General features: G+C 40.4%; 2 protein-coding genes across 2 annotated transcripts; one reads left to right on the top strand and one right to left on the bottom strand.

Moving 5' to 3' along the window:
* Positions 1-26,550: 26,550 nt before the first annotated feature.
* Positions 26,551-28,628, top strand: LOC112220665 (ribonuclease-like 3). The gene is made up of 3 exons (XM_024382496.2): positions 26,551-27,034; positions 27,458-27,524; positions 27,956-28,628. Exons 1-3 carry the CDS (start codon positions 26,933-26,935, stop codon positions 28,399-28,401), a joined length of 615 nt encoding a protein of 204 aa, XP_024238264.1. The 5' UTR covers positions 26,551-26,932; the 3' UTR covers positions 28,402-28,628.
* Positions 28,629-42,753: 14,125 nt separating this feature from the next.
* On the bottom strand, positions 42,754-46,986 carry LOC112220664. Its single transcript, XM_042302857.1, has 6 exons — positions 46,915-46,986; positions 44,555-44,914; positions 44,017-44,379; positions 43,717-43,741; positions 43,495-43,556; positions 42,754-42,828 (listed from the first exon to the last, which is right to left on the bottom strand). The coding sequence occupies exons 1-4, from the start codon at positions 46,955-46,957 to the stop codon at positions 43,728-43,730; spliced, it is 780 nt and encodes a 259-aa protein (XP_042158791.1). The 5' UTR covers positions 46,958-46,986; the 3' UTR covers positions 42,754-42,828; positions 43,495-43,556; positions 43,717-43,727.
* Between the last annotated feature and the right edge of the window lie 25,103 nt (positions 46,987-72,089).

Genomic DNA, 72,089 nt, shown 5'->3' with positions numbered 1-72,089 from the left:
ATGCTGACTGCTCACAGTTTCTAGGAGGATGATGGCAGGATCAACACTACACTACCACAAATTAAAGGTTCGAGTTGATGTTGATACTGTATGTGTCACCCTTGAACTAGTAAATGGTGTCTAGTATGTTAAACTGATTATCCTTAATAGCATGTGATGTCAGTACCTTCAATGACACAACTACAGCACCACCAGCTTCAGTTTACCATATAAGGACAACATTCATTTGTAGAGCTAAGGGGCTGTTGTTTGTTTGTGACTTTCTTCCTGGCAGCAGTTTGGTGTGTGACGATAATCACCCTGTCATTTTCCACCCGGTTTCGATCGAGCAAGAGAGCAAGACCCACACAGGATGACTAACCTTCAGTTGAGGTCTCACACATAGATGAATTGGCAAACACGTGCATTGACAAGAAAAACCCTCCACTCTGAGCCAGCAGAGGGACTCACCACTTCAAAGCAAAGGTGTGAACTCCTAGACAAAGCCTGTCAAAGTGTGAAAATGTAACATGTTCTGCTGCAAGTTGTTCTCATAAATGGTTCTACATTAACCCACTCCACTTAGTAATTCAATTATCCTTAATTAACAAAGCCTTAACTAACTTAAGCTTAGTTTAACCAAAAGCTTGATTAATGGAAGTTATTAATTATTGTAACCAGTAATATTGTTTTGTAATCCTTGGTCACCTGATGACATCAGAAATATGAAAAAGTGTGGCTAGTTATTCAAATATTTACAGCACTCATTGCTTACATTTCTTTAAACTCTTTAGGTAATGTGCCACCATAACCCTGATATAAATAAGTCAACTTTGCATAAAAAACACTGGTATTTGATATAAAGCAGCAGATCTATTAACCTGGCCTGTTTGACCTCCTCACTAGAGAGAAGCAGATATATTACCCAGGGCTGTTTGACCTCCTCACTAGAGAGCAGCACATCTATTACCCAGGGCTGTTTGACCTCCCTCTAGAGAGCAGTAGATCTATTACCCAGGGCTGTTTGACCACTCCACTAGAGAGCAGCAGATCTATTACCCAGGCCTGTTTGACCTCCCTCTAGAGAGAAGCAGATATATTACCCAGGGCTGTTTGACCTCCCTCTAGAGAGCAGTAGATCTATTACCCAGGGCTGTTTGACCTCTCCACTAGAGAGCAGCAGATCTATTACCCAGGGCTGTTTGACCTCCCTCTAGAGAGCAGTAGATCTATTACCCAGGGCTGTTTGACCTCCCTCTAGAGAGCAGTAGATCTATTACCCAGGGCTGTTTGACCTCTCCACTAGAGAGCAGTAGATCTATTACCCAGGGCTGTTTGACCTCTCCACTAGAGAGCAGTAGATCTATTACCCAGGGCTGTTTGACCTCCCTCTAGAGAGCAGTAGATCTATTACCCAGGGCTGTTTGACCTCCCTCTAGAGAGCAGCAGATCTATTACCCAGGGCTGTTTGACCTCCCTCTAGAGAGCAGTAGATCTATTACCCAGGGCTGTTTGACCTCCCTCTAGAGAGCAGCAGATCTATTACCCAGGGCTGTTTGACCTCCCTCTAGAGAGCAGTAGATCTATTACCCAGGGCTGTTTGACCTCCCTCTAGAGAGCAGCAGATCTATTACCCAGGGCTGTTTGACCTCCCTCTAGAGAGCAGTAGATCTATTACCCAGGGCTGTTTGACCTCTCCACTAGAGAGCAGCAGATCTATTACCCAGGGCTGTTTGACCTCCCTGTAGAGAGCAGCAGATCTATTACCCAGGGCTGTTTGACCTCTCCACTAGAGAGCAGCAGATCTATTACCCAGGGCTGTTTGACCTCCCTCTAGAGAGCAGTAGATCTATTACCCAGGGCTGTTTGACCTCTCCACTAGAGAGCAGCAGATCTATTACCCAGGGCTGTTTGACCTCCCTCTAGAGAGCAGTAGATCTATTACCCAGGGCTGTTTGACCTCCCTCTAGAGAGCAGTAGATCTATTACCCAGGGCTGTTTGACCTCTCCACTAGAGAGCAGTAGATCTATTACCCAGGGCTGTTTGACCTCCCTCTAGAGAGCAGCAGATCTATTACCCAGGGCTGTTTGACCTCCCTCTAGAGAGCAGTAGATCTATTACCCAGGGCTGTTTGACCTCTCCACTAGAGAGCAGCAGATCTATTACCCAGGGCTGTTTGACCTCCCTGTAGAGAGCAGCAGATCTATTACCCAGGGCTGTTTGACCTCTCCACTGAGAGCAGCAGATCTATTACCCAGGGCTGTTTGACCTCTCCACTAGAGAGCAGCAGATCTATTACCCAGGGCTGTTTGACCTCCCTCTAGAGAGCAGTAGATCTATTACCCAGGCCTGTTTGACCTCTCCACTAGAGAGCAGCAGATCTATTACCCAGGGCTGTTTGACCTCCCTCTAGAGAGCAGTAGATCTATTACCCAGGCCTGTTTGACCTCTCCACTTCACAATCATGTCACTATTGTGTGTCATGGTGTTTGTGAGTCTGTGTGTGGGAGTAAGTGATGGAGTGTGCAGGATGGAAATAAGTGTCTCTCTGTGTGTGTAACCATATGCTGGTATATTTGTGTAAGGAGGTACAAATTGATGTGAGTGAGAATAATCATGCATGTATGTGTTTGTCTATGTTTGCTGTTGGTTTGTAAGGCATGTGTGTTGGTGTGTAGGCCTGTGTATTGTTGTGTAGGCCTGTGTATTGGTGTGTAGGCCTGTGTGTTGGTGTAAATGTCAGTTGGCTTTTCATAGCCGATCATTCAGAGTATCTCTACCGGTCCTGCTGTCTATAGAGAGTTGAAAACAGCAGGTCTGGAACAGGTAGCACATCCAGTGAACAGGTCAGGAGGATGAGACAGGAGGGGTCAGGAGATACTGTGGCCCCATCCGATGATACCCCCGGACAGGGACAAACAGGAAGGATATAACCCCACCCACTTTGCCAAAGCACAGCCCCCACACCACTAGAAGGATATCTTCAACCACCAACTTACCATCCTGAGACAAGGCCGGGTATATCCCACAAAGATCTCCGCCACGGCACAACCCAAGGGGGGGCCGCCAACCCGGACAGGAAGGTCACGTCAGTGACTCAACCAACTCAAGTGACGCACCCCTCCGAGGGACGGCATGGAAGAGCACCAGTAAGCCAATGACTCAGCCCCTGTAATAGGGATAGAGGCAGAGAATCCCAGTGGAGAAGGGGGAACCGGCCAGGCAGAGACAGCAAGGGTGGTTCGTTGCTCCAGTGCCTTTCCGTTCACCTTCACACTCCTGGGCCAGACTACACTCAATCATAGGACCTACTGAAGAGATGAGAACAGGTTGTTTCAGCTTAGTTTGGTGCTGTCTCAGCTGTAACAGGTTGTATCAGCTTAGTTTACTGCTGTCTCAGCTGTAACAGGTTGTGTCAGCTGAGTTTACTGCTGTCTCAGCTGTAACAGGTTGTATCAGCTGAGTTTACTGCTGTCTCAGCTGTAACAGGTTGTATCAGCTTAGTTTACTGCTGTCTCAGCTGTAACATGTTGTGTCAGCTGAGTTTACTGCTGTCTCAGCTGTAACAGGTTGTGTCAGCTGAGTTTACTGCTGTCTCAGCTGTACCAGGTTGTGTCAGCTGAGTTTACTGCTGTCTCAGCTGTAACAGGTTGTGTCAGCTGAGTTTACTGCTGTCTCAGCTGTAACAGGTTGTGTCAGCTGAGTTTACTGCTGTCTCAGCTGTAACAGGTTGTGTCAGCTGAGTTTACTGCTGTCTCAGCTGTAACAGGTTGTGTCAGCTGAGTTTACTGCTGTCTCAGCTGTAACAGGTTGTGTCAGCTGAGTTTACTGCTGTCTCAGCTGTAACAGGTTGTGTCAGCTGAGTTTACTGCTGTCTTTTTTATTTATTTATTTATTTCTTTATTTTACCTTTATTTAACCAGGTAGGCAAGTTGAGAACAAGTTCTAATTTACAATTGCGACCTGGCCAAGATAAAGTAAAGCAGTTCGACACATACAACGACACAGAGTTACACATGGAGTAAAACAAACATACAGTCAATAATACAGTATAAACAAGTCTATATACGATGTGAGCAAATGAGGTGAGATAAGGGAGGTAAAGGCAAAAAAAAGGCCATGGTGGCAAAGTAAATACAATATAGCAAGTAAAATGCTGGAATGGTAGATTTGCAGTGGAAGAATGTGCAAAGTATAAAAATAAAAATAATGGGGTGCAAAGGAGCAAAATAAATAAATAAAATAAATACAGTAGGGAAAGAGGTACTTGTTTGAGCTAAATTATAGGTGGGCTATGTACAGGTGCAGTAATCTGTGAGCTGCTCTGACAGTTGGTGCTTAAAGCTAGTGAGGGAGTTAAGTGTTTCCAGTTTCAGAGATTTTTGTAGTTCATTCCAGTCATTGGCAGCAGAGAACTGGAAGGAGAGGCGGCCAAAGAAAGAATTGGTTTTGGGGGTGATATATACCTGAGAGATATACCTGCTGGAGCGCGTGCTACAGGTGGGTGATGCTATGGTGACCAGCGAGCTGAGATAAGGGAGGACTTTACCTAGCAGGGTCTTGTAGATGACATGGAGCCAGTGGGTTTGGCGACGAGTATGAAGCGAGGGCCAGACAACGAGAGCGTTCAGGTCGCAATGGTGGGTAGTATATGGGGCTTTGGTGACAAAACGGATTGCACTGTGATAGACTGCATCCAATTTGTTGAGTAGGGTATTGGAGGCTATTTTGTAAATGACATCGCCGAAGACGAGGATTGGTAGGATGGTCAGTTTTACAAGGGTATGTTTGGCAGCATGAGTGAAGGATGCTTTGTTGCGAAATAGGAAGCCAATTCTAGATTTAACTTTGGATTGGAGATGTTTGATGTGAGTCTGGAAGGAGAGTTTACAGTCTAACCAGACACCTAGGTATTTGTAGTTGTCCACATATTCTAAGTCAGAGCCGTCCAGAGTGGTGATGTTGGACAGGCGGGCAGGTGCAGGCAGCGATCGGTTGAAGAGCATGCATTTAGTTTTACTTATATTTAAGAGCAATTGGAGGCCACGGAAGGAGAGTAGTACGGCATTGAAGCTTGCCTGGAGGGTTGTTAACACAGTGTCCAAGGAAGGGCCAGAAGTATACAGAATGGTGTCGTCTGCGTAGAGGTGGCTCAGAGACTCACCAGCAGCAAGAGTGACATCATTGATGTATACATAGAAGAGAGTCGGTCCAAGAATTGAACCCTGTGGCACCCCAATAGAGACTGCCAGAGGTCCGGACAGCAGACCCTCGATTTGACACACTGAACTCTATCAGAGAAGTAGTTGGTGAACCAGGCGAGGCAATCATTTGAGAAACCAAGGTCTCAGCTGTAACAGGTAGCATTTGTATGCCCAAGCATCTGTAATGATCTCATCTGTTTGCATCATTCCCTTTTTTAAATACCTAAATAAAAATGCAAATATATGCATTTGTGTACATGTGTGGATGGTACTTGCATGTCTCTGCATGCATCTGTGTGCATCAACATTCATAAGGAACAGCCAATATGAGCCAATATGAGTCAAACCTCATTTGATTTGATTTTTTAAAATTTGATTTGAACCTTGCTGGCCATTACAATGTCAGGCTCCTGAATGGCGCAGCGGTCTAAGGCACTGCATCTCAGTGTTAGAGGTGTCACTACAGACACTGGTTCAATTCTTAAATGACCTGCCTTGTGAAATAAAACCTACTTTTGCTCTTTTGTTTTGCAGCAGTGTTGCAGGCACTCTTTGCACGCCAACGCTTGTCAAGTGGTTAGCCAGTCCACAGTGCTTTAGCTCGTAGGCGTAGGCTGTGGCGGGCCATCTCTGCACTTTGGACAGACCTCTGAGCTGTTTGCTCACTACAGGCCTGCCTTCCCTGCCTGTGTGGGTAGCCGCAAGATACACAGCTATGTTATGACTGTGAGAAACTTTGACAAACAAGCTAATCTTAGCAAACCTGTTAACTTGAGAGTTGTAGGGCCAGCTGCAAAGTCCTCTAGGATTACATCTAAAACATGTTGTCAATGCAGTGTTCAATGCAACATATGAAAAACTGGTCATGAGGTACCTGTTCGTTGATGTACAGTGGGGCAAAAAAGTATTTAGTCAGCCACCAATTGTGCAAGTTCTCCCACTTAAAAAGATGAGAGAGGCCTGTAATTTTCATCATAGGTACACTTCAACTATGACAGACAAAATGAGAAGAAAAAAATCCAGAAAATCATTGTAGGATTTTTAATTCATTTATTTGCAAATTATGGTGGAAAATAAGTATTTGATCACCTACAAACAAGCAAGATTTCTGGCTCTCACAGACCTGTATCTTCTTCTTTAAGAGGCTCCTCTGTCCTCCACTCGTTACCTGTATTAATGGCACCTGTTTGAACTTGTTATCAGTATAAAAGACACCTGTCCACAACCTCAAACAGTCACACTCCAAACTCCACTATGGCCAAGACCAAAGAGCTGTCAAAGGACACCAGGAACAAAATTGTAGACCTGCACCAGGCTGGGAAGACTGAATCTGCAATAGGTAAGCAGCTTGGTTTGAAGGAATCAACTGTGGGAGCAATTATTAGGAAATGGAAGACATACAAGACCACTGATCATCTCCCTCGATCTGGGGCTCCATGCAAGATCTCACCCTGTGGGGTCAAAATGATCACAAGAACGGTGAGCAAAAATCCCAGAACCACACAGGGGGACCTAGTGAATGACCTGCAGAGAGCTGGGACCAAAGTAACAAAGCCTACCATCAGTAACACACTACGCCGCCAGGGACTCAAAACCTGCAGTGCCAGACGTGTCCCCCTGCTTAAGCCAGTACATGTCCAGGCCTGTCTGAAGTTTGCTAGAGAGCATTTGGATGACCCAGAAGAAGATTGGGAGAATGTCATATGGTCAGATTAAACCAAAATATAACTTTTTGGTGAAAACTCAACTCGTTGTGTTTGGAGGACAAAGAATGCTGAGTTGCATCCAAAGAACACCATACCTACTGTGAAGCATGGGGGTGGACACATCATGCTTTGGGGCTGTTTTTCTGCAAAGGGACCAGGACGACTGATCCGTGTAAAGGAAAGAATGAATGCGGCCATGTATTGTGAGATTTTGAGTGAAAACCTTCTTCCATCAGCAAGGGTATTGAAGATGCGTGGCTGGGTCTTTCAGCATGACAATGATCCCAAACACATCGCCCGGGCAACGAAGGAGTGGCTTCATAAGAAGCCTTTCAAGGTCCTGGAGTGGCTTAGCCAGTCTCCAGATGTCAACCCCATAGAAAATTGAGTTGAAAGTCTGTGTTGCCCAGCAACAGCCCCAAAACATCACTGCTCTAGAGGAGATCTGCATGGAGGAATGGGCCAAAACACCAGCAACAGTGTGTGAAAGCCTTGTGAAGACTTACAGAAAATGTTTGACCTCTGTCATTGCCAACAAAGGGTATATAACAAAGTATTGAGATAAACTTTTGTTATTGACCACATACTTATTTTCCACCACAATTTGCAAATAAATTCATAAAAAATCCTACAATGGGATTTTCTGGATGTTTTTCTCATTTTGTCTGTCATAGTTGAAGTGTACCTATGATGAAAATTACAGGCCTCTCTCATATTTTTAAGTGGGAGAACTTGCACAATTGGTGGCTGACTAAATACTTTTTTGCCCCACTGTATATGACATTGTCATGACATGTCCTACATTCAAGATGTGCTTTTCAACTGATATCTACAATGTGCTATGATACAGATACGGAACAGTCTCTTCATTAATCCACCTGTACCGTAGTGTCGACCACCAGCCGGCTGGCTTGGAGATCAGATTACTAGCACTGTAACTTTACGTCAGGTCAAACAAGAGTACTAAAGTGGGACTGGCATGTCTGTTTTTCCATCCAATTTTTCTGTACTACAATCTACTGAGGGCAGGCCATAACATGTTAATTTACCTAAATTAAGGCAACATGCATCCTGTTCTCCTGAGAAGCATTGAGTATTATCCCAAAGCTGCCATCAATGTAGTGATTTAGAGGGAACTGTCAGAGCAGGGTTCCAACCAGCAACCCTGCAGTTATGGTTCAGATCTCTTGGCAAAGATAATAGTATGCTCATATTTATACAGGGAGGCTGTTACAGAAGCACTGAACACTGAAAAGCCCCACTCAGCTTCAGCTGCTTGGCCAGGATGACATGTCTGCTGAGGGAGTGTGATTGGGTTAATCAGTAACTCTCTGAGACTCAACACCTTATTGTGGCCTATTTTCAGAAAGAGCTGTTTCTATGACTTACCAGAAGTAGAGACAGGCTCCCTGTACAACAAAACTCTGTTCCAAAGTACAAAATTGCACCCTATTCCCTACTGTATGCGGTGTACTACTTTTGACAAGGGCCATAGGGCTCAGGTCAAAAGTAGAGCACTATATATGGAATAGGGTGCCATTTGAGATGTCTGTTTTTAAATGGGCTAAAAGCACACTGGTAGATGAAGAAACTGGTTAGACACATTCAAATTACCCCATAGTCTATTTACAAAATGAGAGTCTTGAGCATAGGCTACATTATTAAAACCTTTTCTTTAATTATTATTGGGCAGTCTTATAACATATGTGTCCGACCACATCGATTCACTATTTTGCTGCAACATTTTAAATGTTGTTTTTTACATTGGATAAAAGTATAGAGTCAGAGCTACGAAATTGTATATCATACACTGCAGTTGAGGAACAATGGGAAAGTCATTCTGTATTGAAAGTTGCTACACTTGTAACCCCACTTTTGAGAAATTGGCCCTTGAATAATATGCCACACCTACTGGGGAGCTCTTCTTTGTCTACACCTATTTAGCATCTTTCAGACCCTCTTACGCCTTAGCCCCACCCATCTCTTTAAGGATTCACATGTGAGGCCATGTGCTAAACAGAGTGAGTAAGGTAGTGTAGTAAACAACCAAAGATTTCAAGACTTCAATTATTTTAAGTAGCAGCCTACAATAAAGAAACACGACTGTAAAACATACACTTTATCTTGTCCTTGGCCTATATCCTAATCTGACTTTGAAAGTGTCCAGATAAAAAATTGCATAAATATTTTAGAATTATTAGATGATGCTTACCAAAATTGATAGGTCATCTGAAAGAAAGGCTATAACCACCCCCCAGCCACATCTAGCTAAGTGGATGGGTCACTGTTGTGGGTCACAAGTTCACATGTTCATGAAATACAATAGATGGCCCTAATCACCCCCAGACACACCTGGCTAACTTGATGGGTCATGTAATCATTCTATGGCGAAATGGAGTCTTTTATATCGACATGTAGCTAGTTAGCTAAACAATGAACCATAATCCTAACCCATAGCTACAGTACAAACAGATTGTCATAGCTATCCACCATGCATGAAATGCTGGAGTAGGAATCTGCAGGTTGCTAAAGCTAACCAATAAGGTTCAATGTTAGGTAGAAGCTAATATTAGGCTCTAACTAACCATGAAAATTAGTTTCTGAGATACAAATAATACTACTACCAGAAAGCTAATGTTCGTTAGCTAGCTAACAGTATGTTTTAACTTGCAATGAAAACGACTTAATGACACAATTAGAAATGTATAATATCTGAAAATATGTCTAGACTCTAACCCGTATACATGGATGAGCACTTCCCAACACAGTGTCTTTTCCGTTAGGATTGTAGCTTGCTATAGCTTGTTTGGCCCATTGTTTTGTCAAGTCATTCCGGTTCACACGGACTGTGTGCAGAAAGTAGTCCATCACAACTTTTTCCCACTGATCTTTGTTGAAAGCGCCTGCTAAATTATGGGCAGAAAGAAACCTGTGCATGTCTCCATTTCTAACATTATATCTTTCAAAAAATCTGCGGTAGCAGGTCGGCATGTCAAGCCCATCCATTATCTTAACCAATTATTGCTAGCAGGTAGGTTCCTGTCTTTTTTCATGGTTAAACCAACTAGACTCGTAATTTAACAATTTTATTCGAATTTACAGATGGCATACAAGTGTTTTGTTAAGGCACATGAAAGTTCACATGTTCCTGAAAGTATTTCTGCCCAAAAAAGCATTTAGCTAAAAAAAATACCTAAAAAACTTTAAAATGTCTCTCCTGTGAAGTAGTGATGTGCGACATATACCTATCTTCTTGAAAGGGGTCAGATATGGTATATCTGATAGTAGATATCTTAAATTACTTGTGGATTATGGTTCATCTTCATGTTGAAAAGATTGAAGAACAGAAAGCAGAGGCATTTTAAATCAAAAATCAAATCAAATTTTATTTGTCACATGCACCGAATACAACAGTGAAATGCTTACTTACAAGCTCTTAACCAACAATGCAGTTAAGAAAAAATGTCTTAAGAAAGTATTTACTAAATAAACTGAACTAAACAATGAATAAATAGAAATAATTGAAGAGCAAAAATAAAATAACATTACCAATAAAGAGGTAATGTGCAGGGGCAGAGTTTAGTCGAGGTAATTTAGGTCATTTAGATGATGTTGATGATGATGATGACATTGATGATGATGAGGGGCACAGGTTAGTAGAGGTAATTTAAATGATGATGATGATGATATTGATGATGTTGAGGATAAGTTTTGTGACTATATTGATGATACTGACGATGATGATACTGATGATGATGATAATAATGATAATACTGATGGTGATTAAATTGATGATGATGATATAATAACAATGATGATGATATATGCTGTGAAAGAGAGCTTAATTGTCTGACATCAAGTCATTAATGCAAACACCTTTAAAGACACTCATAGTTTATGGGGTAATACCACTGTACATGTCAGATATTCTATAGAGTAGCAGCAAGACTTTTGGAACCTATTGGTGGAATCAACAAGTAGTTTTGTTCGTGAATGACCTGTGTTTTCAAGCGTTCTGATGAATTGATTTAATCTGGGTCTGTGAAACTGCCCACTATGCAAAAACTTGTTGTAGCAACATTGTTTCCACATAATTTCAACCAAAACAATCAATGTGATGATGTTAAATCAACATGGAAAACTGATTGGATTTGCAAAAAGTCATTAATGTAAGTTCATTTAGTCTTTTTTTCAACCAACTTTAACCTAAATCCAATGACATACTGCCATTTGCTGTTGATTTCACTTTGAATTCACTGTTAGCTGACAACTCAACCAAACGTAAATCAAAACTACTTGTTGATTCCACCAATAGGTTCCAAAGGTCTTGCTGCTACTCTATAGAATATGTGAATGACATGCACTTGTGTTATGCCTCATACAAACACACAAGTACAGTCAACATCACATGGTGCTCTCAACAAATTAGAAATCCAGCAAATGATATACAATCGCACATAATTGTTTGTTACCTGGACTCAAACTCATGAGAATGTGATAATCTCTTTGATATTTTCTCTTCGTGTGGGAGCGAGTCTGTTACAGGAAGAGTAGCCTCTGTAGAATTCACACCTCTAACACCGAAAACCAAACTGATGTTCAAGTTTCCAGGCATCATTGTTTGTCTCTGGGCATGTTTTTTTTTTTCATTTTGTGGCTGGCTTAAAGACCGCATTGGAAAATGTCACACCTCTCTCGTTCTGGAAGCCCTCCCTCCTTATTCAAGCCAAACACAGATGGAACCTCTGGGTTGTATTCCCCTGAATATGACCCCCTTACCATGTTCACCATATCCACTGATGTAGCTACTTCTACCCATTATGAAGAATCACTTCACTATCACTCTATATTTCCCTGCTGTTGTTCTCAAACAGTATGATATATTATATTTGACTACAAGGTCAATAGATATAATAGATGCACAAAGATCATGCCTGCAAAACATGCTAAGCTCTCACCCTTACCAATAGCAGCGGAAAATAGCATATATGATCTTTGCTCCTCTGTAACTTTCTCACTGATTATTATTCATGATTCATTCACGATTATCCATTATCTGTCAAGGTATACGTGAAAGGCTGTAGGAAGTCAAGCGCAGGAGAGCAGATATTTGATGGCAAAGCGGAGCCTTTTATTTGGCGAACCAAAAGCACACGGCACAAACGAACACGAAAATACAAATATGGGTTTAACATAACCCAGCGCAACCAGCCTAACGTGCGCATACATGCAAACAGATAAACAATACCACACAAAGACATGGGGGAAACAGAGGGTTAAATACATAACACATAATGAGGGAAATGAGAACCAGGTGTGTGGGAAAACAAGATAAAACAAATGGAAAATGAAAAATGAATCAGCGATGGCAAAAAGACCGGCGATGTCGACAGCCGAACACCACCCGAACAAGGAGAAGCATCGACTTCGGCAGAAGTCGTGATAGTACACCCCCCTGACTCGTAGCTCCAGCAGTGCGCCGACACAGGCCTCGGGGACGACCCAGAGGGTGAGGCGCAGGGCGATCCGGACGGAGACGGTGGAACTCTCACAGCAGAGAAGGATCCAACACGTCCTCCACCAGAACTCAGCATTTCTCCTCCGGACCATACCCCTCCCAGTCCACGAGGTACTGAAGGCCCCTCGCCCGACGTCTCGAATCCAGTATGGAATGAACGGAGTACGCTGGGGCCCCCTCGATGTCCAGGGGGGGTGGAGGAACCTCCCGCACCTCAGACTCCTGGAGCAGGCCAGCCACCACCGGCCTGAGGAGAGACACATGGAACGAGGGGCTAATGCAGTAATCGGGTGGAAGCTGTAACCTGTAACAAACCTCATTCACTCTCCTCAGGACTTTAAATGGCCCCACAAACTGCGGACCCAGCTTCCGGCAGGGCAGGCGGAGGGGCAGGTTTCGGGTCGAGAGCCAGACCCGGTCCCCCAGTGCGAACACCAGGGTCTCACTACGGTGACGGTTTGCGCCAACTTTCTGGCACGGGTAAGGGGTGTAACTTACCTCTGGGCAGATTACTTGGAGCCTTACACTGGGCGCACACCGAGCAGGAGGAAACATAAACCCTTACGTCCTTAGCCAAAGTGGGCCACCAGTACTTCCCACTCAGACAGCGCACCGTCCGACCGATTCCTGGATGACCAGAGGAGGGTGACGTGTGGGCCTAATAGATCAGCTGGTCACGCACAACAGACGGAGCGTACAGACGCCCAGCTGGACACTGGAGGGGAGCGGGCTCTGCACGCGACGCCCACTCAATGTCCACGTCCAGCTCGCACACTACCGGCGCCACCAGGCAGGAGGCCGGGAGTATGGGAGTGGGATCCATGGGCCGCTCCTCTGTGTCACACAGCCGGGACAGTGCGTCTGCCTTCACATTCTGGGAACTTGGTCTGTAAGAAAGGGTGAAAACAAAACGGTTGAAAAACATGGCCCACCTCCTCACCGCCGGGATGTACTCCAGATTGCGGTGGTCAGTCCAGATGAGAAAAGGGTGTTTAGCCCCCTCAAGCCAATGTCTCCACGCCTACAAAGCCTTGACGACAGCCAACAACTCCCGGACCCCACGTCATAGTTTCGGTGGCGTACCCGAACGCTGAGAGAGCACAGCTCCTACCCCAGCCTCGGACGCGTCCACTTCCACTATGAACGCCAAAGAGGGATCCGGATGAGCCAGAACATGAGCCGAGGTAAACAGAGCCCTCAGGTGACTAAAAGCTCTGTCCGCCTCAGCTGTCCGCTGCAAGCGCACCGGTCCCCCCTTCCCCCCTTCAGCAGTGAGGTAATGGGAGCCGCTACCTGGTCAAAACCTCGGATAAACCTCCGGTAGTAGTTGGCAAACCCTAAGAACTGCTGCACCTCCTTTACCGTGGTGGGAGTTGGCCAATTTCACACGGCTGCAATGCAGTCACTCTCCATCTCCACCCCTGAGGTGGAAATGCGATACCCTAGGAAGGACTGACATAATGAGGAAAATGAGGACCAGGTGTGTGGGAAAACGAGACAAAACAAATGGAAAATGAGAAATGAATCGGCAATGGCTAGAAGACCGGCGACGTCGACCGCCGAACACCGCCCGAACAAGGAGAGGCATCGACTTCGGAAGAAGTCGTGATATTATCATTGTAAACTTATTTACAATAAAGTGACTCCAAACTGACACTATGCATTATTCATCATTCAGTTCCTATTGGGCACAATTAATCTGAAACACAACCAAAACAAACAGCAAATGCATCCTCCAAGTTTTGTTGAGTCACAAGCTTTATGTAGTCATTGCATGCTAGGAATAAGGAACCAAATACTAAACATTACTTTAATATACTACATGTGAATAATGTGTTCAAAATACTAACACAAAAAACAAGAAATGGGGGAATGAGATACATAAAGTGCTTTCCTTTATAAATGGTAAAACAGATATTTTTGAAAATACCCTCAAATAAAAGGTCACATTCTGTACTAGAGACTCATATGAAACATTCGCTTTCAAATCCAAAATGCTGGAGTATCAAATCAAATCAAATCAAATTTTATTTGTCACATACACATGGTGAGCAGATGTTAATGCGAGTGTAGCGAAATGCTTGTGCTTCTAGTTCCGACAATGCAGTAATAACCAACAAGTAATCTAGCTAACAATTCCAAAACTACTACCTTATAGACACAAGTGTAAGGGGATAAAGAATATGTACATAAAGATATATGAGTGAGTGATGGTACAGAGCGGCATAGGCAAGATACAGTAGATGGTATTGAGTGCAGTATATACATATGAGATGAGTATGTAAACAAAGTGGCATAGTTAAAGTGGCTAGTGATACATGTATTACATAAAGATGCAGTAGATGATATAGAGTACAGTATATACATATACATATGAGATGAATAATGTAGGGTATGTAAACATTATATTAGGTAGCATTGTTTAAAGTGGCTAGTGATATATTTTACATCATTTCCCATCAATTCCCATTATTAAAGTGGCTGGAGTTGAGTCAGTGTGTTGGCAGCAGCCACTCAATATTAGTGGTGGAGTATAGAGCCACATTTACAACATTTTTGCTTCACTGTTCAAATAAATACAGAGGGGAGGGTATGTTTGATGATTTCATTTTTCTAAAAACAACAGTGAATGCTTACAAAATCATTAAAATGTGTTGCATAAACCACGACCAACAGAGTACGGCGCTTTAGCAGTATAGATATATTACAACTGAGAAGGTACATCAACATGTTTCATAATTGTAATCATCACCACATTGACATGAGGTCAGACTTTGAGACTGAAGAGAGAATTCTGTCCTAGTGCAACATTGCCATCTGGTGAAAGACTACATCATCATGTAAAATGTTCCTTCCTGGTGCTGTATCAATTGTAATGTCATTGACAGAAATGTGACCATGTTCATGTTACACCACTCTGTTATGTCTTACAATAGTAAAGTGTGGTTGGTATCGTTTCTTAATCCTTTCTCACATCTACTGTCAAGTTTCACTACTTTAGACAAATAACAGCTGTTATCACGACAGTGATCAAGAAGGTGAGCAGCTACATACTGTACATGTTCTCCTTTTAGCCATTTCTCATGGACTTTCACACCTTTCCCTTTAGTATTATCAAGTGATCAACACTGTACAGTACAGTATCACTGGTTTGCCACTGTGAACACAACCACCAGACTTTTGATCCAAGGGTGTGAAGTTCCTCATGTTCTTGGAATGGAATATTAACAAAAGCAATCAAACCATAAACATGTGCTCAAGTCCATTGAGATAAATCCCCCTTGAACCATTCCCTGTCTGTCATCTTCTGCAGCAAACACTGTATACTGCAGCCAGTGCTGAGTCACATTCCATTTCTGTAGTGTTGCCCTCACATTCGGCTTCATAAAACAAGGACACCACAGAAAAAAGCTATTGGGTTAGCTAGGACAGAGAGTTTTACCAACAACACCAACACGTCAATTCAATGGTTGGGCCTCCTAGTGGACCTGTGGTTTCTTTTGTCCTGCCTACCATTTCACATCTCAGCTTTCAATCTGGACACGGACACAAAGCATGTTCTGAGGAAAAATGGTGATCCAGGAAGCCTGTTTGGATTCTCCCTGGCACTGCATCAACAACTGAATCCTGTCAATAAGAAACTGTCATTTTACCTCTTATAAGAAATGATTAACAGTGTCCATACATACTATTATCTGGCCTTAACGGCTACTCTGAATCTGCCTGGTACAGCCAGAAGAGAACAGGCAACCTCCTTTCTAGGTTTCTTCCTCCGTCCCATTCTTCTAGGGAGTTTTTCCTGGCCTCTCTGTTTTCACGTCTGCTTTGCTTGCTCTTTGGGGTCTAGGCCAGGTAACTGTAAAGCACTGTGACAACTACTGTTGTAAACAGGGTTTTATAAAGTAATATTGATTGTTTGGTTGATTGATTGATACAACTCAGACCAGCCGTGACAAAGTTGTTCCTAGTTTGAATATTTTATTGTATTATTATTATTGTATTTTTCCTAGATTGCTGGTTGGAGCACCACGCTCCAAGTCATTGACCAAAGCTGAAGTTACAGGAGGAATCTACCAGTGTGAGCTCACCACTGATTCTAAGAGCTGTGAGCGTGTCAAGTCATTGACCAAAGCTGAAGTTACAGGAGGAATCTACCAGTGTGAGCTCACCACTGATTCTAAGAGCTGTGAGCGTGTCAAGTCATTGACCAAAGCTGAAATTACAGGAGGAATCTACCAGTGTGAGCTCACCACTGATTCTAAGAGCTGTGAGCGTGTCAAGTCATTGACCAAAGCTGAAGTTACAGGAGGAATCTACCAGTGTGAGCTCACCACTGATTCTAAGAGCTGTGAGCGTGTCAAGTCATTGACCAAAGCTGAAGTTACAGGAGGAATCTACCAGTGTGAGCTCACCACTGATTCTAAGAGCTGTGAGCGTGTCAAGTCATTGACCAAAGCTGAAGTTACAGGTGGAATCTACCAGTGTGAGCTCACCACTGATTCTAAGAGCTGTGAGCGTGTCAAGTCATTGACCAAAGCTGAAGTTACAGGAGGAATCTACCAGTGTGAGCTCACCACTGATTCTAAGAGCTGTGAGCGTGTCAAGTCATTGACCAAAGCTGAAGTTACAGGAGGAATCTACCAGTGTGAGCTCACCACTGATTCTAAGAGCTGTGAGCGTGTCAAGTCATTGACCAAAGCTGAAGTTACAGGTGGAATCTACCAGTGTGAGCTCACCACTGATTCTAAGAGCTGTGAGCGTGTCAAGTCATTGACCAAAGCTGAAGTTACAGGAGGAATCTACCAGTGTGAGCTCACCACTGATTCTAAGAGCTGTGAGCGTGTCAAGCTCCACAATGATGGTTTGTTTGCTTACACTCATGTGTAATACAGAAGTGCAATTGTTTATCGATCTCTACAGTTTCCATCCAAAAACAAATTCTGTGAAATGACGTCAACACATATTGGAGGAGTTACTGGCTTGCTAAAGTGGCTAGCTTAGCTAACGAACTAGCTACGTTGGTCGAGGTACGCATGACCAGAATGACACTTCAACAAACCACCAAAGGCACACCCCATTTCTGTTTGAAAATTTAGAAAGGGGCAGAGTTCGATTGTTTTTCTTGCCCTTAGTTGACCTCCAAAACATTTTGAAACGGAACAAAAATGCATTTCTTATTGGATAACTCCAGGTAATTGTATTGAATATGAACCAGCTGAGGTTGGTCGTTATGGTTGGGTTGAGGAACGATTTAGTTGTCCTATTTGATCATCAGCAGAATGACAGTGGATGTGTCTGGTTATTCTAGAGGAGAAAGAGAGAAATGTATTCATAAATGTGTTTGAAATCAGCACAAAACACCCTAAATAATCTTGTTGTTAAAAATGTATTCAAGCATAAGGGAAGTCACATTTTCTATGATTGGCTATCCCATAAGTCCTTACATATTGTCCAATCATAATCAACCCAGCAAGACCACCAACACCTCAGATCCCAAAAGTCATTAAACTATGTAAACTCTAACATTGATTTATCCTGCAACAGATGCCGTTCAATTGGTAATATTGATCTTTGTCTTCTTCTAATGCCTCTTAAGCAGGTTGACATTTATTGTGGATGAGTGATTTCCACTAGATGGTATAGATGTAAAGTCAAAAGTGTCTATATTGTAAATATTTATGAAAATTGTCAAATTTAGGGTTAGGCATTAGAGTTAGCAGTGTGGTTAAGGTTAAGATTTTATGACTTTGTGGCTGTGCCAGCTATAATGACCACTCTGTAGAGCTGCCTACAGAAAAGATACATGACAAAAAAAGCTGACCTGCACCTCTTAAGAGGAAAATAATCTAAAAGTAACTGAAAGTAATCAGAGTGTGTCACTGAGTTTGGGTAATCCAAAAGATACGTTACTGATTACAATTTCGGACAGATAACTAGCAACTGTTACGGATTACATTTAGAAAGTAACCCACTCAAACCTGTATGAGAGCTACATTTAAGGTGGCTTTACTGTAGCGTTAAGACAATACTCACCACACCTCTATTTTCACTCTTTCACATTTCTTTAACACTCATCCTCCTCTATTCTATCTCATTCAACCAATCTACCATTGGGATTTTGTTGCTTTTAAGAAAAGTAAATACAAAAGTTTAAAGAATGTTTTGGATCCTCCCCTATCAACATCCCGTTACATTTTTTTTACTAAGCCTTTCTCAAACGATATAAAACCACACACGCTTCTACGATCCTATCATGAGTCCCAGGAACAATCTTTCCACGGGAGATCTCAAGGGAAACTTTGTACGAAGGCTGATCCAGTGGTTCACAAATATCCCTGGTTCATATCTCTGCCTTCAAACGAAGAAGCATGAAATGCATGTCCAATGCAGAGGTGTGGTGAGGATAAATTATTCAGTAAAAATGCTATTCTACTAGTTCAATTGTTTCAAGGACATGTCATCGTAAGCTTTCTGACAGACAGCTCAACACAATCCTCCCCCTAATGCACTGTTCCCATAAACAAAAAAAACATTAACTTTCCTTCAATGTTTTTTACGCATCAGTTTGTCTGGTTTGAAGGAGCCATAAACTGATGATAAGCAAACGATTCCACAATGAACTGGCGACTGATGAACAATGAAATGGACATTAACTTTACAAAATGCCAATGGTACAAGGAGGTTGTCATCTGAGATGCACATTCCATAGAAACCAGCAGACATAGGGGACCTCCAGGACCAGGATTTGGGGAAATACTGCCCCTAACACTTCCAATCAATTCCTGCATCGACATAAAACAACACTTATATCAATAAATACAATTAAATAATACAAAAAAATACAAATACATTGAAGGCATCCTTTTATGAGGAATCACATGTCAACGCAGGTCAAGACAGTGTCGTGACTCTCTTTCCTGGGTGAGGAGCAAAGGCGCCAGATCAGCTTGGCATATGGCAAATCTTTTCAGTCTCCTGAGGGGGAATAGGTTTTGTCGTGCCCTCTTCACGAATGTATTGGTGTGTTTGGACCATGTTAGTTTGTTGGTGATGTGGACACAGCCCCGTCGATGAGAATGGGGGCGGGCTCTGTCCTCTTTTTCCAGTAGTCAACGATCATCTCCTTTGTCTTGATCACAATGAGGGAGAGGTTGTTGTCCTGACACCACATGGCCAGGTCTCTGACCTCCTGCCTATAGGCTGTTTCGATGTGGTCGGTGATCAGGCCGGCAGGGTAGCCTAGTGGTTAGAGCGTTGGACTAGTAACCGGAAGGTTGCGAGTTCAACCCCCGAGCTGACAAGGTACAAATCTGTCGTTCTGCCCTTGAACAGGCAGTTAACCCACTGTTCACAGGCCGTCATTGAAAATAAGAATTTGTTCTTAACTGACTTGGCTGGTTAAATAAAGGAAAAATAAAATACCACTGTTGTGTCATTGGCGAACTTAATGAAAGTGTTGGAGGCCTGGCCGTGCACTCACGAGTGAACAGGGACTGAGGGGACTGAGCACGCACCCCTCAGTGGCCCCTGTGATGACGATAAGCGTGGTGGATGTGTTGTTACCTACACTTACCACCTGGGGGCGGCCTGTCAGGAAGTCCAGGATCCAGTTGCAGAGGGAGGAGCACGCACCCCTCAGCTTATTGATGAGGGCACTATGGTGTTGAACGCTGAGCTGTAGTAAAGGAATAGCATTCTCACATAGGTGTTCCTTTTGTCCAGGTGGGAAGGGCAGTGTGGAGTGCAATAGAGATTGCATCCTCTGTGGATCTCTTAGGGCGGTATGCAAATTGGAGTGGGTTGGGGGTTTCTGGAATAATGGTGTTGATGTGAACCATGACCAGCCTTAGTGCTCTTTGGCACAGGGACTATGGTGGTCTGCTTAAAACATGTTGGTAATACAGACTCAGACAGGGAGAGGTTGAAAATGTCAGTGAAGAAACTTTCCAGTTAGTCAGCGCATGCTCACAATACACATCCTGGTAAGTCTAGTGAATATTGACCTGTTTAAAGGTCATACTCACATCGGCTGCGGAGAGCGTGATCACAGTCTTCCACAACATGCATGTTTCAGTGTTATTTGCCTCGAAGCGAGCAAAGAAGTAGTTTAGCTCATCTGGTAGGCTCGTGTCACTGGGCAGCTCTCCGTTGTGCTTCCCTTTGTCATCTGTAACTGTTTGCAAGCCCTGCCACATCCGACGAGCGTCGGTGTAGTACAATTCGATCTTAGTCCTGTATTGACCCTTTGCCTGTTTGATAGTTTGTTGGAGGGCATAGCGGGATTTCTTATAAGCTTCCGGGTTAGAATCCCGCTCCTTGAAAGCGGAAGCTCTAGCCTTTAGCTCAGTGCGGATGTTACCTGTAATCCATGGCTTCCGTTTTGGGTATGTACATACGGTCACTCTTCGGACAACGTCATCGATGCACTTATTGATGAAGTCAATGATTGATGTGGTGTACTCCTCAATGCCTTAGGAGGAGTCCCGGAACATTTTCCAGTCTGTGCACGCAAAACAGTCCTGTTTCATCTGACCACTTTTTATTTATTCACTGGTGCTTCCTGCTTTAACTTTTGCTTGTAAGCAGGAATCAGGAGGATAGAATTATGATCAGATTTGCCAAATGGAGGGTGAGGGTGAGGGAGAGCTTTGTATGCGTCTCTGTGTGTGGAGTAAAGGTGGTCCAGAGTTTTTTCCCTCTAGTTGCACATTTAATATGCTGATAGAAATTTGGAAGGACGGATTTAAGTTTCCCTGCATTAAAGTCCCCTCCACTAGGAGAGCCACGTCTGGGTGAGCATTTTCCTGTTTGCTGATGGCGGATACAGCTCCTTCAAAGTGCGGTCTTAGTACCAGCATCAGTCTGTGGTGGTATGTAGACCGCTATGAAAAATACAGATGTAAACACTCTAGGTAGATAATGTGGTCTACAGCTTATCATGAGATACTCTTCCTCAGGCGAGCAAAACCTTTACACTTCATTAGATATCGTGCACCAGCTGTTATTTACAAAAATATGTTGTCCGTCACCCCTTGTTTTGCCAGACACCTCTGTTCTATCCTGCCATTACAGCGTAGAACCAGTAAGCTCTATATTGATAATGTCGTCGTTCAGCCACGACTCTGTGAAGCAAAATATATTACAGTTTTTAATGTACCGTTGGTAGTTTAATCTTCTGCGAAGGTCATCTATTTAATTTTCCAAAGATTGTACATTTGCTAGCAGAATGGAAGGCAGTGGGGGCTTGTTCAATTGCCTAACAAATTCTCAAAAGGCAGCCCGTCCTCCAGAACCTTTTACTCCGCCTTCTCTACACGCAAATGACGGGGATCTGTGCCTGTTCCCGGAAAGAAGTATGTTATTCACGTCGGGCTCGTCGGGCTCGTCGGACTCGATAAAGAAAAAAAAGGATTCTGCCAGTTCCTGGTGAGTAATCGCAGTTCTGATGTCCAGAAGTTATTTTCGGTCATGAGAGACGGTAGCAGCTACAAATTGTACAAAATAAGTAAAAAAATAAGTTAATAACAGCACAAAGAAACAAACAAAAAACACCATTGATTATGGACATGTAAAACATAAGCCTTCTTCTCCGGCCAAGATAAAGCAAAGCAGTGTGACACATACAACAACACAGAGTTACACATTGAATAAACAAATGTGCAGTCAATAACACAACAGAAAAAAATCTATATACAGTGTGTGCAAAAGAGGTAAGACTAGGGAGGCAATGGAATAAATAGGTCGTAGTGGTTTAATTTAGCAATTAGACACTGGAGTGATAGATGTGCAGAAGATGAATGTGCAAGTAGAGACACTGGGGTGCAAAGGAGAAATAAAGCAGTGAAATATGAGCAGTGAAATATACCTATTGGAGCGTGTGCTTCAGGTGGGTGCTGCTATGTTGACCAGTGAGCTGAAATAAAGCGGGGCTTTACCTAGCAAAGACTTATAGATGACCTGGAGCCAGTGGGTCTGGCGACGAATATGAGGCGAGGGCCAGCCAATGAGAGCATACAGGTCGCAGTGGTGGTAGTATATGTGGCTTTGGTGACAAAATGGATGACACTGTGATAGACTGCTGAGTAGAGTGTTGGGGGCTATTTTGTAAATGACATCGCCAAGGATCCTACCGATTTTGACTGATAGTCAGTTTTACGAGGGTATGTTTGGCAGCATGAGTGAAGGATGCTTTGAGCGGCAACGGTGAGAGTCTTGTTTCTGGAAAGGTGGATTTTTAGAAATAGAAGTTCGATTTGTTTGGGCACAGACCTGGATAGACCTGGATAGTAGATTGCAACTCCGCCCCCTTTGGCAGGTCTACCTTGTCAGAAAATGTTAAAGTTAGGGATGGAAATTTCAGGATTATTGGTGGCCATCCTAAACCAGGATTTAGACAAGGCTAGGACATCCGGGATGGCAGAATGTGCTAAAGCAGTGAATAAAACAAACTTAGGGAGGAGGCATCTAATGTTAACATGAATGATACCAAGGCTTTTACAGTTATAGAAGTCAACAAATGAGAGCGCCTGGGGAATGGGAAGTGGAGCTAGGCACTGCGGGGCCTGGATGAACCTCTACATCACCAGAGGAATAGAGGAGGAGTAGGGTAAGGGTATGGCTTAAAGCTATAAGAACTGGTCGTCTAGTGCGTTTTATTTATGCTTATTTATTTTCCCTTTTGTACATTAACCATTTGTACATCGTTACAACACTGTATAAATACATACTATGACATTTGTAATGTCTTTCTTCTTTTGGAACTTCTGTGAGTGTAATGTTTACTGTTTTTTTTATTGTTTATTTCACTTTTGTATATTATCTACCTTACTTGCTTTGGCAATGCTAACACATGTTTCTCCCATGCCAATAAAGCCCCTTGAATTGAATAGAATTGAGATGGGGTATACATAAAATGAGAGAAGTAGAAAAGGAAATGGGAAAGAAAGTGTGTAACCATTTAAATAAATAATGACAGCTATGTTGGAAACAGGAAGTTTCAAGGCCAATTTAAAAATGGCAACAGATAATTTGTTCGTTCGACATGGTGGGATCTTTTTGAGTGAGTAAAATTAATTATGTGAGAAATGGTGGTGGAAATGCCTTCATGCGTAAATATTGATATCATATCCATCAAATTGAAGTAAAATTGGAGACACGTAATGATAAATTGTGTGGTCCTCCTTCCACTACGACCCAACTTCGACTCGAGAAACCATGCTGTTTATTAGGCTATAGATTAAATAAATTAAGGTGATGAGCTTGATGCTACTTTCCAATAAAAATTGACGGCCTAATTCTGGTGACATGATGATTAATGCTTGACTGCCATTTGACAAATAAAAAAATGCTCTCTTATCCATAATAATCTCATCATGTAAACTAGCATACACTCACAACCCATGGGTGTCAAACTCATTCCACGGTGGGCCGAGTGTCAGCGGGTTTTGAGATTTTACTTTAAATTAAGACAACCAGGTGAGGGGAGTTCCTTACTAATTATACTGACCAAAAATATTAACACAACACGTGTTGGTCCCATGTTTCATGAGCTGAAATAAAAGATACCAGAAATGTTCCATATGCACAAAAAGCTTATTTCTCTGATATTCTGTGCACAAATTTCTCTGTCAGAAATCATCTCATTGATGCTCATCTGTGTGCTCATTTTCCTCACCAGGGTCTTGACCTGACTGCAGTTCTGCGTCACCTTCGATGGCCACTGGCATGATGGAGAAGTGTGATCTTCACGATGAATCCCGGTTTCAACTGTACCGGGCAGTTGTGCGGGTGAGCAGAGTGCCCCATGGTGGAGGTGGGGGTGGGGGGTTATGGTATGGCCAGGCATAAGATACGGACAACAGACACGATAGCATTTTATCAAAGGAAATGCCCATTGTCGTGCCATTCATCCGCCGCCATCACCTCATGTTTCAGAATATTAATGCATGGCCCCATATCGCAAGGAGCTGTACACAATTCCTGTGCTCTCGATCGACGTGTATGACAGCGTGTTCCAGTTCCCACCAATATCCACTTCGCACAGCCATTGAAAAGTAGTGGGACAACATTCCCCAGGCCACAATCAACAGCCTGATCAACTCAATGCAAAGGAGATGTGTTGCACAGCTTGAGGCAAATGGTGGTTACACTGGTTTTCTGATCCACGCCCCTTCCTTTTTTAAGGTATCTGTGACCAACAGATTCTTATCTGTATTCCTGTCACCTTAGTATTCTTTGTTTTCTTTATTACTTTGGTTAGGTCAGGGTGTGACATGGGTGATGTATGTGTTTTTGTACCGTCTAGGGGTTTTGTATGTTTATGGGGTTGTTTACTATCTAGGTGTTTTGTATGTCTATGATTGCCTAGATTGGTTCTCAATCAGAGGCAGCTGTTTATCGTTATTTAGGCAGCCATATTCTTTGGGTAATTCGTGGGTTATTGTCTGTGTTAGTTGCCTGTTTCAACACTATATTTAGCTTCACGGTCGTTGTGTATAGTTTGTTTAGTGTTTCTTCGTTAATAAATAGAAGAATGTATTCACATCACGCTGCGCCTTGGTCTCCTCCATTCAACAAACGTGACAATTCCCAGTCATTTGAAATCCATAGATTAGGGCCTAATGAATGTATTTCAATTGACTGATTTCCTTACATGAATTGTAACTCAGTAGAATCTTTTAAATGGATTTATATATATTTTTCAGTGTAATCCATCAATCACGTACAAGGGTGGAGTTTAAAATGCAATGGAAACACATTGAACTTAAGGGAAAAAGTACATTATGTGTGCATTACGTCATCAACCACTTTTTTATCGGCAAAAGTAAATTTGGTGGAAACACCACTGGTGGGAAAATATGCATACTTTATGCCTACTTTATGCCTTTATGCTTTATGTCTAATGGTAAACTGAAACCATTTTGGGATAATGTATGACACATCATTTCATTGTGACTAGGAATTTATAGTGATCCATCTCAATTATTGTGTATTGGGAAATGTAAGTATTGGTGATTAATATCAGAGAACATTTAGTAATCTAGGTCTAATTTCTGCAAAAAAAGGTATAGTCATCAGTTGGAAAGTCTCATTTTCACCCTAAATAACAAACTAGGGGACTGAACTATCTACAGCTACATACCATCGGATTTTGTATATTCTATAATTGAACAAAAAACAGAAGTGTTTGACTAAATTTGGAAACCATATGTTGATCACCTTGGGGAATGTGTTGTATTGTAGGCGTTTAGTTGTTGTGTTGCTCGGTTTGTGGCATGCTGTGTGAATATATATAAAAAATGTGTCAATTTGTACAAATTTTAAATAAAAAAATGTACGATTCATATTTCACATCCTAAATTTATCTACGATTTGGTGAATTGGATGATGTCATTTTGAAGTCAATGAAAACCCGTTGATTCTGGATATTCAAATTCTGTCACGCTGTCCCAGCGTATTCTCGTTTTATCTAGGTTTCCTCTTGGCACATCAATAGCCATATTATAATGCCAATTCTTTGGAAGTGTGTCCGCTATACAGTATGTTTGTGATGATGCAAATTCTCTGAAACTGGTTCTGCTATATTTGATCTACTGTTAGGTTCTAAATGAACCTTATAACATTTCATGGACAATTAGTAAAACTCGCACCAGGTTTATTCACTCATTGGGTCATATTGCTGCACAACCAAGGAACAAATTCACACCAGCACTGGTATTTAACCCTTTATCCTATGCTGAGCCCCTTCTTACACATCTGAACAGCCAATACACCTCTGTTGCTATCCAGTAGATTAGTGATATATGTTGTTCCTCACTTCATCTAACCTGACCTCTGCCCAAATTGCTCACTCCTCCCCAGTTCGCGGCTGTCATGTTGATTCATACTAATTTGTGTCTCTTCTCCTCCCATAGGAACACTGAGGTCTGAAAAGAACGTATCCTGGTAGAATGTAAACATTCTACATTCTTCTCTCTCATTCAGTGACATGAAAAAGGATATTTCATATTTTCAAGTTTAAAAGTCAGAACAGAACAGTACAATGATTCTAATTCTCTAGAACTCTGTCCTCTATATGTTGTTTGCGATGATGTCACTTCTCTGAAACTGGTTCTATTTTTTGGGACATGTTGCCAATTCCCTGGAACTGAATGGAAATCCATTTCACTTCTTAGGGAAAGCCCCCGTTTAAAAATGTTTCACCTAAAATGACATACCCAAATCTAACTGCCTGTAGCGCAGGCCCTGAAGGAAGGATATGCATATTCTTGGTACCATTTGTAAGGAAAGTATTTTCTGTGTGGCTCAACTTTTTCTGCCATTGTTTATTATGCTGCATTCAATGTGTAGTGTAGTATAGTGGTTTTGATGCATATCAAAAGCTTTTATCATATCATAGCTTTTTTGTTTGCCTCACCTACATTATCATGTTCAAATTGCCACTGAGAACAGTGTCTGTTGTATTTACAATATTTTTTAAAATATTGATTTTACTATTTGAAATGAGAACGTCCCTCTTCAGCATATGTATATAAATCAAGCAGGTTTAGTACCTTCTACCATATTCTGGGAGAAAGAGACTATAATCATCAAGACAAGACCACACAAGAAGGCTCACTGCAGACAGGTAAGATTGACTTGATTGTTTCTAGGGTTGTGTTGCGCTGTCCGTAAGAAAAGCTGTAAAGACATATCGGTCAACCACCTGAAAATGTAGAACAGCATTTCAACCGAATCATTTCTCCCCACCGCTGTCAGACATGTATTTTATGAGTTTTGATTTGAAGGCACCCTAATATGAAGTCTCTCTTGATTCACTGTGGCAGATATTTGGGGAAGACTTGACTGTTAATAGTTAAAAAGCTAATAGTTCATTTAAAACCCTTTTAATCCATGCAATGTTTTACCATAGGTGTCAGGGTGACCAACATCTAAGTTCATCACAAACAGGTCAAATGTAATTGCCTGAGCATTACAGTGCTAGAGCATTAAAGAATAGCTCTGTATCTGAAGATTGTTGCCTTTGATTAATGCTGTATTGTATCTGTAGAGATACTTGAGAGGACAGAAAACAACTAACCAGTCACATCAAAGGCCATTGAAACCAGTTGTCAGAGGTAAATGGCTTCTCTCTCAAGTAAAATATTGCCACATCTTTGTAACCAAAATATGATTTCAATGATATAATGTAGATCATGTTTGTGTAATTTACAGTATATATAATTTGGATTATGATGGCTCTACTTTATCTTAGTATGTAACTGTTTTTAACACAGTGCATTGCTGTAAATCACATGTCTTGTTTTCGGTATAAATGAATTGTTTGGGACACAAAGCACTTTTAACTCTCCCCTTACAGAAAGGTGTTTCACAGTTTTTAAGAAAATATACAGAACCTCAATTTGAGGGGAAGGGGTGGGTGCTACATTTACTATGGAACGTTGCTGGTATGCATACCGCATTTACTGGAAGATGGCTAACATAGTATTATACTGTATGCATTCATCTACCACCCTGTCTGACTCATCTCTCCTGTTTCTCCATTAAGATCTAGTCATGACGTTCCAGAGGGCTTTCCTGTTCCTGGTGTTGCTGTGTGCTACAGTGATGGCCAACGTCGACCAACAACATAAACACTTCCTAAAACAACATGTCATTGGGAAAATGACAACCCAGGCGTGTGAGAATCAGATGAGATTATTGAAGTTGAACGGGCCTGATGGAAAATGCAAAGTGAAGAACACCTTCATTTTGGCCAATCCAGAGCAGGTCATACAAATCTGCACTGGTGGTGGCACACCGCAGGGAAACAATCTGGTTCAAAGCAACAATGCCTTCTTTATAGTCATATGTACACGTACAGGTGGGGATTCCCATCCCAATTGTACATACAAGGGATCTTCGGCCACTAAGAATGTTATCATTGCATGTGAAAGAAAATTGCCAGTGCACTATGATGGTGATGTTGATATTGGCACTACGGATGGAAAGTGAATACATGTGAAAGGTGTGTCACCGCTAAATGTAAGCACAACTGGAGACATGTTATTGACAAGGCAGCGCTACTGTGGCTAGCAAATGAGTGTAGGAGTGTTTGCTCACAACTAGATCTCTGCTAACAATTGCAACACTGTCTCCAAAACTGCATGTCTCCTGTAATGTCTACTTTCCAAGCGTAACTCAACTAAACTGGTTTGTGAAATAAAATAACAAAGTTGTCACTCAAATTGTTGTGTCCTGTTTTGTTTTTCGGTATGGGGATTTTGGACCAATCGTACTGTTTCAATAACTTTACATGAGCTGCAACCATGGACATCTCTGGGAAAGACCTTCCTATTTCCTGGTTCAAGTCCCATACGGTTTTAGAATGGGCTTCAAGATTATTTCATCAAATTCATAAAACGTGTTCATTTAAGATATTATATTGATATTTGTGGATTAAATTATAAGCATCTTATTGCCAAATGTCTCTGACTGACACTTTGCCATCTAATAGAAGCCTAACCTCAAAGCGCTTAAAGGTCCAATGTAGCAGTTTTTATCTCAATATGAAATAATTTCTGGTTGACAAGTATCTTACTCTGATTGTTATCAATTAAAATGGTCAGAAAAAAAATAGCTTCTTAGCAAAGGGCTATTTCTCAAGCAAGAATTTTGCTCCATCCCACTGAAACAGGCAGACATTTCAGGCAGGCTTTTCATTAAAAGGGAATTGTCATAATTCTTAACAATTTCACAGTATTGTTCCAACCTCATACTGTGGAAATATATACTACTGTATATATAAAACACATGAAAATCACATTTTTGACTGCACTGGGCCTCTAAAGTAAATGTAAGATTTTGAATAGACGGGATGGCACTTTATCCAAAAACTGTGTTAGGACAGTGTGGGTTTAGCAGATGCTTCTATCCAAAGTGACTTACAGTCATGCTTGCACACATTATACGCACGGTTTGTCCTGGGAATTGAACCCACTATCCTGGTGTGCAAGCACCGTACTCTACTAACTGAGCTGCCATGATATTGTATGATATCTGTCAGGCCGCTATTAGAACTCTCTCATCCCATACTTCACTAAACGGATCAATGCATTCACCATATAGTCCAGGTGCCTAAGAAATGCTTACCTAAGAACCCCAATGATGACTTTTTTAAAGCTGCCACCCCACACGTTGTTGGAAAATTGTTGTTTTGTATTTATAACATATTTGAACATTGTATTATATTTAAAGTATTGTGATAGTTTAGGATTTTACTTTTGATGATATTATGTGATTGTAAATTGGTGTGAAATTCAGTCTATGACTGCAAATGAGCAGTCAAATATATTACTACTACGACTAACACTTTGCTACTATTCATAGGCTGAAAACTCTTCACTGTAATGTTAAACTAGCAGTAAACAAATGTGCATTAATTCAAAACAAAAGTACATGTGTGTTAGTCCTACCTTACTGCAAACAGAACTTCCACGTTACAATTAGCGTTATGCTTGATTGACAAAGGTTTTCCACCAAATCCCCTGAATTGAAAACACTCTTGCAAATAAGATAAAGTTTTTTAAAAATTACTATTAAATTCAGTAAAAACAGAAGACAACATTTTTATCATCCTAACAATCAAATCAAACTGTTCCACCAGTTCATCCAGAGGAAATCCCATTGTTTATACCTGGATGTGTGTTGTTGTTTGTAGAGGCATTGTGTGGTGCCCCCACCCATGACCTCATCCTCAAACTCTAGTTCCTTTGATAGATTATCTTTTATACCACATTTGTATTCATTTACAGTGGTTGCTTTGATTGCAGGACAATGTCATTTCTGTTACTCTTGAACCCGTTTTCTGAGTCATCACTAGTTACGACAGACACAAAGTTATAAACCCCGCCCATTTCTACAAGTTATCTCCTTAAAATCTGATTTTAAACCTAACCTTAACCTTAACCCTAATCTTAACCAGACTCCTAACCTTATGCTTAACCTTAAATTAAGACCAAAAAGCCATTTTGCCAACTATGTGAATGTGACATACTGTAGTTGACAATGAAATGAAATGAAATAAGACAGACCTATACCTAGCATCATTTGTACCTCTGCATGGCTCCTTCTTTGTCATGTTTTACGTTTTCCATGGATTGTTCACTTCATTAACCATAAACTGGGCCTATAAAAGGTTTCATATCAACCGACTTGCATAATATTTCTGAGCCCCATGTAGCAATCTGTCTTCCAGATGACGTTGGCCTTCCACAGACCATCTAACCTGAGACAGGTTTGTGTATTGGTTTCTTTGGTAGTCTGAAGCTGCAAAGATGATCCAACCATGTGTATTTCTCCTCTTGGTCAATACAGTCTGTAAGTATGACCCAATGCTTGATTATACTATTTATCATTTTCATTATAGGTGGGTTAATAAATAATTGACCCATTTTCAGTTTAGTTCAACATGTGTAGTATTTTATGTTTCTTCAACAGATTCTGTCAGTGACCATCTCAATACAGTGACTGTTAAGCTTGGGGAACGTTTGACCCTTGAAGGTGTCCAATCACCTGGTTTAAACATGTTATTGGAAAGTACCCTGAAGTCATTCAATGTACAATTCAAGTTCAAGTAATGTGACATACAAGGAGGGGTTTACAGATCCTCTGCATAACTATGTAATACATGAGAGAAAATGTTTTAACCTCTTGAGCTTATGGCTCAATACTGCCCCGTTGGAGGAAGTGCGTGCCCATAGTAAACTGAAAATATTTTTTCCAAAATTGCTAATATATGCATATAATAATAATTATTGAATAGAAAACACTCTAAAGTTTCTAAAACCGTTTAAATTATGTCTGTATGTAAAGCAGAACTCTCAGGGCAGCCTTTCTCCCAAACTCTCTCTTGTCAAGAGAAAAGTTGGGTCAACTTTGACGTCATCGCCCCCACCCTTCCCAGGCAGCTACCGATCTGGGAACAGTATGTATTTGTTCAGCGCTATGTCTGCTTTCAATTGGCACGTTCATTGTTTGAATTTCGAGCTCCCTCATCCTTTGGCGGGCGAAAATGCCCGGTTCACTCTCACATACATGCACTCTATTGCGCGCGGCCGATTTGGGAACGTTCTTTTCCAATAGACACCAGTTGAAGCCGGTTCGTTTGTTCGCGATGATCATTGTTTTACATGATAAAAACATCATTTTGCTCGATTCTGCACTTAGTTTGACCAGTTTAGTCGACATATAATATGTAATTTTGAAGATTTGATGTGCAAGAGTGCGGGACCAGAAGGAGCAGAAGTTATTTTGGGTGCATTTCAGCTGAAGCTGTTAGCATATGCTAATACAAAGACGCACAACTTGAAACCAAACGATGTATTGGGTAAGTATGACTCCTTCTACGTCTTCTGATCGAAGAACATCAAAGGTAAGGGAATATTTATGTGGTTATTTTGGGTTTCTGTGGACTCCAAACGTAGAGGAGACACTGCTAATATCTGAGCGCCGACTCATAGCATAGACTAGTGAACGAATTCTGTAACGTTAAAAATAAATGTAACACAGCGGTTGTATTAAGAAGAAGTGTATCTTTGTAACTATATGTAGAACATGTATATTTAGTCATGTTTATTGCTTGTTATCTGATGTTATCTGTCGGAGCTATCATAATTTCTCCGGACATTTTGAGTAGCATTTTTGAAATGTCGTCATTGTAAACAGAGATTTATGGATATTAATGGCATATTATTGAAAAAAAAAAAAATGTACTGTGTAACATGTAATATTACTGTCATCTGATGAAGATTTTCAAAAGGTTAGTGAATTATTTATTTTTTAATCCTACTTTTAAATTTTATATTTTCTGGGACAAAATGGCCACCGCTTGCCTTTTGTTTCGGTGGTGGTCTAATATAAATGTGTGCTATGTTTTCAAAACATTTTAGAAATCTGACTTGCTGGGTAGATGAACAAGGTGTTTATCTTTCATTTGAGCTATTGGACTTGTGTAGGTGTGGAGGTTAAATATTTCTAAGAATATTTTTTCGCATTTTGCGTTATGCTAATGAGCTTGAGCCGTAGTCACGATCCCGGATCCGGGATGGGTAGCATCAAGAGTTAACTTGCTAATTTCAGAGGAAACGCTCATTTATTCAGTTATATATTATTGTGCAGCCATGTACACCGATAAAGTGACATTTGGAAATGCATCCCTTGTTATCGTCCGCAGTAATTATGAATTATCTTGTCACTAATTAATAACCGTTAGTTAACTAATTTGATTTTATGACTTCAACTGGTGTTCTTTAAGTTTTCTTAATAAGCATGTGGTAATACTCTTGGGTCCTGTCTATAATAACAATAATTCAAACTTTTTTACTTTATTGCTTTTTTCCCACTTCACAAAAAACATTGTTAATAGGAAGATATTGGGTTGAAATAGTGTTACATTTGGGATAAATGAAAAACAAATGTGTATGGTAGGTTCACAGTCCAACTCCAAGACTGTGGAGCAACAGGCAGAGTCTGACCCAGTCCATTCAGGAGACTCTGTGACTCTACAGTGTTCAGTACTCTCTGAGACCTCTAGGGGAGAACACAGCATGTACTGGTTGAGAGCTGGATCAGGAGACTCCCATCCAGGAGTCATTTACACCCCTGGGAACAGGAGTGATGAGTGTGAGAAGAGCCCTGAGACTCTGATGCTTGGACTTACTACTGTGCTGTAGCCACATGTGGGGAGATCCTGTTGGGAAATGGAACAAAATTGGATAGTGGTAGGTGATGAAGTATAAATGATACATATTTATTTTTAAACTTCTGTGTTTGGCCCTGTTTAACAGTCATTCACTGTCTTGATATAGAGTACATTATGAAATTATTGTGAAGAACACTAGATTTTCAGTATTGAAGATTTTGCATTAAATATGAAGATGGAATTTACTTCTGACTGCTTTCTTGTCATCCTTGTTAACCTCTAGCAATCCCGTATCCAGGAGCGTAATCATAGCCTCAAGCTCATTACCATAACGCAACGTTTCCTATTCATGAAAATCGCAAATGAAATTAAATAAATATATTCAAACACAAGCTTAGCCTTTTGTTAACAACACTGTTGTCTCAGATTTTCAAAATGTGCTTTTCAACCATAGCTACACAAGCATTTGTGTAAGAGTATTGATAGCCTAGCATAGCATTAAGCCTAGCATTCAGCAGGCAACATTTTCACAAAAACAAGAAAAGCATTCAAATAAAATAATTTACCTTTGAAGAACTTCGGATGTTTTCAATGACGAGACTCTTAGATAGCAAATGTTCATTTTTCCCAAAAATATTATTTGTGTAGACGAAATAGCTCCGTTTTGTTCATCACATTTGGCTAAGAAAAAGATCGGAAAATGCAGTCACTTATTACAACGCCGAACCTTTTTCCAAATTAGCTCCATAATATCGTAGAATCAATCCTCAAGGTGTTTTTCACATATCTATTTGATAATCTATCAGTGGTGGCAGTTGGCTTCTCATCAGAAGCAAACAGAAAAATACTGCAGCTGGAGATTACGCAATAATTGCGACGGAGGACACCAAGCGACCACCTGGTAGATGTAGTCTCTTATGGTCAATCTTCCAATGATATCAAAATCAAATCAAATTTATTTATATAGCCCTTCGTACATCAGCTGATATCTCAAAGTGCTGTACAGAAACCCAGCCTAAAACCCCAAACAGCAAGCAACTCCCTAGAAAGGCCAAAACCTAGGAGGAAACCTAGAGAGGAACCAGGCTATGTGGGGTGGCCAGTCCTCTTCTGGCTGTGCCGGGTGGAGATTATAACAGAACATGGCCAAGATGTTCAAATGTTCATAAATGACCAGCATGGTCGTATAATAATAAGGCAGAACAGTTGAAACTGGAGCAGCAGCACGGCCAGGTGGACTGGGGACAGCAAGGTGTCATCATGTCAGGTAGTCCTGGGGCATGGTCCTAGGGCTCAGGTCCTCCGAGAGAGAGAGAGAGAAAGAGAGAATTAGAGAACGAACACTTAGATTCACACAGGACACCGAATAGGACAGGAAAAGGTACTCCAGATATAACAAACTGACCCTAGCCCCCTGACACATTAACTACTGCAGCATAAATACTGGAGGCTGAGACAGGAGGGGTCAGGAGACACTGTGGCCCCATCCGAGGACACCCCCAGACAGGGCCAAACAGGAAGGATATAACCCCACCCACTTTGCCAAAGCACAGCCCCCACACCACTAGAGGGATATCTTCAACCACCAACTTACCATCCTGAGACAAGGCTGAGTATAGCCCACAAAGATCTCCGCCATGGCACAACCCAAGGGGGGCGCCAACCCAGACAGGATGACCACATCAGTGAATCAACCCACTCAGGTGACGCACCCCTTCCAGGGACGGCATGAGAGAGCCCCAGTAAGCCAGTGACTCAGCCCCTGTAATAGGGTTAGAGGCAGAGAATCCCAGTGGGAAGAGGGGAACCGGCCAGGCAGAGACAGCAAGGGCGGTTCGTTGCTCCAGAGCCTTTCTGTTCACCTTCCCACTCCTGCCTACAAATAGGTCACAATGCTGCAGACACCTTGGGGAAAACGTGGAAAACGTAAGCTGACTCCTATCTCCTTCACAGCCATATAAGGAGTCATTGGCATGAGGCGATTTTAAAAAATGCGGCACTTCCTGATTGGATTTTTATCTGGGTTTTTTCTGTAACATCAGTTCTGTGGCACTCACAGACAATATCTTTGCAATTTTGGAAACGTCAGAGTGTTTTCTTTCCAAAGCTGTCAATTATATGCATATATAGCATCTTTGTGACAAAATATCTTGTTTAAAACGGGAACGTTTTTGATCCCAAAATTAAAACAGCGCCCCCTATATCCAAGAAGTTAACAGAAAACCCCCGAAGGAATGTGCTGTTTCAGTAATATTCATCCTCGGGGAAGCAGTATTAATGTGTATCGTTCTGATAATCTACCTCATGTACACAAGGAAGAATATAAAGATCTGTGACTGTTGTAATGGTAAGTCAATTGTGATTATAATTATTAAATATTATAATTTTTTCTGAGAAGCATTTGGTTTATTTGTATATACGTTTTAGATTTTAGCCTTGGTTTTTCAAATGATTGCCTCGCCTGTTTCACCAACTGCTTCTCAGATAGAGTTCAGTGTGTCAAATCGGTGGACCTGTTGTCCGAACCTCAGGCAGTCTATTGGGTACCACACTGTTAAATTCTCGGGCCGACTCTTTTCTCTGTATATATCAATGATGTTGCTTTTGCTGCGGGTGATTCCTCGATCCACCTCTACGCAGACAACACCATTCTGTATACCTCTAGCCCTTCTTTGGACACTGTGTTAACCTCTCTAGGGTAGGGGGCAGCATTCGGAATTTTGCATGCCCAAATTAAATGGCCTGCTCCTTGGACCCAGAAGATATGATATGCATATAACTGGTAGATTTGGATAACAAACACTCTAAAGTTTCCAAAACCGTTAATATAATGTCTGTGAGTATAACAGAACTGATTTAGAAGGCGAAAAACTGAGAAAAATCCAGGAAATCGTTTTTTGGGGGGGTTTTGTATTCAGTTCATATGCCTTCCACTAGATTCCACTAGATGTCAACAGTCTTTAGAAATCATTTCAGCCTTGTTTTTTCAGGCACATGTGCATTTCTTGTTTACCTTTTATATTGACAATGTTATTGTCCGGTTGAAATATTATAGATCATTTAGGCTAGAAAACAACCCGAGAATTGAATATAAACATCGTTTGACATGTTTCTATGAACTTTACGGATACAATTTGGATTTTTTGTCAGATTTTCTTGACTGAGTTTGAGCCTGTGGATTACTGAAGAAAACACGCTAACAAAACTAAGGTTTTTGGATAGAAAGAGACTTCATCGAATAAAAGGAACATTTATTGAGTAAATGAATGTCTTCTGATTGCCACCATATGAAGATCAAAGGTAAGGGGTTAATTTTATCTCTATTTCTGAGTTTTGTAAGGCTTCTGCTTGGCTGGTTACTGTTTGTAATAATTTGTCAATTGGGCTATGTTCTGGGCTAGGTATGTTCTGGGCTAGGTATGCTTTTGCCGAAAAGCATTTTATAAATATGACACTGTGGTTGGTTTAACAAGAAGTTAATCTTTAAACCTATGTAAAATATGTTTGGTTTTCTGAATTTTTATAATGAGCATTTCTGTAATTGAATTTGGCGCTCTGCAATCTCACTGCATGTTGGCCAGATGGGATGCTAGCGTCCCACATACCCTAGAGAGGTTAACAAACCTCTAAACGAGCTTCAATGCCATAAAACACTCCTTCCGTGGCCTCCAACTGCTCTTAAACGCTAGTAAAACTAAATGCATGTCGTTGCCCGTACCCGCCCGCCCGACTAGCATCACTACTCTGGACGATTCTGACTTAGAATATGTGGACAACTACAAATACCCAGATGTCTGGCTAGACTGTAAACTATCCTTCCAGGCTCATATGAAATCTGGAATCAGCTTCCTATTTTACAACAAAGACTTAATTCTCCCTCAATAACTTTAAATATCAGCTATCTAAGCAGTTTACCGATCGCTGCAGCTGTACACAGCCTATCTGTAAACAGCCTATCCAACTACCTACCTCATCCCCATACTGTCTTCATTTACTTTTTTTGCGCTTTTGCACACCAGTATTTCTACTGGCACATCATCTGCACATCGTTCACTCCTGAGTTAATTTGCTAAATTGTAATTACTTCGCTACTATTGGCCTTGTTACATCCTTACTTCATTTGCACAGACTGTATATAGATTGTTCTATTGTGTTATTGACTGTACTTTTGTTTATCCCATGTGTAACTCTGTTTTGTTGGTTTTTGTCACACTGCTTTGATTTATCTTGGCCAGGTCGCAGTTGTAAATGAGAACCTGTTCTCAACTGACCTACTTGGTTAAATAAAGGTGATATAAAAAATATACAACATTGTTTGGTTTAAATAATCAGATTAATGACTAAGTATTTGGACATACCCATGGGTAAAATGAATTAAATCACAATATATTCATGTGATTCCTGTAATTTGGCATATGATTACATTGCATACTTCTGTAGTTGTTTTCTGTAGGTTTTGTTCACCCTGCCTTAAATGAGATAAATACTTGATGGTTTGATCAGAAATGGTAGTTAACAGAACAAAGCTAGTAATTGGATGTATTCTTACTGAAGCAGGAGCCATTCCACTTCAATCCGGTGGTGAAGTTCCCAGTTCCGATCAGCAAAGTGATCAGGTATGAAATAATTTTATCTGAATTGTAATTAACTACTGGCCATGCAATCATCACAACTATTCAACAGACATTTTACAATTTTGGCAGTAGCTAAGACCAAATGCTGCCCGTGGCCAGTGACGGACTTCTACGTCACATTACCTTCCTCCTCTCCTGAAGCGACCAAGTTCGCCGTAATGTTTTCTTTTCCTGCCTTGTGACGGACACAGAACCTGAAGGGCTGGAGCTCCAGATACCACCTGGTCACACGAGAATTCCGGTCCTTCATGGTCTGGATCCAGGTCAGTGCTCTGAGGTCCGTGTGCAGGTCAAATTCCCTCCCAAGAAGGTAGTAACGGAGACTATCTAGGGCACACTTTATAGCCAGGCACTCCTCCTCGATTGTAGATTACCTGGTTTCCCTGGGCAACAGCTTCCGCCTCAGGTACAGCACGGGAAGCTCTTCTCCTGGCTCTCCTTGGGCCAGTACAGCACAGCTGGATTACATTTCTATGGTTGGTTGCGGCTGTTGGTTCCACATTTCTGGGCTCTGTTATTTACTTAACAAATAAGGAACAGTCAAAATGTGCACTTACAAATCATAACAATTTGAATCAAAATACAGCTGTAGACAGAAGTCAAAGATCAAACATCAGAGATACAACTGATGTCTCTCCTGAGTTCTGCCCAGAACAAAAGAAAGACAGCAGTTTGGAATGCATATGATACTTCTGAAAAGAGAAGACTAACCTGTCTGTAGAACAAATAGAAGGGACAAAATCCCAACAACGCACACTTTGTAGCGAAAGTGCAGCACTGTTTTTCAAGTAGCTCATCTTGAGATTGCCACGACGCGCCTACGGCTTCGTCCTCATCATAAGGTGAGTGAGTGAGTCAGTGTGCCTCTGTCAATGGTATTTAGTAGTCTACTGTTGGCTGTAATATGTATACAGTACCAGTCAAGTCATTATTTTTACTATTTTCTACATTGTAGAATATGAGTGAAGACATCAAATCTATGAAATAACACATATGGAATCATGTAGAAACCAAAGAAACTGTAAAACAAATCAAAAGAGATTTTAATTTCAGATTCTTCAAAGTAGCCACCCATTGCCTTGATGACAGCTTTGTACACTCTTGGCTTTCTCTCAACCAGCTTCACCTGGAATGCTTTTCCAACAGTCTTGAAGGAGTTCCCACATATGCTGAGCACTTGTTGGCTGCTTTTCCGTCACTCCCAGGTCCAACTCATCCCAAACCATCTCAATTGGGTTGAGGTAGGGTGATTGTAGAGGCCAGGTCAACTTATGCAGCACTCCATCACTCTCCTTCTTGGTCAAATAGCCCTTACACAGCCTGGAGGTATGTTGGGTCATTGTCCTGTTGAAAAACAAATGGTAGTTCCACTATGCGCAAACCAGACGGGATGACGTGTTGCTACAGAATGCTGTGTTTGTAACGGTTTTCTGTAGGTGAAGGAGAGTCAGACCAAAATGCGGTGTGGCTATTGCGATCCATGTTTAATGGGACAAAGTAAACACGATCAAATACAAAAAACAATAAACGTAACACGAAAACCAAAACAGCCTAATACTGGTGCAAAGTAACACAAGAAACAAGGACAAAAGGACAATCACCCACGAAACACTCAAAGAATATGGCTGCCTAAATATGGTTCCCAATCAGAGACAACGATAAACACCTGCCTCTGATTGAGAACCATTCCAGACAGCCATAGACTATGCTAGATACCCCTACTAATATACAAACCCAATACCTAACAAAAACTCAAAGACAAAACACACCACATACAAAACCCATGTCACACCCTGGCCTGACCAAATTAATAAAGAAAACACAAAATACTAAGACCAGGGCGTGACAGTGTTGACCATGCTGGTTAAGTGTGCCATGAATTCTAAATAAATCCAGGTAACTCTGGGTCATCCTTTCCTGTGACGGTCCTCATGAGAGCCAGTTTCATCATGGAGCTTGATGGTTTTTGGAACTGCACTTAGTGCAGTTTGTGAAATTTTCCAGCCTGACTGACCTTCATGACTTAAAGTAATGATGGACTGTCAATTCTCTTTGCTAATTTGAGATGTTCTTGCCACAACATGGACTTCGTCTTTTACCAAATAGGGCTATCTTCTGCATACTACTCCTACCTTGTCACAATACAAATTATTGGCTCAAATGCATTAAGAAAGAAAGATATTCCACAAATTAACTTTTAACAAATGCATTACATGTGACTACATCATGAACATGGTTGAGAGAATGCCTAGAGTGTTCAAAGATGTCATCAAGGCAAAGGGTGGCTATGTAACGTCTGCTTCCAGCTCACACTCTCAAACACCTAGATCTCCTGAACGCAGCTCACACTCCAGATCCCAATCACCTGAATTCTGACCACACAACTGTATGTCATTATCACACACTAATTTAGTTCAATTCTTTGCACCCCATCACTGTGAGGTATTGTTTGTTTTGTGACACTCATCAAATCGGAGCGTTGGGTTTCCCATAATTTACTCCTCCTGTGTATGATAGTTTTTACCTGACTTACTAATGACGCATTTTGCCTACGTTTGTAGCCTTTTCCCTGCCTGTACTGTTGCCTTTTTGGACCCCCTATGTATGACCTTCTGCCTGCCCCTGGACCCAGCTACCTGCCTTCTCCTGTGGTCCTTCACAATTAACACCTGCCGCACCCTGCGTTTGAAACCAGCTATCTGTCTCCAATCGTGTTCATTACAGGCTACTTTGAAGTATCTCAAATACAAAATATATTTTTATTTAACACTTTTTGCTTACTAAATGATTTCATGTGTTATTTTATAGTTTTGATGTCATCACTATGATTCTACAATGTAGAAAATAATAAAAAATAAATAACCCTGGAATGAGTAGTGTCAAAACTGAACAAGTTCTCATTTGCAACTGCGACCTGGCCAAGATAAAGCAAAGCAGTGTGACACAGACAACAACACAGAGTTACACATGGAGTAAACAATAAACAAGCCAATAACACAGTAAACAAGTCAATGACACAGTAGAAAAAAGAAAGTCTATATATATAGTGTGTGCAAAAGGCATGAGGAGGTAGGCAATAAATAGGCCATAGGAGCGAATAATTACAATTTAGCAGATTAACACTGGAGTGATAAATGAGCAGATGATTATGTGCAAGTAGAGATACTGGTGTGCAAAACACCAGAAAAGTAAATAAAACAAAAACAGTATGGGGATGAGGTAGGTAGATTGGGTGAGCTATTTACAGATGGACTATGTGCAGCTGCAGCGATCGGTTTGCTGCTCAGATAGTTGATGTTTAAAGTTGGTGAGGGAAATAAAAGTCTCCAACTTCAGTGATTTTTGCAATTCGTTCCAGTCACTGGCAGCAGAGAACTGGAAGGAAAGGCTAAAAAAGGGCTGGTACCTGTGCAGAAGGTAAAGGCCACTAGCAGTGGCTAACAATGACTAAATAGCTTGTAGCTAATTAGCTGGTTAGCTTCTGATGGCTAGGTGGTTCTTGCTGTAAGGTCTAGAAATAAAAAATAATAGCGGTTCCGTATCACATTGGGTGAGGCAGGTTACCGGAAGGTATAATTGAATTTAAATGGAGAAGAGATTGAAAATAAAATTGAAATATATACAAAAAAAGACGAAAAATATAGAAAAGTACACGAGAGGACTAACAAAACACGTCTGCACTGCTACGCCATCTTGGAAGAAGGACTTACTTGTTACTTACAACTTGTTACTTATAACCTCATGCTAATCACATTAGCCCATGTTAGCTCAACAGTCATCAGATTAATGAAAATAAAGTCACAACATCACCTTTTGATGTTATACAGTATTTGTTTACAATAACATTGTTTAGAAACAAAGAGTAAAATAAGCTGATGTGATATCAAAAAGCTACAGTATTTTATTTAAGAGTAATTTTCTATTAACTTGAACTTAACTTGAATTTAATTTAATTAACTTCAATTGAATCTCAGACTGTCGCCTTTAACACAATGCACTCTCCTACATGAGCCACCATGATTTGAAAATAACAACTTACAATATAATATTCAGACACTACCAATATCCATTCCTTTGCCAAACAGTGGAAAAGTTAAACATTTCCTGTTCCATTTCCAACCAATAAGCAGTTAGTATAATCAAAAGACCAGTGATATGTATCTGGGACTATAGTTCTATAATGCTTCTCTTACTGTAATCTGTTGGCTAAATGCTTTAGGCTTACTAATTGATACCATAGCTATGTCATCTATCTCTATTTGACCATAATGCCTTTTGCATGGTTTACTAGGTCAACCTCTTTGAGGAGTAACCCACCCATCCTAGTTTGCCTCTCCTCAGTAAGATCTTAGCATAATCTCCAATGTAAAGTGACTTCATAAAGTTAAATGATTACCTTAGAGATATTATACAAAAAGAGGAATTTACAAAATGGTAGAAAAAAAATGCTTCTTATGACTTGAATCATGAATAAAATGGTTTAATCAACAAATTGACGATGACGGACAGTAAGAATTTGACCTCTTGTCAAATTAATAACAAACCAAAGGCACTATTCTAGAAATATTCAGTGATATACAATTCTAATGATAATACTACGACATTCATTTATAGTTATAATTTGATGCGTGATAATGAAGGAACAAAAATGATTTAGCACATATAAACCCCATACGATAAGGTTCCATTCAACCTTTTGCTCAATGTTACCAACATATACATAGATATTTAAAGATGAAGTCCCTCCTGCTACCAGTTGACATCAGCTAGCTCAGAGTAAGTGAACACTATTTGAGCAGAAAAAATGGTTGTAATTCCATTGTGTATGGTATTGTATTGGGAAATTGGATCTTACATTTGTAAAATGTCATACAAGAGCAATGTCCTGAGATTTTCTTAACCAAAACGCTTACATTTTGTTTAAATGGAGACGCTTGACTTAGATAATTTAGTCTATGCTGTATCTGAAACAGTTCAATCCCAGTCTGAGTACCTGACATCAGAGTACACACTCCCCTGTGGTGTCTCTCTCTTCTTTCTTCCTCTTTTAGTTTTCTTCTCAGAGAAATGCAATGCAGCATAATTTAACAAATCTGTGTTTGGCACCTAAGGAATAGAGTACAGTAAATAATGAATATTGTACACAATAACAGAAAAATCTAAATAGAAACATCATATGTTCAAGGGAAATGTGCATTCTGAGGCTAGGATTCAATTTATAGTACAGGGCCCTGGACCGCTGACAATGCAGCTTTTTTGTCAAGTGTGATTTAACACAGATCTGTTTTTTCCTACTTGTTAATGACAGGCTTTGGCTATGCAAAACCAAAGTTTTAATAAAACAAAACATTTCTAAAGTATTTACGTTTTAATGACTTATACCTAAAAATATTTTTTCAGCGTGTTGACATTGTTCAATATAATATCTGAAGTTACACTACAGATTTCTGGACAATACATAAGCTAGTGAATATGAGAGTAATTTTTAATTTTAAAGACAAACATCTAAAATATACCTATATGTTGAAAAAAACTATCAACCACTTTTTGGATCAACTGAGAGTTGGCCAAATAATAGAGGCAGGTTAAAATTAACAACATATTTAAATACAGGTTTTCTTTATGACAAACAACAGTGCCACAATATCTCATGAGTTTCTGCTGTACTTAGTGATTTATTCACAAATTGTTCACATACACACTAATATACACACTCCTGTAACAGGCAATGTAACTCTTGTTTTCACACATTGGATAACAAATGTTACATACCTGACCACTTGACTGCTCTGATGAGAGGTTATCATCATGGTGAATATGCTGAGAGACACTTGCTGTATCAACAGATAGAAACCCAAGCATGAAAATGGAGATTAAATATACAGTATAACATTAAGCACGCAATCAGAACATAAAGTTATATTTCACTTTTAAATTAACATAGCTAACACATTTGACACAAAACAATGTATATGTATGTATAAAATGACTTACCTTTACAATGATCACATGTTTGTCTCTTGTTTTTGGAACAAGAAAGAATAAAAAATTACAATCACACACACAGCCACTGTTGCTCCCAAGCTGAGGACAATGGGATCCACTGTGCTTCCTTGTACAAAAATAGATTTAACAAGCTTTTTTTGATTGATGTTAAGCTTGCATAGTTGATAACACAATTTATTTTGCTTTGACCCATTTAAACTAAATAATGGTATCTATAAAATACGCTTGAATGTTTGTATAAAGATTTTCAAGAGTGAGGTATTTTTTCAATTTAACAAGAAGTTGTACCTTTAATGGTGTTAAGTTTGGTTCCGTCGCCAAACAGGATCTCCCCGCATGTGACCACAGCACAGTAGTAAGTCCCAGCATCAGAGAGACTGAGGTTGTTCTTGGAGAGGCTGTAGACACAGCTTTGTGTAGGAGAGGGAGTCTCTGGGCTCTTCTTACACTCATCACTCCTGTTTTCAGGGGTGTAAATTACTCCTGGATGGGATTCTCCTGATCCAGCTCTGAACCAGTACACCCTGTGTAGTCCTGCACAGGTCTCAGAGAGTACTGTACACTGTAGAGTCACAGAGTCTCCTGGATGGACTGGGTCAGACACTGGCTGTTGTTCTACAGTCTGGTAGTGTGACCTCTTCTGACTGACACCTAATTTATGTTGTTTTTATGGAAGAAATGTACGTGTCACGTGAATACACACTTATTGCAGTTTGGCTTTTTAGAATCATATGTATGCAACACACGCAGCATCAATAACTATGGATAACTTAACAAAACTGTTGTGATAAACATTGAGATAAATCATATTTCTGAAATAAATTACCTTTTACAGACAAAAATGTTCCATTTCTAAACTTAATTTCATACACTGTTCCTATTCCACAGAAGTATGCTGCCTCATCTGATCTGCTGATATTGTTGATGATGAGAAGATATCCAACTTTTACTTTCTCCATTGTGAAACGTATGTTGTTAAACTCTCCATTAAGAACAAAATGTGCAGATTTTTTCTTTTCCACAGTTGCCACAACTTGGGGCATTTGACCAGCAGTTTGCTTGTACCAGTACAGCCATTGGAAATAATCAATTGTCTCTGAGAAAAAACATGGAAGAGATACAGACTCTCCGAGCTGAGCTGTGGTCAGTGGAATTTGCAGAGGAACTTCTTCAGAGTGAATCAAGACTACACAAAAATAGAATTAAATCAGTTTGTCAGCTATGTTATCCATTCCATCAAACAATGAAGAAAAAATATATACAAAGTTGAAATCGGAAGTTTACATACACTTAGGTTGAAGTCATTAAAACTAGTTTTTCAATCACCCCACAAGTTTCTTGTTAACAAACTATAGTTTTTGCAAGTCGGTTAGGACATCTACGTTGTGCATGACACAAGTAATGTTTCCAACAATTGTTTACAGACAGATTATTTCACTTATAATTCACTGTTTCACAATTCCAGTGGGTCAGAAGTTTACATACACTAAATTGACTGTGCCTTTAAACAGCTTGTAAAATTCCAGAAAATGATGTCATGGCTTTAGAAGCTTCTGATCACATAATTGACATCATTTGAGTCAGTTGGAAGTGTACCTCTGGATGTATTTCAAGGTCTACCTTCAAACTCAATGTCTCTTTGCTAGACATCATGGGAAAATCAAAAGAAATTTGCCAAGACCTCAGAAAAAAATTCTAGACCTCCACAAGTCTGGTTGATCCTTGAGAGCAATTTCCAAATGCCTGAAGACACTACGTTCATCTTTGCAAACAGTAGTATACATGTATAAACACCATAGGACCATGCAGCCATCATAGCGCTCAGGAAGAAGAGGTGTTCTGTCTGCTAGAGATGAACGTACTTTGGTGAAAAAAATGCAAATCAATCCTAGAACAACAGCAAAGGACCTTGTGAAGATGCTGGAGAAAACGGGTACAAAAGTATCTATATCCACAGTAAAAATGAGTCCTATATCGACATAACCTGAAAGGCCGCTCAGCAAGGAAGAAGCCGCTGCTCCAAACCGCCGTAAAAACGCCAGACTACAGTTTGCAACTGCACATGAGGACAAAGATCTTACTTTTTGGGGAAATATCAAAAATAAACAAAAATAAAACTGTCTTGCTATAATGTCCATCGTTATTTTTGGAGGCAAAAAGGGGAGGCTTGCAAGCCGAAGAACATCATCCCAAACATGAAGCATGGCGGTGACAGCATCATGTTATGGGGGTGCTTTGCTGCAGGAGGGACTGGTGCACTTCACAAAATAGATGGCATCATAAGGGAGGAAAATGATGTGCATATATTGAAGCAACATCTCAAGACATCAGTCAGGAAGTTAAAGCTTGGTTGCAAATAGGTCTTGCAAATTGACAATGCCCCCAAGTATACTTCCAAAGTTGTGGCAAAATAGCTTAAGGACAACAAAGTCAAGGTATTGGAGTGGCCATCAAAAAGCCCTGACCTCAATCCTATAGAACATTTATGGGCAGAACTGAAAAAGTGTGTGCGAGCAAGGAGGCCTACAAACCTGACTCAGTTACACCAGCTTTGTCAGGAGGAATGGGCCAAAATTCACCCAACATATTGTGGGAAGCTTGTGGAAGGCTACCCGAAACATTTGACACAAGTTAAACAATTTAAAGACAATGCTACCAAATACTAATTGAGTGTATGTAAACTTCTGACCCACTGGGAATGTGATGAAAGAAATACAAGCTGAAATAAATCACTCTACTATCATTCTGACATTTCACATTCTTCAAATAAAATGATGATCCTAACTGACCTAAAACAGGAATTTTTACTTGGATTAAATATCAGGAATTGTGAAAAACTGAGTTTAAATGTAATTGGCTAAGGTGTATGTAAACCTCCGACTTCAGCTGTATGTGTGTGTGTGTGTGTGTGTGTGTGTGTGTGTGTGTGTGTGTGTGTGTGTGTGTGTGTGTGTGTGTGTGTGTGTGTGTGTGTGTGTGTGTGTGCATGTATATATATATATATATATGATGTAAATTACAATTACTGTCATAAATTATTTGCACTTGAATTTCCCACAAATATATTGCATCATACCGAATCTGAAGACATAACTTTTCAATCAGACATCATTATATGATCAGTTTTAAATGTTTCTCTCCAGTAAGACTGTACAGTATGGGACCGTTGGTTAAACTGGTACTTACAGATTTGACTGACTAACATCCAAACAAGGTTGATTCTGATCATCTTGATGTGTTGTAACAACAGTTGGTCTACAGTCCCCAAATGAAATTACTGGTGAGAGCAGACATATACATGTAGGCTGATTTGAATTCTAAGAGTTACCTGATTGGTTGGAAAAAACTAAAGTTCAACATTTCCTGTTCCATTTCCAACCAATAAGCAGTTAGCGAAATCAGAAGACCAGCGATAATGCTTCTCTTACTGTAATCTGTTGGCTGAATGCTTTAGGCTTACTAACTGATACCATACTTATGTCATGTGTAATTTTGATCATAATGCCTTTTGCATGGTTTGCTTGGCCTACCTATTTGAGGAGAAGCCCACTCATCTTAGTTTGCCTCTCCTCAGTAAGATCTTAGCATAATCTCCTATGTAAATTAACTTCATAAAGTTACATTATTGTGTTTAAGAGATATTATACAAAATATGAATTTATTTGATGCCATAAAAGTTTTTTTAAAAAATAATAATAATTTCACCTTTATTTAACCAGTTAGGCCAGTTGAGAACAAATTCTCATTTGCAAATATGACCTGGCCAAGATAAAGCAAAGCAGTGCGACAAAAAACAACACAGAGTTACACATAAACAAACGTACAGTCAATAACACAATATAAATATCTATGTACTGTGTAGAAGAGTAGGGAGGTAAAGGCAATAAAAAGGCTTTTGTGTTGAAATAATTACATTTTACCATTAACACTGGAGTGATAGATGTACAGATGACGATGTGCAAGTAGAGATACTGGGGTGCAAAAGTGCAAGAAGATAAGTAACAAAATGGGGATGAAGTAGTTGGGTATGCCATTTACAGATTGACAGTGTACAGGTACAGTGATCGGCAAGCTGCTCTGAGAGCTGATGCTTAAAGTTAGAGGGACAGAAGACTCCAGTTTCAGTGATTTTTTTTTGCAATCCGTTCCATTCAGTGAAGAACTGGAAGGAAAGTCGTCCAAAAGAAATGGTGGCTTTGGGGGTGACCAGTGAAACATACCAGCTGTAGTGTGTTGCTATGGTGACCAGTGAGCTGAGATAAGGCTAGGGTTTTACCTAGCATAGGCTTAGAGATGACCTGGAGCCAGTGGGTTTGGCATCGAATATGTAGTGAGCCAATCAGAGCATACAGTTTTCAGTGGTGGGTAGTATATGGGGCGTTGGTGACAAAACAGATGGCACTGTGATAGATTGCATCCAGTTTGCTGAGTAAAGTGTTGGAGGCTATTTTGTAAATGACATAGTCGAAGTCAAGGATCGGTAGGATAGTCAGTTTTACGAGGGTATGTTTGGCAGCATGAGGGAATTCTCATGATCTGAATCATGAACAATTTGTTTTATTTCAACTTCAATAACAAACCGAAGACACTATACTGGAAATATTCAGTGATATCAAATTATAAAGATAATACTTTAACATGTATTTATTGCTATAATTAGATGTGTGATAATGTATGGAACAAAAGTAATGTTGCACATATCAACCCCATATACTATGGTTCCATTCAACATTTTACACAATGTTACCAATATGTACACTATATTTATGAACGTATGTGGACACCCCTTCAAATGAGTGGATTTGGCTATTTCAGCCACACACCGTTGCTGACAGGTGTATAATATTGAGCACACAGCCATGCATAGACAAACATTGGCAGTAGAATGGCCTTACTGAAGAGCTCAGTGACTTTCAAAGTGGCACCGTCATTGGATGCCACCTTCCAACAAGTCAGTTAGTCAAGTTTCTGCCCTGCCAGAGCTGCCACGGTCAAGTGCAATTGCTGTATGGCTGAGAAGCCATAGAAGCCTAAGATCACCATGGGCAATATCAAGCCTTGGCTAGAGTGGTGTAAAGCTTGCCACCGTTGGACTCTAGAGCAGTGTAAACACATTCTCTGGAGTGATGAATCACACTTCATCATATTGATGTCAGACGGACTAATCTGAGTTTGGCAGATGCCAGGAGAACACTAACTGCCCCAATGCATACTGTCAAGTGTAAAGTTTGGTGGAGGACAAGTAATGGTCTTGGGTTGTTTTTCATGGTACTCACTTGGCCTCTTAGTTCCAGTGAATGGAAATCTTAACATTACTCATGCAATTACATTCTAGGCGATTCTGTACATCAACTTTGTGGCAACAGTTTGGGGAAGTCCCTTTCCTTTTTCATCATGACAATACCCCATACACAAAGAGAGATCCATACAGAAAAGCTTTCTTGAGATCGGTGTGGAAGAACTTAACTGGCCTGCACCAAGCCCTGCCCTCAACGCCTTTGGGATGATTTGGAAAGCAGACTGTGAGTCGAGCCTAATCACTCAACATTAGTGCCCAACCTCCCAAATGCTCTTGTGGCTGAATGGAAGCAAGTCCCCGCAGCAGTGTTCCAACATCTAGTGGAAAGCCTTCCCAGAAGAGTGGAGGCTGTTTTTCAAGCAAATGGGGGACCAACTCCATATTAATCCCCATGATTTTGGAATGAGATGATTGACGAGCAGGTGTTCACATACTTTTGGGCATTTAGTGTACAAGGAGATATAAAGATGCATTTCCTCCTGCTATTAGTTGACATCAGCTAGCTCAGAGTAAGTGGACCACTCCAGAAGGCATTTTGAGCAGCAACATGGTTCTAATTTTATTAGGCTATTGTATTATAATATTGGAAAAGTTCATCCAAGAGCAATGTACTGAGATTGTATGAGTTTTGGTTAAAACATTGTCTAAATAGAGATGCCTGAAAAATATAACTTTGTCCATGCTGTAACTGAAACAAAGTTCACTCCCAGCCTGAGTACCTGACATCAGAATACATACTCTCCTGTGGTGTCTGTCTTTCTTCCTCATTTAGTTTTCCTCTCAGAGAAATGCAATGCAGTTTAACATATCTGTGTTTGGCACCTAAGGAATAGAGTACAGTAAATAATAACTCCATTGTGCATAATAACAGAAAAGTCAAATAATAACATCTTAAAAACCCACATCTAAAATGTACCTCTTCACAGATGAATCCCAGTTTCAACTGTACCAGGCAGATGGCAGACAGCATGTATGGTGTTGTGTGGGCAAGCGGTTTGCTGATGTCAACACTGTGAACAGAGAGCCACATGGTGGGATTACGGTATGGGCATGCATAAGCTACGTACAACGAACACAATTGTATGTATCATTGGAAATTTGAATGCATAGATATACTGTAACAAGATCCTACAGAGAAGAGGTGAGGGCCCTTGGAGTGTTGGGCCAGGAAAATAACCTCTCACTCAATGTCAACAAAACAAAGGAGTTGATCGTGAACTTCAGGAAACAGAGGAGGGAGCACACCCCTATCCACATCGATGAGACCGCAGTGGAGCAGGTGGATAGCTTCAAGTTCCTCAGCATATACACATCACTGATGATCTGAAATGGTCTTTTGAAATGTACAGCGATAGAATTCAGAACATGGGCCGTTCTTACAGTGTTCTCCCTGTACACCAAGTCAGAACCGTAGGATAAAAAAATGACGTACAAGCAGACAATGAAAGCTATTACAATATTTGATTACATTTCTCAAAAACATGTTATACGCTACATGTGCACCACAAAGTAAGAATATTCGGCGAAATTAAGAGGTGAAAATAGACTAAATAATTAGGGTGAGGCACATGGGCTACTAACAGCTTACTACACAACATACAGAGTATTACTTTCTTAGCTTCAGTATACATATCTCCCTGGCATATTACATCATTTAAGCAGCAGCATATAATACATATTTGGATCCCCCTTTGTTGCGATGTACTCACTTGAACAGGAATGTGGCCTGGCGGTCCTTCGTGGTCAAATTTTGTCATCAGCGAAAGAGAGAGATGCCAGATTTACAATTCCGATTTGGATGACCGTTCAAAACATATTTTCCCAGTCTGAGTTCATTAATTCCCGACTTCCCAGTTGCAATGCTTGCAGCTAGTCACTGTCACCAATTCCTTCCAAACCACTCATTGTTGAATTTGCGCTTTCCAACTTGCTGTGTAATGTTAATGTCCACTGGCCGATGAGCACCGATACATTTTATCTTCATTATTTCTCTTCATATGACAAGGATTAAAAAGGATTTGCCAGTAGATTGTTAAATTGATTCATGATGATGACTGCTAGCTAAGATTTTGAAAGTAAGATGTTGACATGGTCAGTCCAACATAAGCTACTGTAAAGATAACGTGATTTGATGTCCTTGTATCTGTGGCCAACGACCTTGAGCCTTCTTGGAAGGGCACTTCAAATGTAACTCTATTGCAGGACCCAAAGGGCTAGAATTGTCAATGTCTACCCTTACTAAGGACTTGACGGTGACGTAGTGTCCCCATGAGTGAAAGAGCACTGAGCCAATCACGGTGCAATGCTCCTGAAACACCTGCATTTTGGAGATGCCTTCCTCAAGAATACAAAAAAGAGACCATGTTTGTATACGGCTTTATTAACTCACTTATATATTTATTTTTTTACATTGTTTGCAAACTGTTATGTGACAGGTGTTAATGCCAAAATAACATCCAAAACAGGCAAATGTCACCTGCCCTGAATGACGTGTATGACAGCGTGTTCTAGTTGCCCCCAATATTCAGCAAATTCACACAGTCATTGAAGAGGAGTGGCAGAACATTCCACAGGCCACAATCAGCAGCCTGCTCAACTCTATGCAAAAAATATATGTTGGGCTGCATGAGGCAAATGTTGGTCACTCCAGATACTGACTGGTTTTCTGATCCATGCCCCTTTTTAAAAAATGTATCTGTGACCAACGGTTGCATATCTGTATTCCTAGTCTTGTGAAATCCATGGATTAGGGCCTGAATAATTTATTTTATTTGACTGATTTCCTTATATGAACTGTAACTATGTTACTGTAAAATACTTGAAATTTCAAAATGTTCAACTCCATATTCTTCATATACAGCACCACCCCAACATCAACATATGTGAAATTCGTGCCTTTCTATGTTTTGTAGAAAAAACTATAGAGGAAGATAAGTGTTTCCAATGACATCATCACTGTGCATTGTGTGATTTTTAACAAAGGTTGAATAGGCATTGCCTGCTAATTGCCTACAAATTCATAGATGATGAAATTGGAAACAATTATCTTCCTCTATTTTTTTTACTGCAAAACATAGAAATGCTCCAATTTCACATATTAATATTTTGGGGTGGTGCTGGTTATGAAGAATATGAAGTTGAACATTTTGAAATGTATGGTGAAGTTGTAATAATGGTGGAATTTCCATTTAAGTAAGTAAGATCAGAAGCAACACTCCAACGAGTAAAATTTTAGCAAGGCTAAATACCTTACATTGATAATTCACTTAAAATTGTTTGTTTTTGCTTGTTTTTTCTTACCAAACTAAATGATCTAAGGTCATTGACTGATCATTTTGCTTATTTTAACACCCATTAAAGACTTAATACAAATAATATATATATTTTGGAAGATATTTTACCTTAATCATCTTATTAAAGGGAGAGTAGCACTTATTTGTCAATGCCGTCAGACATGTGTTTGTCTTTGTCTTATCTCGTGTCTTATCCCGTGTTTATAGACATTTTTTTATATATATTTTAATCTCACTTTCTATCTACGAAATAAATCTACGAACTAAAAAAACTATCCTGCAACCCGCCTCACCCAATGTGGTATCTGCTATTTTTATTCCTTAAAACCGGAAACTCCATCAGGAGCTAGCCAGCTAACTATCTACTTGTCTTTGTTAGCCACAGCTAGCGGTCTTCACCTTTAGCGCAGACACCAGCCAGCCTTAGCCCGGACAATACCTGCCAGTCTGCACAGCGCGATATCAACCCAGAGCATATCTGACTGCTTCTCTCTACCACATCACCGGATTCCTGCTGCTCTGGATTAGTACACTGGATCATCTCAGCTAGCTAGCTGCAAACGAGGGGCTACTGTTAGCTAACGCCTCTGTCCCGAAGCAAGCACCAGTTAGCCTTGAGCTAGGCCCATATACCAGCTAATTCTAGGGCTACAAAACCTCTTTTGCCAATTGGCCTGGATCCTTTATTGTTGACATGGAGCCGAGCCAATCCATCATGACTGGTCTGCCGACGTAATCACCCGATGTGGTCTCAACAGGCTATTCCAGTACTATGTCGCCAAAGAACCTTCTGTAAGCCCCGGGCCGCTAGCTTCCTGAACGCCGTGTCCCCCGCTCGCCTAGCGTAGTAGTGATTACCGAATGTCCCTCTGACTCACCTATTGCTGTTCATTGAACCCTATGATCACTCGGCTACGAAGTTGATGCCCCCTGGGCTGTTTCAATAACACGGTTCCTCATTTTGTTTATCTGTCAGCCCCAGCCTCGAACTCAATCCCTGTATGTACCCAACTGACCCGCTCTGCCATTCATCGCCATTTACCCGTTGTTGTCTTAGCTCTCCCAATTAACACCTGTGATTGCTTTATGCCTCTCTCTAATATCAATATGTCTTGCCTACTGCTGTCTCGGCTAGTTCTTATTGTTTTATTTCACTGTAGAGCCCTCAGTCCTGCTCAACATACCTCAGATAGCTCTTTTGTCCCACCCCACACACATGTGGAGACCTCACCTGGCTTAACTGGTGCCCCCTCTCTCATCGTCACTCAATGCCTAGGTTTCCCTCCACTGTACTCCCATCCTACTATACCCGTGTCTGTACATTGTGCCCTGAATCTAATCTACCACACCCAGAAATCTGCTACTTTTATTCTCTGTTCCCAACGCACTAGACAACCAGTTCTTATAGCATTTAGTCATACCCTTATTCTACGGCTCCTCTGGTGATGTAGAGATTAACCCAGGCACTGTAGCCCCCCGTTCCACTCCTATTCTCCAGGCGCTATCATTTGTTGACTTCTGTAACTGTAATAGCCTTGGTTTCACACATGTTAATGTTAATTAACATCAGAAGCCTCCTCCCTACGTTTGTTTTATTCAATGCTTTAGCACACTCCACCAACTCTGATGTCCAAGCCGTGTCTGAATCCTGGCTTAGGAAGGCCACCAAAAACTCTGAAATATCCATCCCCAACTACAACATTTTCCATCAAGATAGAACTGCTAAAGGGGGTGGAGTTGCAATCTACTGCAGAGATAGTCTGCAGACTTCTGTCATGCTATCCAGATCTGTGCCCAAACAGTTTGAGCTTCTACTTTTAAAAATCCACCTTTCCTGAAATAAGTCTCTCACTGTTGCTGTTTGTGATAGACCCCCCTCAGCCCCTAGTTGTGCCCTGGACCCCATATGTGAATTGATTGCCCCCCATTTGCCTTCAGAGTTCACACTGTTAGGTCACCTAATATTGGATATGCTTAACATCCCGGCCATCCTACAATCTAAGCTAGATGCCCTCAATCTCACACAAGTTATCAAGGAACCTATCAGGTACAACCCTAAATCGGTAAACACGGGAAACCTCATAGATATCATTCTGACCAACCTGCCCTCTAAATAAAATGTTGCTGTCGTCAACCATGATCTCAGCAATCACTCCCTCATTGCCTGCGTCAAACGACCACCTCTCATCACTGTCAAACGCTCCCTAAAACACATCACCTTTCTAATCGACATGGCCCCGGATATCCTGGAAGGATATTGACCTCATCCCGTCATTAGAGGATGCCTGATTGTTCTTTAAAAGTGCTTTCCTCACCATCTTAAATATGCATTCAAAAAATGTAGAACTAAGAACAGATATAGCCCTTGGTTCACTCCAGACTTGACTGCCCTTGACCAGCACAAAAAACTTCCTGTGGTGAACTGCATTACCATCGAATAGCCCCCACGGAATGCAACTTTTCAGAGAAGTTAGGAACCAATATACAGTCAGTTAGGAAAGCAAAGGCTAGCTTTTTCAAACAGAAATTTGCATCCTGTAGGACTAAGCACACACTCCTGTGGGGCACCCGTGTTGAGGGTCAGCGTGTTGGAGGAGTTGTTACTTACCCTCACCAGCTGGCTTTAGCTCATCAGGCAGTCCAGGATCCAGTTGCAAAGGGAGGTGCTCAGTCCCAAGGTCCAAAGCTAAGGCATCCCTATGGCTCTCCACCTCCCACTTTTCTGTGCGAGTGCTTTTGTTTCTTGCCAGGTCATCCCTGCTTTACTTAGGTCCTGTAGAGAGGAGTGTCTCCAGTTAGTTTTTCGTCTGCTTTATTTCTCCTTGTGGGTTGTAGCCCAGTGCTTGTCTTGTTATGTATATTGTGTCTTTGCTGAGTGATCCTGCGTGATCTCCATTTTCTCCTCCTCAGACTGATGATGACCTCTTGTTTCTTTCTTCTTCCTTCACATGTCTTGATTTGTTATTTTGTTAGGCCACCATATATTCAGTATATTCTGTACCATTCGAAGCAATTGATACATATTCTGGGTGAAGCCCTTTAATCTGTTAATTGAATTGTGGCCTTAATCTTTCCTTCACCTCATCCTTAAGCAGTTATTCCTTGACCCTAAAGGCCTGGAGTATAATAGCACTGTCCTATGCTATCCTGTTTGTAGGGTAGGCTCTCTATAACATGTTATACTTACACTCTACCTGTGGACAATTACCTTTAACTAGGTGTAATTTCTGACAAAAGAAAACATCAGAGTTTGTGTCTTGCCATAATTTCTCTGAGAGGAAAACTAAAAGAGGAAGAAAGAAGAGAGAGACACCACAGGGGAGTGTGTACTCTGATGTCAGGTGTTCAGACTGGGACTGAACTTTGTTTCAGATACAGCATAGACTAAATTATCTCAGTGAAGCGTCTCCTTTTAGACAAATGTAGGGTGTTCAGACTGGGACTGAACTACAGTGCAAGAATACATTTTTCAATAGCTACTATATACTGTACTATTCAAGGCAAACAAACAACACTGTTTTTGTATCATAGTGCAACAGGGTTTTTCTAATCTCTGCAACCCAGAACGAAATCTCCTTTACAGACTACTGTGAGTAGAACATGTTTTTTTATCCTGTATTTTATTGTTCATGTTTTCAGGTAATTCAAGTATTAATCCCAATTGAGGATGTAATGTTAAATGAACCTTTTGAAATAAATGTCATTTTAATTTACAATAGATATTGTCATTGCATACTGTTGCATTTCTTGAGGTCAATATGCAATTCCAAAATCTTTTGATGTACAGTATATTTTGCTTTATTACATTACAGAATGTACCATTGCATATTAAAACACATTAAACCAATACATTATTGTTTCCATGCGAACTCAGTGCAGTCTCTCAAAGGTGCATGAATAATGTCATAATAAAATCATGATAACAGGAGAAAAATGGCTGTGAGATAGAGGTTTAATCGTAAACACATGAAAAGTGGGATGTATACGGAGGGTGCAGGGCAACAGAAGACGAACAGCAGAGGGGCAAAGGATTTTAGAGATGGGGAAAAGGCAGATGATATGGGGGGGGATTTACGGAACTCCACCCGGAGGGGCAGGTCCAGAGTGGAAAGCCATCCCCTCTGCCCAAGTCAATAGCGGGGAGCAGGGGTCCGGTGGCGATCCACCTGTCGCCGATACCTGGATGTGGTCTTCAAAAGTGTGGCCCGGGCTCTCTTCTAGGGACGGTGACAGCGGCGGACAAACATCTGGGCGGAGGGTATGCTGACATCTTCTTCTTTCTCTCTTCTTTCTCAGGGAAGTACGTAGCTGATATCCGAAAGGAACACTCACTGTGATTTCCTGATACACGTAAGTTGATAAGATGCCAATAGAGCACCCATCCAGCGCTCTGACGTTCATAGGAATGGAGAGGGGTTAAGTGGATTCCGAGCTCCCGACACCAAAGTCGCGTCGATAAAGCTCTCATCGGCCCCAGAGTCATTGAGAAAATCTCTGTACTGCTTACCAGAGTACTCATACCTACTGATGAGCCTGGTCTTTTTAATGGACATCTCCTGAAGTCCCGCAATACAGACATCTCCTGGTGCTCAATCTGCGTATTACACCAATTTGCCGCACTATGGGAGTTTTGATGCAGTTGTAGTAGCTTCCGGGTAGCCTCTCTCCCGGATAAAGGAGAATCTAATACCTTCCTAACTTCCGCCACAAACTCCTCCGGACTGTATCAAACGATGGACTGTTGCTCCTAACCGCTGTCACCCAGGCTCGAGCCCTCCCAGACATCAGCGTTATAAGATACACTATCTTTGAGCAATCCAATGGCTGCAGCTCGAAGATGAGGGAGCACTGGGAGAAAAAGGACAACAGGCAGTAAAGGACAACAGGCAGTCTCGGTGTCAGGGCAGGCAGGATAGTATGACAGGCGGGCTCAGGGTCAGGGAAGGCAGAAATGGTCAGAACTGGGAGGACCAGAAAACAGGGACTGGAGAAAACAGAAGTAAGGAAAAGCACACTGATAAGCTTGATGAGACAAGACGAACTGGCAACAGACACACAGATATTGTAGGTGTAAATACACAGGGGATAATGGGGGAAGATGGGAGACACCTGGTGGAGGTGAAACAGATCAGAGTGTGACACATGAAAACCACCATAGCCCATACTGCTTCCACGAAGTAATCTGGGCACCCTTTTCACCCATGTACATACTGTATATCCACATGGTACCATCTCCATTCAAGGACTTGACAACACTCCGTCTTATAATTCATGCAAGATAACCACACTGCAGTTTCATATATACTATGTTCACACTGCTGAACTGAGCTTTACTGCACTGCCCTGGTTGCCGAGAAAGCATAAAGATGTAGGATCGTAATTTTAAACTTAAAAAAATAAAAAATATTCACATGCTTTGTAAACAACAGATGTTGACTAACAGTGAAATGCTTACTTATGGGCCCTTCCCACATATGAAAAATGTAAAAAATAATGGAAAGATAATAACACAACGAAAAAATACACAACGAGTAATGATAACTTGGCTATATACACAGGGTACCAGTACCGAGTACCGAGTCGATGTGCAGGGGTAGGTATGCACATATAGGCATGGGTAAAGTGACTAGGCAACAAGCTAGATAATCAAAGGTAGCAGCAGCGTATGTGATGAGTCAAAGTTAGTGCAAATGGGATCAAACAGATAGCCAGGGTAGCTATTAGGTGAACTATTTAGCACTCTTACGGCTTGGGTCCTGTTGGTTCAAGACTTAGTGCATTGGTACTGCTTGCCATGCTGTAGCAGAGCGGACAGTCTATGACTTGGGTGGCTGGAGTATTTGACAATTTTCAGGGCCTTCCTCCTTCAGCGCCTGGTATAGAGGTCCTGGATGGCAGGGAGCTAGGCCCCAGTGATATACTGGGCCATACGCATTATCTTCCGTAGCGCCTTACAGTCGGATGCCAAGCAGTTGCCAATGAACATGAAATGCAAACATTGCACCGACATGAAAACAGAGTCAATAACACCTGATGAAAGAACCAAGGGGAGTGACAGATATAGGGAAGATAATCAAGGAGGTGATGGAGGTGAGTGTCATGTGGCGGAGGTGCGCAAGACGATGGTGACAGGTATGCGTGATAATCAGCAGCCTGATGACCTAGAAGCCGGAAAGGTAGTATACGTTACATCTGTGTGTTTTTATACATTCACGTGCATTTTAGAAAGTGTTGTTTCAGATTGATTTACATGAAACAATAAAAGTACCATTTAGGTAAGAATCACCAGAGGTCTGATTTCAAGACTGTGTTAGCACGGCCAATGTCTGACCCATTCCACCCAGGAGAAAAGGTGACTCTGCAGTGTACAGTACTCTCTGAGACCTCTACAGAAGAGCACAGTGTGTACTGGCTCAGAGCGAGATCAGGAGAATCCCATCCAGGAGTCATTTACATGCATGGGAACAGGACTGATGAGGGTGAGAAGAGCCCTGAGACTCCCTCTCCTACACAGAGCTGTGTCTACAGTCTCTCCAAGAACAACCTCAATCTCTCTGCTGCTGGGACTTATTACTGTGCTGTGGCCACATGTGGGGAGATCCTGTTTGGCAATGGAACAAATTTGGACCTGGCCACTGACACGAAATGCAATGAGTCAGGTAGAATCAGTGTAATTGAAGTGTACAGATGTAGGATCTAAATTTGAGTCAGTTTGCTACAGCAGGAAAATGTGATTCATTATGTGGATTATAATTAATGGACATTTTTGGAGGGGTTGATAACATAAGAGTGGTCAAATTCAGATCTTACATCTGTAGGCCCAATGTTTTATAGTACATGGTTTTTCTCTAGTGCCAGTACATGAACCTAAATCTGCCAACCTATTTATACATTTTCTTGGGTAAAAATTGTCAAAGATACTTCATGACATTCATTTTTATGTTTGTTTCAGAAAAGTCTCTGGTAGTGGTTGTTGTTGGTTTGGCAATGGCGTTTGTGTTGTGTGGGATTTGGATCATCTTCCTTGCCTGCAACAGAAGTTAAAAAAAGTCTGTGAAAATTGTCAAGGTAAGCAATACAATTTTGAAAATTTCCTAGATAACCTTTGCTGCCCTGAAGTTACAGTATTTTTGAATTGCTATGGACATTTATCTTGTCTTTATTTCCTGTCTGATAAACCTTGTATCTTCACTTTTGCCCCCCATTTTGTAAAAACATTTTTTTTAAACATTTATTGAAATGTGGTCATGTTAACCATTTCCTGAAAAGTTTCTGTTTTTGAGATAAGATGTTGTCATCAGACAGCAACGCTTAATTCATTTCAATATTTTATTTTGAGTTTTCACTCGAAGCAGTAGGTGCCTGTCAGGGAGGAAGACATGACAGATTAAAAGGAGAACAGGTATATTAACATTGTGAAATGGTTCAATTCCAATTTGAGGGTGAAATTCCTCAATGGCTCATGATAACCCTTGAAAACTACTCTGTGATGAATAATGATCCAGTAATTATATATTTTCCAAACAATACGTGGCCTACTGTTTGTATTTCTGTGAACATAACCTTTAAAATGTAACATGATCAACATGTAACTGAGAAGCATTTCTATGTAATTTATTGTTCCTCCTTAGGATCAAGATGGAGTTACGTTGAATTATGCTGCATTGAAGTTCTCTGAGAGGAAAACTAAAAGAGGAAGAAAGAAGAGAGAGACACCACAGGAGAGTGTGTACTCTGATGTCAGGTGTTCAGACTGGGACTGAACTTAGCTTAAACATTCTAAAATGTAACATTAAGAAAGTGCAGTTTCAGTAAACTTCTTAAAGTTTTTTGATGGTTTGTTTTGAATCACATGATGAATCATCATCATCACACGTTTAGCTTTGTACTGAAAGTGCTCTACTCTTGTTAAACTCATGATTTAAGACTAGATACAGGTACCCTGAGATTCAGACCACGTGGTACAAGACAAACATATTGTCTTCTGCTGAAGCTATTTTTTCATTCTTGCTGTTTGGATGAGAAAGTAAATGGTTGTACAGCTAAGGGGCGGTGCTCTAGGGCTGTGTGGGTGGCTGTTTGAGTGAAACAGATGTGGAGGAAAAGCAACCAGTGTAAAAGCACAGCCCTTTCATTATTGAGGCATCCTGTTGACAACATCAAAAGAGCCTTCCCAGATACATAGATTAGACTGATGCTGTATCAAACACATTCCCTTTTCACACTATAGAGCCAAGACAAACAAGGCTGTACTGGGCTGGCCTGTTTATGCATCCTCCAATGTTTCTAGAACTGTGCTGCAAAGGATCATTTGAAAATAATGTATCTGAGCCAGCACAGTATGGTTCAGCATGTATAGAAATGGTGAGAGTGTTAGTTAACTAACTCTGAACACTTCCACAATGAAACAAAACTTGTATTAACCCAATATGAAACACAACTGATATTAACCCAATATGAAACACAACTGGTATTAACCCAATATGAAACACAATTGGTATATTAACACAATATGTTTAAAAGAGGACCAAAGAAGGGAATATATTGATATATTTATCAAAACAAAGTATTTATATATTTATTTCTCAATTTCATAATCATAAAAAAAAGTACTGGTAGGTCAAAACACTAAAGCCCCGACTTTATTTCACAGAGTCTCAATCCCGAACTAGCCTCAACTCAAGCCCCTCCCTTCAGCGTAGGGGAATGGAAAAGGGTTACAGTATAAAAAGAATGCATAACGATAGTCAGTCACAAACGGAGTGAGAGAGTCTTGACTCACACCTACATGAAGATAGCAATGTGTTAATGCTGTCATAGCCTTTATCTCCGCCCATTAGTGGGAGGTACCACTTATGCTCCAAACTAGTGTAGCAAAAAATAGACTTGTCAGTCATCTGCCGTACAGAGAGATTGTTCTCAGGTTTCATCTCAACATAATTACCTAATTTGCATGAGCATTAAACATTTGAACAGCTAAAACATAAAATGGTTTGTTGTATTCAGTAGAACAAGTAGTATTAGTCTCAACATGATGGAGTGGGTGTTTGTTACAATCTATTATTAAACTCTTCTGCTGTACTTCAGATATGCTTTGTACTTATCTGGTAATGAACATAGGTAGCCTACAATATTGAGTCAAATACAATTCAAGTGTGGATACATTGTTTAAAGAGTTCGTATCTGAGGCAACAAAGACAACATCACATGCATTGTTTCCACAGGAGGCTGCTGAGGGGAGGATGGCTAATAATAATGTCTGGAGCAGAGTAAATAGAATGGCATTTATTGTATTTGATACAATTCCACTCATTCTACTCCAATCATTACCACGAGCCAGTCCTCCCCAATTAAGTTGCCACCAACCTCCGGTGGTACCTTATGCCCTGTACATAACTAGGTGGTACCGTGTGCCCTGTTTAACTAGGGGTTTCAATACATGCTGACTGGTCACAGTTTCTATGAGGATTATGGCAACATCACCACTACACTAAAACAATTCAAAGGTTTGATTTGATATTGATGCTGTATGTAGCACCCTTTAAGTAGTAAATACTGACTAGTGTGTTAAACTGATTATCCTATTTAGCATCTCATGTCAGTACCTTCAGTGACTCCACTGTATCACCACTAGCTTCAGTTTACCATATAAGGACAATGTTAATTTGTAGAGGTAAGGGGCTGTTGTTTGTTTGTGACCAGTTTCGTGTGTGACGATAATCACCCTGTAATTTTCCACTCTGGATCCACCGAGCAAGACCCACACAGGATGACTGACCTGAAGTTGAGGTCTCATTTAAAAGAACAGGCAGACACATGTGCATTGACAAGACAAACCCTCCACTCTGAGCCTGCAGAGGGACTTACCACTTCAAAGCAAAGGTGTGAACCCCACAGAAAAGCCAGTCAAGGTGTGAAAATGTAATGTGTTCAGCTCAAAAAGGGACCATGTTTAAAAATTACCCAATTCTCAAAAATTATTTTACATCAAATATCTCCCCTTAGTAACTAAATTAGCCTTAATTAACTAAGCTTTAACTGATTTAGGCTTTGTTGAACCAAAACCCTAACACTTGGTCACCTGATGACAAGTGTGGCAAGTTATTCAATCCATTCATTAAAGTTATTTAGGTTATTTTGGTAATGTGCCAACATAACCCTGATATAAATAAGTCAACTTTGCATAAAAAAAACATTTGAAAAAACATTTGATAATGTTTAAAAGCAGCAGATCTATTAACCAGACCTGTTTGACCTCCCCACTAGACAGCAGCAGATCTATTACCCAGGCCTGTTTGACCTCCCCAGTAGAGAGCAGTAGATCTCACAATCATGTCACTATCATGTTTCAGGCTGTTTGTGAGACTGTGTGTGAGTAGGTGATGGAGTTTGCAGGATGGAAATAAGTAGCTTTCTGTGTGTGTACCCATATTTGTAGAAGTAGGTACACATTGGTATCAGTGAGACTGATCATGCATGTGTGTGTCCCTGTATGTTTGCTGTTGGTGTGTAGACCTGTGTGTTTGTGTGTAAGCGTGTGTGCGTGTCAAGCATGTTACAAGGTTGTAAGTTTTGTTTAAAGTGTAAATATGCAGTTCAAAGAATTACAAAGGGGTCACACCATCACTGAGGGGTATCCTACAAAGCAGGTTTGAGGAGTTAGCGAGGTAACTTTGGTCAACTCTGAGTTCATCTCATGATAGCCAGTGAAATGAAATTGCTCACCTTTTATCCAGGTAAATTTCTAACGCAACGAATCCTTCAGAACTAACTTGCTCGGGGTCAGTCTAACTCACGGTGAACTCCACTTACTCTAAATGAAATGACTGAGCTGCGAGTTGAGGACCAATGAAATCAGATTCCCTCCCTCTTGCAAATATTGCTTCATCAGCCCCTTCATTTGAGGAAGAAAACGGATGAAATATTGTATTAATTACATTTCTAATCTCAGTAATAATCTGATTACTTTCCGTTACTTTTGGATCACTTTCCCTTTATTAAGAGGCATTAGAAGAAAACAAAAGGATCCTCAAAGGTATTTAGTGTGTCATCATATTGGTCTCTTACCTGCGTTCAGACTCGCTCAGCTGGAATAAATGTAAAAAAAAATCAAAGCTGAATTGAACGTCATTGAGAAAACAGAAAGGTTTAAGTAATTTTTTCTCTCGCAAACATCCTTTCAGAATTTTTCATTAATCCAACAAGTAATCATCTTGTTCTATAAAAGTATCTGTAATCTGATTACAATATTTTTTAAGGTAACGTCACTGATTATAGTTACCCATTTTTATAACCAGATTACATGTAATCAGTTACTCACCAACCCTGTACAGAAGAGAACATGAACATGACTCATGTGGACTGTATGACCAAGCATCTGTAATGATCTGTAGGGCTTTGTAACATTTCCTTTGTTATTTATCTAAATAAAATTATGTTTGCATTTGTACGAATGTGTGTATACCTACATATGTGTGTTTGTGCATGCATGCATGTGTTCATCAACAGTCATGAGGACCAGTCAATATGAGTCAAACCTTGCTGGCCATTACAATATACTTTTGCTCTTTTGTTTTGCAGCAGTGTTGCTGGCATGTTTTGCACGCCCACGCTTGTCAAGTGGTGAGCCGGTTCACAGTGGTTTAGCTCGTAGGTGTAGGTTGTGGTGGGCCATCTCTGCACTTTGGACAGACCTCTGAGCTGTTTACTCACTACAGACCTGTCTTTGCTGCCTGTGTGTGTAGCCACAAGATGCACAGCTATGTTATGGCTGTGAGAGACTTTGACAAACAAGCTAATTTTAGCAAACCTGTTAACTTGAGAGTTGTAGGGCCAGCTTCACAGACATTGAATAAAGTTTGGAGTGAGCCTTGTTCTCACTTAGTACATGTCTAACATTTACCCTCAACAAGCCGTGATCTAATGTAAGTCTAATGTTTTTACTTGAAGGCATACTTTACTGACAGTTAGTAAAAGTCCTCTAGGAGTCCATCTAAAACATGTTGCAGTGTTCAATGCAACATATGAAAAACTGGTCATGAGTTTCCTATACATACCTGTTCGTTGATGTATATGACATTGGAATGACATGTCTTACACTCAAGATGTGCTTTTCAACTGATATCTGCAGTGTGCTTGCCCAAAGTATGGAACATTTACACAGGGAGGCTGTTACAGAAACACTGAACACTGAAAAGCCCCACTTAGCTTCAGCTGCTTGGCCAGGATGACATGTCTGCTGAGGGAGTGTGATTGGGTTAATCAGTAACTCTCTGAGACTCACCACGTTGATGTGACCTATTTTCAGACAGTGCTGTTTCTATGACTTACCGGATGTAGAGACAGGCTCCCTGTACAACAAAACTCTTTCCAAAGTGCCAGACAAGCCTTGTCCAAAATTGCACCCTATTCCCTACTGTATGCGGTGCACTACATTTGACAAGGGCCATAGGGCTTAGGTCAAAAATAGAGCACTATATATGGAAAAGGGTGACATTTGAGACATCTGTTTTTAAATGGGCTAAAATCACACTGGCAGATGAAGTTAGACCCATTCAAATTAGCCCACAGTCTATATATAAAATGAGTGACTTGAGCATAGCCCCAATTTTTAACACCATCTCTTCAATTATTATTGGATAGTCTTATAACAAATTGGATTTTTTTTATATTTGATGTCTTCAATTATTCTGGATTATGGTTCATCCTCATGTTGAAAATATTGAAGCACAGAGCAAAGGCTTTTTAGATGATCATGATGATATTGATGATGATGAGGATCATGATGATATTGATGATACTGATGATTTTGATGATGATAATAATAATGATGATGATGATGATCATAATAATGGTGATGATAATGATGATGATAATAATGGTGATGATAATGATGAAGACAATAATGATGAGGATAATGATGATGGTGATGACAAGGATGATGATATTGATGATGATGATGATGATAATGGTGATAATACTGATGTTGATAATAATGACGATGATAATAATGGTGGTGATAATGATGATGATATTGATGATGATGATGATGTTGATGATACTAACGGTGATAATAATGACGATGATGATAGTGATGAAAATGATGATGATCACATTCAGAACGTTATTTTCTGAAATCAAGACTCTCATAGTTTATGCTAATATACCTAAATCCAATGACATGGTGACATTTGTTGTTGATTTCAAGTTGAATTCACGGTTAGTTGACAACTCAACCAAATGTAAATCAAAAGTACTCGTTAAACTGACCCAGTGGGTGAACCTGAATGTCTTTGTTGAGCCCCAATAAATTCCCCAATAGGTTCCAAAAGTATTGCTGCTACTCTACAGAATATCTGAATGACATGAAGTTGTGTTATGCCTCATACAAACACGCAAGTACAGTCAATCAATCAATCAATGTATTGTATTTATAAAGCCCTTCACAAAGTGCTGTACAGAAAGTCAACATCATGTGGTGTGCTCAATAAAATATAAATCCAGCGAATGATATAAAATGGCACATAATTGTTGTTTGTTAGCTGGACTCAAACTCATGTGAGAATGTGATGGTCTCCATGATATTTTTCACACACTGCATTGTTTGTCTCTGGACATTTTTTGTGTTTGTTGGTTTCATTGCGGATGGCTAAAGACACAGTGGAAAAAGTCATAGCCCTCTCATTCTGGAAGCTCTACCTCCTTATTCAAGCCAAACACAGATGGAACCTATTGGTCTTATTCCCCTGAATGTGACACCTCACCCTTTTCACCATGTACTTCTCCCTATTGGGAATAAGAACTTCAATATACCTCAATACGCTTGCAGTTAACCTCAAACAATTGGATATGTTTGACTACAAGGTATTGGCTAAGGAGTGAGTTTCAGGCATTTGTGAAAGCACCCTTAGAATCAAGTATGTGTTTTTATTCATTCATTATTCATTGATCAATTCATATGTGTTTTTATTCATTCATTATTCATTGATCAATTTTCTCTGCTAGTCCACTCCACCACTAGTTTTGACAATAATGAGCACATTATAGGCCAAAATAGTAATTTGAGTTGCATGCACAAAGTGCAATATGCATGAAAAATATGGTTAACTGGATTCACTTGTACCTTTCTTTTCAAGTTGTATTTTATTTGAATTTTGAGGGGTCAAGTCTCTCACTACTTTTCCAGCTGCTAGCTAAAACAGAATGAAACATTATCTCATGTTAGTAAAGGCATATTTGATGATTTAATTGTTTAATGAGATACAACAGCGAAGGCTAACAAAATCAATTCAATTAGTAGCATTAACTTTGACCAATAGACTACAGCATTTTAGCAGTATGAAGAGATTACACCTGAGAGAAAACATTGACATGGTTCATAATTGTATTTAACACCACATTGACCTATGGTCAGACTGTGAGACTGGTAAAATAATTATGTCCTAAACTAGTGAAACACCGCCATCTGGTGAAAGACTACCAGAGTACCGTCATTTAAAATGTTCCTTCCTGATGCTGTATCAATTGCAATGTCATTGACAGAACTGTGACTGTGTTCATGTTACACCACTCTGTTATGTCTTACAATAGTAAAGTGTGCTTTGTATTGCTCTATTCAGAGCTAATTTAACCAAGCTGTCAATTTTTTAAAATGTATTTAGAATTGGGATTTTGTTTCTTTTCAGAAAAGTAAATACACAACTTTAAGGACTGTAAAAGCAACATTTTGAAACCACTCCTATCAACACCCCATTCCATTCCTTTTTTTTTTACTAAGCCTTACTCAAACGATACAACCTACACACACATGCTGCTCCCAAACTATCAAGAGTCCCAGGAACAATCTCTCCACGGGAGATGTCAAAGGCTGGTCCAGTGGTTCTCAAATACCCCTGGATAATATCTCTGGTTAATATCCCTGGTTAATATCCCTGGATAATATCTCTGGTTAATATCCCTGGTTAATATCCCTGGATAATATCCCTGGTTAATATCCCTGGTTAATATCCCTGGTTAATATCCCTGGATAATATCTGGTTAATATCCCTGGATAATATCCCTGGTTAATATCCCTGGTTAATATCCCTGGATAATATCTCTGGTTAATATCCCTGGTTAATATCCCTGGATAATATCCCTGGTTAATATCCCTGGTTAATATCCCTGGTTAATATCCCTGGATAATATCTCGCCTTCAAACAAAGATACATGAAAAGCATGTCCAATATAGTGGTGTGGTAAAGAGAAATGATTCAGTTAAAATGCTATTCTACTTTTTCAATTGTTTCAAGGACATGTCATCGTAAGCTTTCTGACAAAAACATTCACTCTCTTTCAGTGTTTTTTACGCATCAGTTTGTCTGGTTTGAAGGAACCCTGGTCGACCGATGAAAAATTAAATGGACATATACTTTACAATGTTACAAGGAGGTTGTCATCTGAGATGCACATTCCATAGAAACCAGCAGACATAGGGGACCTCCAGGACCAGGATTTGGGGGAAATACTGCCCCTAACACTTCCAATCAATTCCTGCATCGACATAAAACAACACTTATATCAATAAATACAATTAAATAATACAAAAAAATACAAATACATTGAAGGCATCCATAAATGAGCAATCACATGTCAAGGCAGGCTCCACAAAATGGTGGTCTGCTCCAAATACATTCATAGTAAGACCCTGGCCTTACTGTTGACCTTTTCATTCCCTACAAGTTCTGTTATACCATCCATATCTGACTAAAAAATGTGTATAAGTTTTAACATTGAACATTAAGTAAAATATGTAGTCATCAGTTGGGACGCTGCAATGGCACTGACATGAAATTTATTTTTTTATTAAATTGAGATTAAATTATGTTTATGATGTTATATAAAACAAAAGTTCAGGACTTGTGGGCATGACTTTTGGGATCTGAGGGGTTGGTGGTCCTGCTGGGTTGATTGTGATTGAACAATATGCAAGGACTTTGATATGGGATAGCTAATCATAGAAAATGTGACTTCTCTTATGCTTGTATTTATTTCTGATTTCAACCACATATAGGATGACATTTCTCTCTTTCTCTTCTGGAATAACCAAACACATCCACTGTCATTGTGATGATGATCAAATAGGAACACTACATCTTTGCTCAACCCACAACCAACCTCAGCTGGTTCATGTTCAACACGAATACCTGGACGTATCCAGTAACAAATGCTTTTGTTCTCCATTTCAAAATGTTTTAAAGGTCAAATTTGGGCACGAAAATGAAAAAACTCCTCCCCTTTCACAATTTTCAAACAGAAATGGGGTGTGCCTTTTGTGGTTCGTTGATGTGTCATTCTGGTCATGCGCACCTTGACCAACGTAGCTAGTTCATTAGCTAAGCTAGCCACTTTAGCTTGCCAGTAACTCCTCTAGTATGTGTTGATGTCATTTCACACGATAGTTTTTGGATGAAAGCTGTAGAAATTGATAAGAAATTGTACTTCTGTAGCCAAATATTCAATTTATCCCAAAGTCAACCTTTAAAACATTTGCCATAATGAGCATGACCCTGATCTTCAGGCTGCAGTAATTGGCTATCTCCACATTGGAATGACAGTGACCATAACTGATAACCAAAACAAAACTGCCAGAGAGAAGATGGCTGGCAGGCTGACTGCTGAGCTGAACCGTTCCTTGTTCCACTTCGATCCGGTTTGGTCTCAGACCCGAGGGTGGCTTGATGGGGGTTGAGGGCTTATGTGGGGAGGGGAGTAGGGCCATTCATGACTGTACCTCTCACCTCCACCACCCGTTCCACTGTCCTTCTCGCCCTCACCTTCAGAGTGAAAAGCGAGAGAGGCTGAAAAAGAGAGAGAGAGATGAGGGATACAGAAAATGAGAGATGTAGAAAAAAAGTGGAAAAGAAAGTGTAACCATGTATCCATCGACAGTTTTAATGAGTAAAGTCATACCGTATAAAAAAAATCATGACAGCTACATTATGATGGAAACAGGAAGTTTCGGTCCAATTTTATAAATGCCAACAGATCATGTGTTCGTTTGACATGGTGGGATATTTTTGAGTCGGTAAAATGTATTATGCGAGAAATGGTGATGGATATGCCTTAATGCGTAAATGTTGATATAATAACCATCATATATATTGTAGTAAACTTGAAGACACGTGATGATATGTTGTGTGGTCCTCCTTCCACTACGACCAAACTACGACTCATGCAGTTTATTAGGCTATAGATGAAATAAGTTAAGGTGATGAGCTCGATGCTACTTTCCAATAAATATTGACATCCTTATTCTGGTGACATGAGGATCAACGCTTGACTGCCAAAAATATCCAAAATGATCTTATCATGTAAGTCCATGGGTGTCAAACTCATTCCACGGTGGGCCGAGTGTCAGCGGGTTTTGAGATTTTACTTTAAATTAAGACAACCAGGTGAGGGGAGTTCCTTACTAATTATACTGAACAACAATATTAACACAACACATGTTGGTCCCATGTTTCATGAGCTGAAATAAAAGATCCCAGAAATGTTCCACATGCACAAAAAGCTTATTTCTCTGAAATTCTGTGCACAAATTTCTCTGTCAGAAACCTTCTCAGGGAAGCTCATCTGCATGCTCATCTTCCTCACCAGGGTCTTGACCTGACTGCAGTTCGGCATCAACTTCGATGGCCACTGGCATGCTTGAGAAGTGTGCTCTTCACGATGAATCCCGGTTTCAACAGTACTGGGCAAATGGCAGAAAGAGTGTGGAAAGAGTGCCCCATGGTGGCGATGAAGTTATGGTATGGGCAGGCATAAGCTACAGACAACGAACACAATTGAATTTCATTGATGGAAATTTGAATGCACAGAGATACCGTGAGGAGATCCTGATGCCCATTGTCGTGCCATTCATCCGCTGCCATCACCTCATGTTTCAGCATAATAAATCATGGCCCCATGTCGCAAGGATCTGTACACAATTCCTGCAAACTGAAAATGTCCCACTTCTTCCATGGCCTAAAAACTCACTAGACATGTCAGCAATTTAGCATGTTTATTTATATATATATATATATATATATTTTTTTTTTTTTTTACTTTTTCTTATTTTTCTTTTAAGGGGTGGATCAGCTAGAATATTGGAGGAGGGATTGTGGTTTTAAAAGAAAACATGAATCATCAGCGTACAATGAAACCTTTGATTTTAAGCCACGGATTTCTAATCCCTTAATATAGTTGTTGGATCTAATTTTAACAACTAACATTTCGATGGCAATAATAAATAGTTATGCCGATATAGGACAAGCTTGTTTTACTCCTCTTGACAGTTTAAAGCTTTCTGAGATGTAGCCATTATTTAATATTTTAAACCTAGGGTTACGATACATAACTTTAACTCATTTTATAAGAGATTCTCCAAAATTGAAATATTCTAGGCATTTCTATATGAACTCCAGTCACACTTTTTCAAAAGCCTTCAAAATCAGATATGAAAACCAGGCCTGGTATCCCCAATATCTCATAGTATTCTATTGTTTCCAGTACTTGTCTTATATGATCTCCAATGTATCGTCCAGCTAAAGTACCTGTCTGATTAGGATTAATAATATCTGAAAATACCTTTTTAATTCTATGCGCCAAGTATTTAGTTGGAATTTTTGCATCAAAACACTGAAGTGTAAGATGCCTCAATTTTTTTAAATGGACTGGATCTTTATACAGTTGAAGTCGGAAGATTACATACACCTTAGCCAAATATATTTAAAATCTGTTTTTCACAATTCCTGACATTTAATCCAAGTAAAAATTCCCTGTTTTAGGTCAGTTAGGATCACCACTATATTTTAAGAATGTGAAATGTCAAAATAATAGTAGAGAGAATTATTTATTTCAGCTTTCATTTCTTTCATCACATTCCCAGTGGGTCAGAAGTTTAAATACAATCAATTAGTATTTGCTAGCATTGTCTTAAAATTGTTTAACTTGAGTCAAACGCTTCATGTAGTCTTCCACAAGCTTCCCACAATAAGTTGGGTGAATTTTGGCCCATTCCTGGTGTAACTAAGTCAGGTTTCTAGGCCTCCTTGCTCACACACGCCTTTTCAGTTCTGCCCACACATTTTCTAAGGGATTGAGGTCAGGGCTTTGTGATGGCAACTCCAATACCTTGACTTTGATGTCCTTAAGCCATTTTGCCACAACTTTGGTAGTATGCTTAGGGTCATATTCCATTTGGAAGACCCATTTGTGACCAAGCTTTAACTTCCTGACAGATATCTTGAGATGTTGCTTCAATATATCCACATCATTTCCCAACCTCATGATGCCATCTATTTTCTGACTTGCACCAGTCCCTCCTGCAGCAAAGCACCCTCACAACATGATGCGGCCACCCCCGTGCTTCATGGTTGGGATGGTGTTCTTCGGCTTGTAAACCTCTCCCTTTATCCTCTGAACATAACAATGGTCATTGTGGCCAAACAGTTCTTTTTTTGTTTCATCAGACCAGACGAAATTTCTCCAAAAAGTATGATCTATTTCCTCATGTGCAGTTGCAAACCGTAGTCTGGCTTTTTTTATGGCCGTTTTTGAGCAGCGGCTTCTTCCTTGATGAGCGGCCTTTCAGGTTATGTCGATATAGGACTTGTTTTACTGTGGATATAGATACTTCTCCCAAGAAGGAAACCAGACTTGTGTATGTCTACAATTTTTTTTCTGAGGTCTTGGCTGATTTCTTTTGATTTTCCCATGATGTCAAGCAAAGAGGAACTGAGTTTTAA

This window comes from Oncorhynchus tshawytscha, linkage group LG21 (genome assembly GCF_018296145.1).
Source record: "Oncorhynchus tshawytscha isolate Ot180627B linkage group LG21, Otsh_v2.0, whole genome shotgun sequence".
Taxonomy (NCBI): domain Eukaryota; kingdom Metazoa; phylum Chordata; class Actinopteri; order Salmoniformes; family Salmonidae; genus Oncorhynchus; species Oncorhynchus tshawytscha.
Note: the sequence above shows the minus strand (reverse complement) of the source record. Positions and strands in the feature narration are given on the sequence as shown.

Coding starts and splice junctions, on each gene's coding strand:
- LOC112220665 (XM_024382496.2), top strand. CDS start 26,933: ATGTATATAAATCAAGCAGGTTTAGTACCTTCTACCATATTCTGGGAG. Junction 27,035..27,457: donor AGAAGGCTCACTGCAGACAG/GTAAGATTGACT, acceptor TTGTATCTGTAG/AGATACTTGAGAGGACAGAA. Junction 27,525..27,955: donor ATTGAAACCAGTTGTCAGAG/GTAAATGGCTTC, acceptor TTCTCCATTAAG/ATCTAGTCATGACGTTCCAG.
- LOC112220664 (XM_042302857.1), bottom strand. CDS start 46,957: ATGATCAGAATCAACCTTGTTTGGATGTTAGTCAGTCAAATCT. Junction 44,915..46,914: donor GATGTTAGTCAGTCAAATCT/GTAAGTACCAGT, acceptor ATTTTTGTGTAG/TCTTGATTCACTCTGAAGAA. Junction 44,380..44,554: donor AACATTTTTGTCTGTAAAAG/GTAATTTATTTC, acceptor AACATAAATTAG/GTGTCAGTCAGAAGAGGTCA.